This window comes from Chlorocebus sabaeus, chromosome 11 (genome assembly GCF_047675955.1).
Source record: "Chlorocebus sabaeus isolate Y175 chromosome 11, mChlSab1.0.hap1, whole genome shotgun sequence".
In the NCBI taxonomy this organism is placed as follows: domain Eukaryota; kingdom Metazoa; phylum Chordata; class Mammalia; order Primates; family Cercopithecidae; genus Chlorocebus; species Chlorocebus sabaeus.
This window is the reverse complement of record NC_132914.1, coordinates 50,897,641-50,953,322: the sequence shown is the minus strand read 5'-3', so window position 1 is coordinate 50,953,322 and position 55,682 is coordinate 50,897,641. Positions and strand designations below refer to the sequence as shown.

At 50.2% G+C, this 55,682-nt stretch overlaps 4 protein-coding genes across 6 annotated transcripts; 1 reads left to right on the top strand and 3 right to left on the bottom strand.

Annotated features, from left to right (window-relative positions):
• Positions 1-273: 273 nt before the first annotated feature.
• On the top strand, positions 274-21,991 carry AAAS (aladin WD repeat nucleoporin). Of its 2 annotated transcripts, none has more exons than XM_037997054.2 (16): positions 274-545; positions 1,131-1,258; positions 6,225-6,280; positions 6,608-6,699; positions 6,894-6,940; positions 7,186-7,284; positions 7,591-7,734; positions 12,436-12,556; positions 12,876-13,000; positions 13,137-13,197; positions 13,338-13,428; positions 13,625-13,718; positions 13,804-13,871; positions 14,020-14,101; positions 18,033-18,135; positions 21,085-21,991. In XM_037997054.2, the coding sequence occupies exons 1-15, from the start codon at positions 423-425 to the stop codon at positions 18,109-18,111; spliced, it is 1,410 nt and encodes a 469-aa protein (XP_037852982.1). In that variant the 5' UTR covers positions 274-422; the 3' UTR covers positions 18,112-18,135; positions 21,085-21,991. The 2 variants fall into 2 exon arrangements, with proteins under 2 accessions (XP_037852982.1, XP_037852980.1); XM_037997052.2 differs by lacking the exons at positions 18,033-18,135; positions 21,085-21,991 and adding exons at positions 14,220-14,304; positions 14,436-14,693.
• MYG1 (MYG1 exonuclease) lies at positions 14,969-22,593 on the bottom strand. The gene is made up of 7 exons (XM_037997057.2): positions 22,333-22,593; positions 22,024-22,136; positions 18,713-18,872; positions 16,149-16,301; positions 15,889-16,011; positions 15,291-15,472; positions 14,969-15,180 (listed from the first exon to the last, which is right to left on the bottom strand). The coding sequence occupies exons 1-7, from the start codon at positions 22,546-22,548 to the stop codon at positions 14,997-14,999; spliced, it is 1,131 nt and encodes a 376-aa protein (XP_037852985.1). The 5' UTR covers positions 22,549-22,593; the 3' UTR covers positions 14,969-14,996.
• Positions 22,594-22,834: 241 nt separating this feature from the next.
• On the bottom strand, positions 22,835-27,040 carry PFDN5 (prefoldin subunit 5). The gene is made up of 6 exons (XM_008003408.3): positions 26,901-27,040; positions 26,598-26,700; positions 26,264-26,295; positions 24,660-24,734; positions 24,434-24,539; positions 22,835-23,016 (listed from the first exon to the last, which is right to left on the bottom strand). The coding sequence occupies exons 1-6, from the start codon at positions 26,970-26,972 to the stop codon at positions 22,940-22,942; spliced, it is 465 nt and encodes a 154-aa protein (XP_008001599.2). The 5' UTR covers positions 26,973-27,040; the 3' UTR covers positions 22,835-22,939.
• Positions 27,041-29,199: 2,159 nt separating this feature from the next.
• ESPL1 (extra spindle pole bodies like 1, separase) lies at positions 29,200-55,448 on the bottom strand. Of its 2 annotated transcripts, none has more exons than XM_008003410.3 (31): positions 55,394-55,448; positions 54,884-54,976; positions 53,653-54,714; positions 53,256-53,360; positions 52,970-53,090; positions 50,248-50,384; positions 48,920-49,113; positions 47,066-47,305; positions 46,698-46,842; positions 46,324-46,462; positions 45,968-46,107; positions 44,064-44,198; positions 41,579-41,698; positions 40,765-40,936; positions 39,954-40,082; positions 39,674-39,830; positions 38,734-38,843; positions 36,042-37,030; positions 34,578-34,947; positions 34,220-34,381; positions 33,623-33,836; positions 33,332-33,522; positions 32,718-32,845; positions 32,459-32,581; positions 31,814-31,969; positions 30,957-31,127; positions 30,729-30,833; positions 30,441-30,556; positions 30,177-30,260; positions 29,865-30,029; positions 29,200-29,569 (listed from the first exon to the last, which is right to left on the bottom strand). In XM_008003410.3, exons 2-31 carry the CDS (start codon positions 54,962-54,964, stop codon positions 29,368-29,370), a joined length of 6,363 nt encoding a protein of 2,120 aa, XP_008001601.3. In that variant the 5' UTR covers positions 54,965-54,976; positions 55,394-55,448; the 3' UTR covers positions 29,200-29,367. The 2 variants fall into 2 exon arrangements, with proteins under 2 accessions (XP_008001601.3, XP_008001602.3); XM_008003411.3 differs by lacking the exon at positions 55,394-55,448 and adding an exon at positions 55,325-55,344.
• Positions 55,449-55,682: the final 234 nt, after the last annotated feature.

Here is a 55,682-nt window from a genome sequence, read left to right as displayed (position 1 = left end):
GGTTAATTTGGTACTTCCCTGAATGTAGGTTATTTTGGGCTTTCTAAGCGTTAAGAGAGTGAGTGGGAAAAGGCGTTGGGGAATTCGGAGCTGGGAAAAACAGTAGTCGCATGGAAAACAACAAAAAAAACCCCGCTCCAGCCTGGTAACCAACGATTGGCCCGAGGACGTGTCCGCGCTGCTCCCCCTCCGGCCGCCAGGGGGCGCAGGAGGAAGCTTTGGCAGTCTGTCCCGGGACCGCTTACTCGTACTTCTTTCCTGTTAAGTCTTTTCTTCACTTCCGTCGAGCTCCGCCTCGCCGTTTGTCCCTTGCGGCTACCCGTCTGCCTACAAATCTAGCCCGGGAACCGAGTTAGGGGAGGGCGGTCTGTGCCGTTCCGGCTAGGAGTTTGCCGACTCCAGACGTCCTGCGAACCGGCAAGATGTGCTCCCTGGGGTTGTTCCCTCCTCCACCGCCTCGGGGTCAAGTCACCCTATATGAGCACAATAACGAGCTGGTGACGGGCAGTAGCTATGAGAGCCCGCCCCCCGACTTCCGGGGCCAGGTGGCCAGGGCGAGGAGGGAGGGGACCTGCAGGCAGGGGGGCAGAGTTGGGGAGAATTGGGGAAGGGAGGCAGTGTGACAGGGGCAGGGTCGCAGAGTCTGGTGGACTGGAAACAGCTTGGCCCCGGCAGCAGAATAGAAGGGCTAGAATCTGTTTTAGGGCAAGGATTGGAGTATAAGGGGGGGGTTAAGGAGCTATGGAGAAGTCCTAGAGGGAATGGAGAGGATGAGGGAGAATCTAGGGAGTGTGAGGATGCGGGAGAACTATCTAAAAGTTGGGGACAGTATCTGAGGAGGATCAGAAAGGTACAACTTGGAACATTTTTTCCGTGGTGTACCTGGGAAGGACAAGGAAGGGAAACTGACATTTACTGAGCGTTTGCTATGTAAGAAAGAGGATGAGTCAGGTGTTTTCTTAAAATGTTACGTGGTTTCGTAATCACAACCCTATGAAATATTATTCTAGTTGCACAGATACGGGAGCTAAGACTTGTTTCCCATACTAACAAGTGTTAGCTTTGTGGAAACGGAAAACAGACCTCTGGAATCTTGACTCACCATCACACCCCTCGCTTTTGTGCTATAGTGGATCAATCTTCCTGTCCTACACCTGACCAAGGATCCCCTAAAGACCCCTGGAAGGCTGGACCATGGCACAAGAACTGCCTTCATCCATCACCGGGAGCAAGTGTGGAAGAGATGCATCAACATTTGGTGAGGCATGGCAAAGCGTTTTCTGGGTCATAGTCTGCAGATCCTGGAAAATGAGTGACCACTCTTTACCTTGGGGTGTTCTTCAAAAGACTTATTCAGGCTGTCTCCATGAGAGCTGTATATCTTAAATCATATGAAATTTTTAGTCCTTATTGTAGAAATCAAATGCTCAGTAAATATCAGTTTCCCTCCCTTGCCCTTCCCAGGAACACTATGGAAAAAGTACTTCTGGCCGGGCGCGGTGGCTCACGCCTGTAATCCCAGCACTTTGGGAGGCCGAGGCGGGCGGATCACAAGGTCAGGAGATCGAGACCATGGTGAAACACCGTCTCTACTAAAAAATAGAAAAAAATTAACCGGGCGCAGTGGCGGGCGCCTGTAGTCCCAGCTACTCGGGAGGCTGAGGCAGGAGAATGGCGTGAACCCGGGAGGCGGAGCTTGCAGTGAGCCGAGATTGCGCCACTGCACTCCAGCCTGGGCGACAGAGCGAGACTCCGTCTCAAAAAAAAAAAAAAAAAAAAAAAAAAAGTACTTCTATTTAATCTCTAGTAACTTGCCTTGCTTTCTGGCTTGATTAGGTGAACCTGCTCCCTGCCCCCACCTCATGTCATTAACACTTCTGAGCTTTTACCTAAAGCTCAGCAAGATTAGATATAAGGTTGCATTGAATAATCTCCTACATAGGTCATCCACTTTACATCTGTAGGAGTGGAGCCACACTACCTGGTTTCATTTTCTTTTCTTTTTTCTTTTTTTTTTTTTTTTGAGACGGAGTTTCACTCTTGTTGGCTGGAGTGCAGTGGCACGATCTCAGCTCACTGCAACCTCCGCCTTCCAGGTTCAAGCAATTCTCCTGCCTCAGTCTCCCGAGTAGCTAGGATTACAGGCATGTGCCACCACGCCCAGCTAATTTTGTATTTTTAGTAGAGACGGGGTTTCTCCATGTTGGTCACGCTGGTCTTGAACTCCCGACCTCAGATTATCTGCCTGCCTTGGCCTCCCAAAGTGCTGGGATTACAGGCGTGAGCCACTGCGCTGGCTCATTTTCTTTTTTTTTCTTTTTTCTTTTTTTTTTGAGACAGAGTCTTGCTGTGTTGCCAGGCTGGAGTGCGGTAGTGCGATCTCAGCTCACTGCAACCTCCGCCTCTCAGGTTCAGGTTCAAGCAGTTCCCCTGCCTCAGCCTCCCGAGTGGCTGGGACTATAGGCACGTGCCACCACGCCCAGCTAATTTTTGTATTTTTGTAGAGATGGGATTTCACCATGTTGGCCAGGCTAGTCTGGCCTCCTGACCTCAGGTAATCTGCCTGCCTTGGCCTCCCAAAGTGCTGAGATTACAGCTGTGAGCACTGCACCTGGACCTATTAATGGCACATATTAATGCCTTTAAGGGTTTTTGATGCCAGGCACAGTGACTCATGCCTATAATCCTAGCACTTTGGTAGGCTGAGGCTGGCAGATTGCTTGAGCTCAGTGGTTCGAGACAAGCCTGGGGAACATGGTGAAACCATGTTCTTTCCTCTACAAGAAAAGTACGAAAATTAGCCGGGTGCAGTGGCACTGAGTGAGACCTTGTCTCAAAAAAATAAAAAAAAAAAGTTAATATTTTATTAATACCATTACTATTTGTAGGATGAATTCCTAGAAGTTAATTTGCTGGTTCAGAGGGTATGTTCATCTGTAATTTGTGAGCTGTTCCAAATAGTCCTCTGTCAAAATCCTACATGTATATGGTCCCACCAGCAGTGTATGAGAGTGCCTGTTTTCCAACACGTGCTGTTAAGCTTTGATCTTTGGTACTTTAGTACAGTTTAATGGGCATGTGTGTGTGAAGTTGAACATCAGTTTGTTGAAAAGCCATTCATTCCCAGGCTCCTCCTTGTCTTCTACTTCTGCGGCTGCTGCTGCTCAGGCTTTTTGGTGGCTCCTCTTCCTGATGTCCCTTGAATGTTGGTGTTCTTGGGGCTAGATTTCCAGTTGATGCATCAGACCTGGTGTTCACTTTTTTGTCAAATTATTCTGCTTGAATATTTCAGACTTCATATATTCAGCATGCTCAAATCCAGTGTCTTTATTTCTCTCTCCAAATTTGCTTCCCTGGATGGTTCACTTTAAGGAATGATCATATGACTCATTCAGGAAAAAGTGGTTTGAGTGTAGGTTCTGGGGTAGATAGATGGTTGAATCCTGACTACTACTTTCTACTTAGATTACCTTGTTCATATTAATTAACCTCTTCACACCTTTGTTCTCTCATCTTTTTTTTTTTTTTTTTTTTTGAGACGGAGTCTCGCTCTGTCACCCAGGCTGGAGTGCAGTGGCCGGATCTCAGCTCACTGCAAGCTCCGCCTCCCGGGTTTACGCCATTCTCCTGCCTCAGCCTCCCGAGTAGCTGGGACTACAGGCGCCCGCCACCTCGCCCGGCTAGTTTTTTTTTTTTGTATTTTTTAGTAGAGACGGGGTTTCACTGTGTTAGCCAGGATAGTCTCGATTTCCTGACCTCGTGATCCACCGGTCTCGGCCTCCCAAAGTGCTGGGATTACAGGCTTCAGCCACCGCGCCCGGCTGTTCTCTCATCTAAAAATGCAGTGATAGGCTGGGCGCGGAGGCTCACGCCTGTAATCCCAGCACTTTGGGAGGCCGAGGTAGGTGTATCACTTGAGGTCAGGAGTTCGAGACCAGCCTGGCCAATGTGGTGAAACTCCGTCTGTAATCCTGATTACTCAGGAGGCTGAGGCACAAGAATTGCTTGCACCCAGGAGTTAGAGGTTGCAGTGAGCCGAGTGCACACCACTGCACTCCAGCCTGGGTGACAAAGTGAGACTCCGTCTTACACACACACACACACACACAGAGTGAAACCCTGTCTCTACAGAAAATTTAAAAATTAGCTGGGCATGATGGTGTGTGCCTGTAGTCTCAGCTCCTCCAGAGGCTGAGGTAGGAATATCTGAGTGCAGGAGGTTGAGGCTGCAGCGAGCCATGATGGTAATACTGCACTCCAGCTTGGGTGACAGAGCAAGACCCTGTCTCAATAAAATAAAAATAAATGCAGTGATAACAATACCTATCTTGTAGAATTGTCATAATGGCTTGATTAGTTCATGTGAGGCACCTAGTCCAGAGCTGGCACATTGTAAGCATATTAGCTGATGTAATTATTACCTAGGTGTTTTTCTTGTATTGATTGCTCTTTCCTTTACTAATGTCTGATTAGTCTTCACATCTTGTTCATGCTACTTCCTAAGTCTCTCAAATCTGTCTCTTTTTCTTCATCCCACCAGTTCAGGCCACTTTCACCTTTTCCCTAGATTCCTGAAGTAGATTCTTTTTTGTTGTTTTGAGACAGTCTCACTGTGTCACCCAGGCTGGAGTGCAATGGCGCAATCTTGGCTCACTGCAACCTCTGCCTCCCAGGTTCAAGCAATTCTTCTGCCTCAGCCTCTGGAGTAGCTGGGACTACAGGTGCACACCACAACGCCTGGCTAATTTTTTTTTTTTTTTTTGAAATGGAGTCTTACTCTGTTGCCCTCACTGGAGTGCAGTGGCGCGATCTCGGCTCACTGCAGGCTCCGCCTCCTGGGTTCACGCCATTCTCCTGCTTCAGCCTCCCAAGTCGCTGGGACTACAGGCACCCACCACCATGCCTGGCTAATTTTTTCTATTTTTAGTAGAGGTGGGGTTTCACTGTGTTAGCCAGGATGGTTTCGATCTCCTGACCTTGTGATCCGCCCATCTCGGCCTCCCAAAGTGCTGGGATTACAGGCTTGAGCCACCGTGCCAGGCCAATTTTTGTATTTTTAATAGAGATGGAGTTTCACCATCTTGACCAGGTTGATCTCGAACTCCTGACCTCGTGATCTGCCTGCCTTGGACTCCCAGCATGCTGGGATTACAGGCGTGAGCCACTGCACCTGGCCCTAAAGTAGATTCTTAACTGATTTATTTTTCTCTTACTCTTTTTTTTTGAGATGGCATCTTGCTCTGTTGTCCAGCGTGGAGTGCAGTGGTGCAAACATGGAACACGGCTCACTGCATCATCAGCCCCCAGGGCTCAAGTGATGCACCCTCCTCAGCCTCCTCAGCCTCCTCAGTAGCTGGGACTACAGGTGTGCGCCACCATACTTGGCTACGTTTGGTATTTTTTTGTAGAGACAGCATTTCTCTATATTGCCTAGACTGGTCTCAAGCTCTTCAGCTCAGGTGATCCACCTGCCTTGGCCTCTGAAAGTACTAGGATTACGGGTGTGAGCCACTGCACCTGGACTTTTTCTATTTTTTCTCTTTTTTTTTTTCTGTGAGACGAAGTCTCACTCTGTCGCCCAGGCTGGAGTGCAGTGGCATGATGTCGGCTCACTGCAACCTCCGCCTCCCGGGTTCAGACGATTCTCCTGCCTCAGCCTCCCGAGTAGCTGGGATTATAGGCATGCATCACCACGCTTGGCAAATTTTTATATTTTTAGTACAGATGGGGTTTCACCATGTTGCCCAGGATAGTCTCGATCTCCTGACCTTGTGATCCGCCCACCTCGGCCTCCTAAAGTGCTGGGATTACAGGTATGAGCCACTGCGCCCATCCTGGTCTTTTCTATTCTTATCACTCTCTAATCTGCAACTAGACTGCTCTTTCTAAAATGCTGCTGTGTGATCTGTTTATTCCTCTCCTTAGAACCCTTCCATGGCTTTCCATTCACTGTCTTAGAACAAGTCCCAACTCCTTAACCTGCTCACAAAGCCCCAAAAGTCCTCTGAGGCTTGGTTGCCTCATCCGTAAATGTTTAGAATCTCTTTCAGATTTGTGAGGTACGTAAATGAAAGGACAACATGTAGAGTGCCTGGTACATAGTTGGCACTCATTAAATGTGAGTGTCTGTATTTTTAATACATGTATATTGAATGAATGAATGAAACTGGTAGAGGGGGACACGGGATCAGAGAAATCTGACCCACATTTTCCTCCCTTATCAGGCGTGATGTGGGCCTTTTTGGGGTGCTAAATGAAATTGCAAACTCAGAAGAAGAGGGTAAGTATTTTTCTCTCCAGCCTTCGCTCGTTTTGTGGTTATCTTCCCCTCCATATTCTTGAACTCACCTGACACCTGTTGGCCCAGCCTCTTTTAGCTGTATTTTTCCTGTCATCTCTCCTCTGCCTATCCAAATAACCCAGAGTGGGTGTCCAGAGTGGGTGTCCAGAGTGGGTGTCCAGAGTGGGTGTCCAGAGTGAGATGTTGCGAGTACTTACTGGGCAGAAGGACCTGGGGAGTGCCTGTCCTTCCTTGTCTTTCACCTAGAGGGTACCTGGTAAGAGGCCTCTGAATGGTTTAATCAGAGCTGCTTCCTCAACCCTACAGTGTTTGAGTGGGTGAAGACGGCATCCGGCTGGGCCCTGGCACTCTGTCGATGGGCCTCTTCCCTCCATGGGTCCCTGTTCCCCCATCTGTCTGTAAGTTTGGCTTCCTCCTCAGCCCTCTGCAGTTACTGCATCCCCATCCTACTCTGCCCCCATTCCTATCCTTGCAGGTCAGGGTTGGGTGTGATGACTTCAGAAGGTAGGAGTGGTCCAGCTCCCGGGTAGGAATATTGAGGGGATGGGCTCCTTTTGCCCCAGTGTGTCCTCTGTCTGCTTTGTTCTTACAGCTCAGGAGTGAAGATCTGATTGCTGAATTTGCCCAAGTCACAAATTGGTGAGTGCACAAGCCCTGGAGCTTTGTGGGAAGGAAGTCCTGAACCTCGAAACTTCCTCTGGGGAGAAGGCAAAGACTCCTACTCCTTTTCTGATTGCTCACCATGTTTTCATTCCTTCTGTCCCCCCAAAAAAGAGAATACAAGAAAAAGTAGAGAAAAACTATGTCCTTACTGGAAATGAATGTGAGCTTCTGGTCTAGGGTAGGGGTAGGTGCAGGAACTCTTCATGTTAACCCTTCCTTAGGTCCAGCTGCTGCTTGCGTGTCTTTGCGTGGCACCCCCACACCAACAAGTTTGCAGTGGCCCTGCTAGATGACTCAGTCCGTGTGTATAATGCCAGCAGGTGTGTGTGGAGACACCAGGTGGGCTCTGACTTGTCAATATCATCTTCCCTTGCCAGCCTTGGTCCCGGGAAGTCCTGTAGTTCTTGAACCTGGTTCACAGGGCTCCTTCCAGAACTGGGGTCAGAGAAACTCGATAACTGGATATGTGCTTTTTCTAGACCTAACCTTTATCCTCTCCTGTCCCATAGTGCCCCTGGCCCCTAGATGAATCCTCCTTCTCTCTGACTTTCCCTCCTTAACTGCACTCTGGTTGCTGGAGCCTTAGTGTTCCTGCCTTGACTCAGTTTCCTATCCCTTCACCCTAGCACCATAGTCCCCTCCCTGAAGCACCGGCTGCAGCGAAATGTGGCGGCTCTGGCCTGGAAACCTCTTAGTGCCTCTGTCTTGGCTGTGGCCTGCCAGAGCTGCATTCTCATCTGGACCCTGGACCCCACCTCCTTGTCTACCCGGTAAGTCTTAGTAGCCTATCTTATCTTGGCCTGAGAGTTATGCAATGCTAGGCATGGTGGGTGGTGAGGAGGTCTGGAGGAGAAGTTCTTTGTCCTCACAGCACTTCCCAGGGCTATGGGAAAAGCAGATGTAAGATCAAAGTGGGTTGCTGAGAATACTCTAATCTGGAGAAAGAGACAGAACTAGGGGCTTTTTGGATTGTGGGGACAATGTGTCTGTGGGTTATGGGGTAGAAAGACTGTCTTTCAGAGGACTATCAGGAGACTTAAAGGAAGTGTGAAGAAAATTAGTGCTGATAAGATCAGAAACTAATGAAATTAGAAAAAGCATACGTGTGAGAACTAACTAAAAATAAAACCAGAAAGGCCGGGCGCGGTGGCTCAAGCCTGTAATCCCAGCACTTTGGGAGGCCGAGATGGGCGGATCACAAGGTCAGGAGATCAAGACCATCCTGGCTAACACGGTGAAACCCCGTCTCTACTAAAAAATACAAAAAATTAGCCGGGCGAGGTGGCGGCGCCTGTAGTCCCAGCTACTCGGGAGGCTGAGGCAGGAGAATGGCGGGAACCCGGGAGGCGGAGCTTGCAGTGAGCCGAGATCGCGCCACTGCACTCCAGCCTGGGCGACAGAGCCAGACTCCGTCTCAAAAAAAAAAAAAAAATAATAATAATAATAAAAAATAAAACCAGAAATTGGTTCTTTAAATTATGAATAAGCTTGGTGCTGTGACTCATGCCTGTAATTCCAACACTTTGGACTGTGGAGGCGGGTGGATCAGCTGAGGTCAGGAGTTCGAGACCAGCCTGGCCAACATGTCACTACTAAAAATACAAAAATTAGCTGGGCCTGGTGGTGTGCACCTGTAGTTCCAGGTACTTGGGAGGCTGAGGGAGGAGAAGCGCTTGAATCTGGGAGACGGAGGTTGCAGTGAGCTGAGATCATGCCACTGCACTCCACCCTGGGCAATGGAACGAGACTCTGTCTAAAAAAAAAAAAGAAGAAAAAAAAATTATGAATAAGGCTGCAGACAGTGGCTCACACCTGTAATCCCAGCATTTTGGGAGGCCAAAGCGTGAGGATCATCTGAGGTCAGGAGTTTGAGACCAACCTGGTCAACATGGTAAAACCCGTCTCTGCTAAAAATACAAAAATTAGGCCAGGCACAGTGGCCCATGCCTGTAATCCCAGCACTTTGGGAGGCCAAGGTGGGTGGATTTCTTGAGGCCAGGAATTTGAAACCATTCTGGCCAACATGGTGAAACCCCATCTCTACTAAAAATACAAAAGAATTAGCCGGACGTGGTGGTGCGTGCCTCTGATCCCAGCTACTCGGGAGGCTGACACACAAGAATCACTTGAACCTGAGAAGCGGCGGTCACAGTGAGTTGACATCACACCACTGCAGCTGCACTGTGGTCTGGGTGACAGAGTGAGACACTGTCTTTTTTTTTTTTTTGAGACGGAGTCTCGCTCTGTCGCCCAGGCTGGAGTGCAATGGCGCGATCTCGGCTCACTGCAAGCTCCACCTCCCGGGTTCCCGCCATTCTCCTGCCTCAGTCTCCCGAGTAGCTGGGACTATAGGCACCTGCCACCGACACTGTCTTAAAAAAAAAAAAGAAAAAGGCTGGGTGCGGTGGCTCATACCTGTAATCGCAGCACTTTGAGAGGCTGAGGTGGGTGGATCATGAGATCACGAGATCGAGACCATCCTGGCTACCACGGTGAAACCCCATCTCTACTAAAAATAAAAAAAACTGGGCGTGGTGGCGCTCGCTTGTAGTCTCAGCTACTCGGCAGGCTGAGGCAGGAGAGTCACTTGAACCTGGGAGGCAGAGATTGCAGTGAGCCGAGATCGCGCCACCATACTCCATCCTGGGCAACAGAGCAAGACTATCTCAAAAAACAAAGTGTGGATGTGTGTGAGTGTGCGGTGTGTGTGTATATATATATGTACATATATATATATGAATAAAGAAGAAAACCTTTTGGTCAGCCTAATTAAGGAGAAAAAACCAAAGTATACTATTTTCAGAAGTGGAAAGATATAGATATGGTAGAAAATAGAAGAATTATAAGAGTATTATGGACATGTTTAGGCCAACAAATTTGAAAATCTGAAGGAAATGTTTGATTTCTTTTTTTGTTTGTTTGAGATGGAGTCTCGCTCTGTTGTTCAGGCTGGAGTGCAGTGGCATGATCTCGGCTCACTGCAGTCTCAGCCTCCTGGGTTCAAGTGATTCTTCAGCCTCAGCGTCCCAAGTAGCTGGGACTACAGGCATGCGCTAATTTTTGTATTTTTATTAGAGATAGGGTTTCACCATATTGGCCAGGCTGGTCTTGAACTCCTGACCTTGTGATCCGCCCGCCTTGGCTTCCCAAAGTGCTGGGATTATAGGAGTGAGCCACTGCGCCCTGTGGAAATGTTTGATTTTCTAGCAAAATATAAGTTACCAAAGTGGATTGTAGAAGAAAATAATGAGTTTTTTTTTTGGGGGTCAGAGTTTCATTCTTGTTGCCCAGGCTGGATGGAGTGCAATGGCACAATCTCGGCTCACTGCAACCTCTTCCTCCCAGGTTCAAGGGATTCTCCTCTTGACCTCATGATCCACCCGCCTCGCATTCCGAAGTGCTGGGATTACAGGCATGAGTCACCGCACCCGGCCTGTCCTCCCTTTTTTTGTTGCAGGATCTATCCTGATTTATTTTTATAAAGCTAATGTAACACTAATACCTAAACCTTGACAGTAGGTACTATAAGAAAAAAATACGTAATCACAGATTTTTTTTCTTTTTTTTTTTTTTTTGAGATGGAATCTCACTCTGTCGCCCAGCCTGGAGGGCAAGTGGTGCAATCTCAGCTCACTGCAACAACTTCTGCCTCCTGCCTCAGCCTCCCAAGTAGCTGGGACTACAGGCGCATGCCATCACAGGCCAATTTTTTATTTTTAGTAGAGGCGGGGGTTTCACCAGATTGACCAGGCCGATCTCAAACTCTTGACCTCAGGTGATCCGCCCGCCTTGGCCTCCCAAAGTGCTGGGAATTCAGGCATGAACCACCACACCTGGCCGGTTTTTTGGTTATTTTAGAGATGGGGTTTCATTATGTTGCCCAGGCTGGGATGAAGTGGTTATTCACAGACTTAGTCATCACACATTACAGCCTTGAACACCTGGGCTCAAGTAAGCCTCTAGCCAAGTAGCTGGGACTACAGGTGCATACACCACGCCTGGAAGGTTGTTGGTTTTTTTGTTTTTGTTTCTACTAAAAATACAAAAATTAGCTGGGTGTGGTGGCGCGTGCCTGTAATCCTGGCTACTCAGGAAGCTGAGGCAGGAGAATCGCTTGAACCCAGGAGGTGGAAGTTCAGTGAGCTGAGATAATGCCATTGTACTCTAGCCTGCGTGACAAGAGCGAAACTTGATTTAAAAAAATTTTTTTAAATAAATACATGAACAAAAAACAAGGCCAGGCATGTGATGGTTCATGGGTGTAATTCCAGCACTTTGGGAGGCTGAGGCAGATGGATCACTTGAGCCTAGGAGTTTGAGACTAGCTTGGGCAACATAGACACTGTCTATACAAAAAATAAAAATGAAAAAAGTAGCTGGGCGTGGTGGTGTACATCTGTAGTCCTTGCTACTTTAGAGGCTGAGGCTGAGGCAGGAGCCTCAGGAGTTTGAGGCTGCAGTGTGCTATGATCGTGCCACTGCACTCCAGCCTGGAGTGTGAACCACCATGTCTGGCCCAGGAGATATTTTATACAGCATTATGTATAATAAAAAATTACAAACAAGTCAAATGTCCATTTGTAGAGGCAGGACTGAATAGATTGTAGTTCATCTATTGAGTGGTATACAGTGGAGCCACCGAAAAGAATGAGATGAATCTGAACCCACCTGCAAAGGTAGCTGTGATTTATTGTAAAGTTCAAGAGAATTAAATTGTACATCTGTGACTAAGACTTCACTGGAGCTGAAGGTGGTTATAGTTAGGTAGAAAGAGAAGGTGGCATTAATTCAGGTTGTAGCCTTCATCTGTCAGTCCAGGCACATGACTCTGGAAATACACAGCTGACACACAGCTGCAGACACATGGCAGGCACCCTCAGGTAGTTCCCTGCTGGTGATGGAGGCTGAGCCACATGCAGCATCTTTATGATAAGCAGCAAACGCAGGAGTGCAAAGGTGGGAGGCGCTCTGATAAGGCAAGGCAGGAGGGCTGTTTCGGAGCACAGGGTGTGTTCTGAGGAGTGTTAGATAACTCTGGAGAGAAAAGGTTGGAACCTTGAAGTAAGGTCATAGATTATCCCTGGTTGGATGGATGGCCAGGCTGGATGGCCTGTGGGCAGATAGCTGTGTTCTGGGGTGGGGCCTAATACCACCCCAGGGCAGTACCTTCTAGGTTTCTGGTTAGGTTTTGCCTCCTCATGGCCTATGGTGAAAGCACTCTCTTTCACCCTGGCCTGAGATCTTGCAAATCACCCCTTCTCTGTTGACCTGCTCGTGATTTGGCCTTTTTTCCCCTTCACTGTGTGTTTTTTTCTTTTAACTTCCACAATCCTTACTCCTTTTTCCCAACCTGGATTTGAGTCCAGAACGGGCCATCACGATAGGAGGTTTTAGCAGGAGGCAAAGAAATAGAATTTTGGGGGTGGCTTCTTGTCATCTCCTGACTCCACATCCTCTGTGTTCCCCTGCAGACCCTCTTCTGGCTGTGCCCAAGTGCTGTCTCACCCTGGGCATACACCTGTTACTAGCTTGGCCTGGGCCCCCAGTGGGGGGCGGCTGCTCTCAGCTTCACCCGTGGATGCTGCTATCCGGGTGAGTGGGTCCCTGCCCCTCATGTGCATTTCAGTCCTGGCAAAAGCGTTCCTCACTCGGTGGTGGAAACATCTTGGGGGAAGGAGGAGGGACCTTGGTTCATTCAGTCTTAAACTTACTCAGAGAGGAGCTTTGCCATCAGACTCATGAGGTTTAAAATTCCATTCTCTGTAATCGTTAGCATGAACCTGTGCCTCATGTTTCACAGTCCCTCTCCTGCTTCCTCTCGTTTCTGGCTCTGTGTACATTAGAGAGGCCAGCCCTCTGAGAGATGATAGGGTGCTTGAGTTTTCCCTTATCTTTTGCCCCACTCTCCTAGGTATGGGATGTCTCAACAGAGACCTGTGTCCCCCTTCCCTGGTTTCGAGGAGGTGGGGTGACCAACCTGCTCTGGTCCCCAGATGGCAGCAAAATCCTGGCTACCACTCCTTCAGCTGTCTTTCGGTGAGTGGGAGGAGGATGGAGGGAGGGCAAGGACCTAGAGAAAGGCACTTAGCTCCTGGAAGCTCTGTCAAGGGAGGTGGGTCCAAGTTTTAGAACTTAGAGGTCCTGAGCTGTAATTTGCTTTTCTCTGGCTTAGAGTCTGGGAGGCCCAGATGTGGACTTGTGAGAGGTGGCCTACTCTATCAGGGCGCTGTCAGGTAAGAGGGGACTCTGACAGACGCTGGGGAGGAGATGATTCCAATGGGCCTCTGATGCCCCCAAGCCCGGCCACCTCTACTTTCCCTCCTGCATTCTACTGTAGACATACCTTCTCCTGCCTTTTGCTCCCTGACCCCAGACTGGCTGCTGGAGCCCAGATGGAAACCGACTGCTGTTCACTGTATTGGGAGAGCCACTGATTTACTCCCTGTCTTTTCCAGAACAATGTGGTGAGTTAGGGCAACATTTCAGTATTTGGGGTGGTCAGAGGGAGGCAGCAACCTTTGGTAAGATGCAGCTCTGAGGGATAAAGGGAAATATAGAAGCTTAGGAAATTTCGAGGTGTTGATGCCTTTGGTGAGCTGGCAGGGGACCAGTGAGAGGCCTGTTTCTTGCAAGAACCTCTCTGCTCTTACCCATCCACAGGTGAGGGAAAGGGGCGCGTTGGAGGTGCAAAGTCAGCAACAATTGTGGCAGATCTGTCTGAGACAACAATACAGACACCAGATGGTGAGGAGAGGTGAGCTGAGTGGTTGAGGGAGTAGCAGTGAAAAGCAGATGGGAGGGACCACACTGAAACTCTCCTAATCTTTCCTCACTCACAGGCTTGGGGGAGAGGCTCACTCCATGGTCTGGGACCCCAGTGGGGAGCGTCTGGCTGTGCTCATGAAAGGTAAGAGGCAAGGATGAAGGGCTCAGCCTACAGCCATCTTCCCAATTAATCTAGTGAGGCCATGCCCTGGCTTGGAGTTCTCCTCTGCCCCTGTCCTGGGACTCTGTCTTCAGAGTTCCTCTCCTATCCCTGGATCCATTTCTTACAGGAAACCCAAGAGTACAGGATGGTAAACCAGTCATCCTCCTTTTTTGCACTCGAAACAGCCCTGTGTTTGAGCTCCTTCCCTGGTAAGTGCCATGTGGGCCCTTAGGTCTGGACTTCTCACCAGCATTCCTGCACAAAACCCACATCCCACTACATGCAGCTCCCTTCTGCCTCCGGTTGCCTGCTCACCTTTTCTTCTAGTGGCGTTATCCAGGGGGAGCCAGGAGCCCAGCCCCAGCTCATCACTTTCCATCCTTCCTTCAACAAAGGGGCCCTGCTCAGTGTGGTGAGTGCGCCAGGCTGCTGGGGCTTCCAGGAGTTGGATGGAGAAGCTAAGGGCCTTGGCTGCTGTATGGCTCTGCCAGATGGCCCTTCTTTGGGCCCAGGCTCTGATCCTTTTCTTTCCCTTCTCTGCAGGGCTGGTCCACAGGCCGAATTGCTCACATCCCGCTGTACTTTGTCAATGCCCAGTTTCCACGTTTTAGCCCAGTGCTTGGCCGGGCCCAAGAACCCCCTGCTGGGGGTGGAGGCTGTATTCATGACCTGCCCCTCTTTACTGAGACATCCCCAACCTCTGCCCCTTGGGACCCTCTCCTAGGGCCACCACCTGTTCTGCCCCACTCCCCACATTCCCACCTCTAATAAAAAATAAGTTTTCCTTTTGTTTTCCACTCAGTTACCAGTCTGTCTTTTCCAGGGAGTTGCATTGGGGTAGAGTAGGGGAAAAAGCATGGACTTTGAGTTAAGGCCCTGTTCTGTCACTTTTTAGCCACTTGTGAATTTGGTCACGTTAACCCTAGAAACTGTATGGATTCAAATGCTTTGGAAAGCAAGACTGAGAAGTTACTGTGAAGAAAATATATCTAACACAGGGTCTTACATATAAATAGTTGTTTCACTTTTCACAAGTTTCCAGAATGGTGTAGGGCAAGAATGAGTCAAGGACTGGGTCAGTATAAGGTGGAAGGTTTTATTACACTAGGACATTTGTGGGAGGTATGAGCGCTGGGCCAATGTGGCACGGGCCATGTTCAAGGCACCCTCTCGGGTGCGGTGACCGCCAATGAAGCCACTTGCATGGACAAAGATGCAGCCAGGGATCCCACTGACCTGGTCCAGGGCCTCGTCCCGAAGACCCCGCCATGGCTCTGGTAGGGGCAGCCTACAAGCGGGCAGAAAGAGGGAGCAGAGCAGAGGTCAGAATTGGCAGCCTTCTCTTAACAAGGCTGAGACAGGCCTGAAAGTCAGTAGGGTGGTTCCCTAGGGCCTCACCGGCTTTGGAATGAGTGGGGCTCCTTGGGCACACACTGTACTCGCCACTGTCCAGCCTGGTCAGTGTAGATAACAAAGATGATGGCCACTGGAGGGGACAGCCCAGATTCCAGGTGGTAGAGATGCTCCTTCCAGGGACATCCACCTTTCGCCAGTTCCACAATCTCCCCACTTGGGTCCACCTGAAAGAGGGAGAGGATAGCTAAAAGGTTTAAGGTAGGCTGGGCATGATGATCATGCCTGTAGTCACAACACTTTGGCAGGCTGAGGAGGATCAATTGAGCTCAGGAATTTGAGACAAGCCTAGGCAACAAAGTGAGACCCTGTCTCTACAAAAAATACAAAAATCAGCTGGGTGAGGTGGCATGTGCCTATAGTCCCAGCTACTCAGGAGGCTGAGGTGGGAGGACTGCTCGAGCCCAGGAGGTTGAGGTTGTCTGCCACTGCACTCCAGCCTGGGTGACAGAGAGACAGAGATCCCATCTCAAAAAAAAAAAAAAAAAAAAAAAAAAAAGGTTTAGGGTTTAGGGTAGAAGCAGGAGCACCTGTTGATTGGCAGTCAGTAATCCCCAAGCCACAATGCCTCCAAGGCCTATACCTGGAATCGCTGGGCAAGGGCCTCTTCCACCAAGGCCCGGGCTGGCAGCCAGCTGTGTTGGTAGAAATCTAATCTCTGCAGAAACTCCTCTTGAACCAGATCCATTGCACGCTTGAACCCTGCCTGGGAATGATGAGAATCAGAACCAGGGTGCTGGCACAAACTTGGAATTTGCTAGGGCTTAGGAGGAATAAATGCTCCCATTTCCCCCCCGCCCAAGGTTCTTACAGGTCTCAGGGTTTCCTCCCACGCCACCTTACCTCAGTGTCTTGGTCAGGCTGGTTCCAGGTAGGATTAAGTCGAGCAACTCGTGCACTCAGGGTAGTGGTCAGTGCGTATCGAGGCTCCCCCTCTGCCCACTGGGAGATCCCATTGTCCACGGCATCCACCTCCTCCACAAAATTCTCATACATCTAAGGCAGCAGCAGGGGAAACTTTCTTGAGGCTACCTACTATTTATGGGAAGTCTTACATGATTCAAAGTATGTTCATACACACTCTTTCAGCCCTGTGAGGATCTCAACATAACTGGATGAGAAAAGGGAGAATTGGCAAGTTCAGCAGCTTGCTGAAGCTCAGAAGTCTCATTGTGCTGTGACTGGAATTCAGATCACCTGGTTTCTAAGCCATGCTCATTCTGCTGCACAAAGCCCAAACCAAAGCCAACACGTGTGGGGAGGGGACTGCTAACTTTTGAACAAGGAAGAGGGTCTTCCAGGTGCTAGAGGGTCTCTGTGGGAGTGGGTCCCTGTGGTTGAAGGCTGGCAAGTCTCCAGGTGGGGTGAGTAGGTATTCAGTGACATGGTTAATGAGGTGCAGGAGGGGCTCTGGTTGAGAACACAAGTCAAGAGGGAGAAAATGAGTCTGAGATTAGACACCAAAAGCTGGTTGCTGGGTTAGGGTTCCAGGGAAGCCCATAATGTGCCACATGACATCAGCAGTTGTCTCCTGGGTCTGAATAAATGGTAGGATAATGCCTCAAGAGTCTCGGGGCAGAAACTTTATGCAAAATTGCCCTACAAAATAGGCCTCCATAACACTACACCTGTGGTATGTAGAAAAGTGCTACTCTCAGAGCACTGAGAAAGTAACTTCTATGCCCAGCACTTCTTGGTTTGGACCCCAACCTGATGCTCAGTTAAAACATGGGTTTAGGCTTAGGTGGGAGGATCACTTGAGCCCAGGAGTTTGAGTCCAGCCTGGGCAACGTAGCAAGACCCTCTCTACAAAAAATTAAGACATATCATTAGCCAGGCATGGTGGCATGCACCTAGAGTCTCAGCTACTTGGGGGGCTGAGGTGGGAAGATTGCTTGAGTCTAGGAGTTCAAAGCAGCAGCAAGCCATGATGGCACCATTGGACTCCAACCTGGGCAACAGTCTCTCAAAAATACATAGGCCAGGCGCAGTGGCTCACGTCTGTAATCCCAGCACTTTGGGAGGCCGAAGCGGGCGGATCACGAGGTCAGGAGATCAAGACCATCCCTGGCTAACACGCTGAAACCCCGTCTCTATTAAAAAATACAAAAAACTAGCCGGGCGAGGTGGCGGGTGCCTGTAGTCCCAGCTACTCAGGAGACTGAGGCAGGAGAATGGCGTAACCCCAGGAGGCGGAGTTTGCAGTGAGCTGAGATCCGGCCACTGCACTCCAGCCTGGGCGACAGAGCGAGACTCCGTCTCAAAAAATATATAAATAAAATAAATAAATAAATAAATAAACACAGGTTAAATTTAGTCACTTGTTAGGGCCAGGCGCAGTGGCTCACACCTGTAATTCCAGCACTTTAGGAGGCGAAAGCGGGTGGGTTACTTGAGGTCAGGAGTTCGAGACCAGCCTGGCTAACATGGTGAAACCCCGTCTCTACTAAAAATACAAAAATTAGCCAGGTGTGGTGGCAGGCGCCTATAATCCCAGCTACTCAGGAGGCTGAGGCAGAATTGCTTGAACCCAGGAGACAGAGGTTGCAATGAGCTGAGATCATGCCACTGCACTCCAGACTGGATGACAGAGCAAGACCCTGTCTCAAAAAAAAAAAAAAAAAAAAAAAAAAAAAAAAATTTGTCAGTTGTTTAGAAACCCTTCAGCAGTGGAAGGGAAAACTGACCCAGGCAGTCTAAAATCTTGATATTCCAAAAATTCTGTAGTTACAGAGGGCAGAAGATGGGCAAGCTAAAACTGAGAACTGAACTCAACAGCCTACCTGCAAGAAATACAGCTGACTGAACCTAAGCTTTGACTTATAAACAAGTAAGTGTCTGTCCTCAGTAATGTGAGACCTGACTTGCATGCCAGGGCCACTAGCCATATTCCTTCCCCAACAGCAGGAAGCTGCTTGCAGGGGACACTGATGGAATCCAAAGACAGTTTCATAATACAACTCTTCCCAGCTGAGCTTCCCAATTTATGTGCCACTAGTGAATTACAGGAGTGCCTAATATACGCTTCCCTCAACCTTCAGGGCAGCCAGAACCTCTGAGCCATTTGCTTCACACATAAGCAGTCTCCCCTCCGTTTACCCAAAGGTGCTGAGCAATTGCTGTTTGTGTTTGTCAAGAAAAAGACGGGGTCATGCTGCTTTATGGTTTTCAAAGCCCTTTCCCATATATTACAGCACCCACTTCTCACAACCACCCCAGGATGTAGGCAGGGGAGGTATCACCATGCCCTTGTGAGATGAGCCTGACTGAGGGAGAGGATGAGTGTTGGGCCTGCTATAGGCCAGGAACCCTGCCCCGGGGCCCAGTGCTGAGTGCTGTGTGAGCATTGCTCCCAGGTGGTCTGCCAGAAATGCATGTGGGAGGCATCTCTGTCCTCAGGTCCCCACCTTGTCATAGAGGGTGCCCACCATGCTGTCCTCTTCACTAGTGCCCAGCAACTGGGCCAGCAGCTTGTGCCCGAAGTGCAGATAGATGAGTCCCGCACTGCTCAGCTTGGTCTGCCATGGCTTCCCAGGGGACAGGGAGCTCATGGTCTCTGTAAAAGACCTGAGGAGCAGAGGGAGGTGGGGCTGAGGTGAGGCACCTTGGCTAGACTCTCCATGTATTCATTCAATGGTTAATTCAATGCTTTTTTATTAGACATTAAGGATAAAAAACCAAGACACTGGCCGGGCGTGGTGGCTCAAGCCTGTAATCCCAGCACTTTGGGAGGCCGAGATGGGCAGACCACGAGGTCAGGAGATCTAGACCATCCTGGCTAACACGGTGAAACCCCATCTCTACTAAAAAAATACAAAAAAACTAGCCGGTCGAGGTGGCGGGCGCCTGTAGTCCCAGCTACTTGGGAGGCTGAGGCAGGAGAATGGCATAAACCCGGGAGGCGGAGCTTGCAGTGAGCTGAGATCCGGCCACTGCACTCCAGCCTGGGTGACAAAGCGAGACTCCGCCTCAAAAAAAAAAAAAAAAAAAAGACACCGTCCTCGCCTTTAGATTCATCTGCCGGAGGACGACAAACACAACCCCCCGAGTACTCTCACTAGACAAGATGAGGGAAAGGAAGGAAGGGATGAGGAAAGGGTTCAGAGGAGAGCCTTCAGGTCAGTTCTGAAAGATGAATTAGTGGGTGTCCACCAGATAGACAAGGGGTGAAAGAGGAAAAGCATTCCAAGTAGAGGGAACAACATGAATGACGGCTGAGAGACAAGTCTCTTGATAGAACTTCAGGAAAGGCAGCTCAGGTGTGAGACGTGAATGGCAAAAGAAAAAGCTGGAAGGGCAGGCAGGGCCAGACCACTGGACTTTATCTGTGGGTAATCGAAGTCATTGAGGGATTTTAAGCAGGCAGGTGCATGTTAGAGCATTGCACCAGCCAGCATGGAGAACAGATGCAAAATTACCAGCAATGGTTCAGGTGAATAAAGAAGGCAAGAATTTGAACAGCAGGGGGGGCAGAAAATAGAGAAAAGATATAACAGATGTTAGGGAAGTAGAAACTACAGCCGTGATTTCTAAATACCAGTCCATCTCAGAATTACCTAGGGAGCTCCATTTGTTAACTGACTTTTATTATTAAATCTTGAGTAAATACAGGCTGGACTCAGTGGCTCACACCTGTAATCCCAGCACTTTGGAAGGCCGAGGAGGGGTGGATCACAAGGCCAGGAATTCGAGACCAGTCTGGCCAATATGGTGAAACCCCGTCTCCACTAAAAATATAAAAATTAGCCGGGTGTGGTGGTGGGTGCCTGTAGTCCCAGCTACTCAGGCGGCTGAGACAGTTGAATTGCTTGAACCTGGAAGACAGAGGTTACAGTGAGCCAACATCGTTCCACTGCACTCCAGCTTCAATGACAGAGGGGGACTCCGTGTCAAAAAAAAAAAAAGAAAAAAAGAAAAAAAGAAAAAGGAATCCCAGAGGAAAGTAATAGACTGGAAACAGGACAGAGGATTAACCTCCAACAGAAGGGAAGAAATTTCCCTTAACTGGTAGGAGGGAGCTGAGGATGTTTGAGGTGGGAGACTGCAGAAATGCTCAACTTCTTTTGCGAAGAGGCAGGGACGATCAGTTTGATGCTGTAGAGGCTTCAGGGGGAAGAAAAGGATTGGAATGGGCTACCCTTGAGCAAGAAGGATTTCCCTTTGGAAGGGTGTAGATGAAGTAGAACACCTCACACATCTGAACTGTCACGAACTGCCACAATCATGTGGGCCCAGCAGTTAGGTGCAGCAGCAAGGGCACCAGAATGGATTAATCACAGATGGGTTTATTTAGTTGGGGTGATGTGGGGAAAAGAGATCAGACTGTTACTGTGTCTATGTAGAAAGAAGTAGACATACTCCGGGTGCGGTGGCTCAAGCCTGTAATCCCAGCACTTTGGGAGGCCGAGACGGGCGGACCATGAGGTCAGGAGATTGAGACCATCCTGGCTAACACGGTGAAACCCCGTCTCTACTAAAAAATACAAAAAAAAAAAAAAAAACAAAACTAGCCGGGCAAGGTGGCAGGCGCCTGTAGTCCCAGCTACTCAGGAGGCTGAGGCAGGAGAATGGCGTAAACCCGGGAGGCGGAGCTTGCAGTGAGCTAAGATCCGGCCACTGCACTCCAGCCTGGGCGACAGAGCAAGACTCTGTCTCAAAAAAAAAAAAAAAAAAAAAAGAAGTAGACATAAGAGACTCCATTTTGTTCTGTACTAAAAAAAATTCTTCTGCCTTGAGATGCTGTTAATCTGTAACCCTACCCCCAACCCTGTCCTTACAGAGACTTGTGCTGTGGTGACTCAAGGTTTAATGGATTTGGGGCTGTGCAGCATGTACTTTGTTAAACCAGTGCCTGAAGGAAGTATGCTTGTCAAAAGTCATCACCATTCTCTAATCTCAAGTACCCACGGACACAAACACTGCGGAAAGCCACAGGGACCTCTGCCTAGGAAAGCTAGGTATTGTCCAAGGTTTCTCCCCATGTGATAGTCTATTTACTGAGATAGGAGAAAACCGTCTTAGGGCTGTCGGTGGGACTAGGGCTGGAGGTGGGATGTGCTAGCCGCAATGCTGCTCTTTATGCACTGAAAATGTTTATGGAGATGTTTGCATATGCACATCAAGGCACAGTACTTTTCCTTAAACTTATACATGTCACAGAGATCTTTATTCATATGTCTTTCTGCTGACCTTCTCCCTACTATGACCCTATTGTCCTGCCACTTCTCCTTTTTCTAAAAGATAGTAAAGATAATGATCAATAAATACTGAGGGAACTCAGAGACCGGTGCCGGCGCGGGTCCCCTGTATGCTGAGCACTGGTCTCCTGGGCCCACTTTTTCTTTCTCTATACTTTGTCTCTGTGTCTCATTTCTTTTCTCAAGTCTCTGGTTCCATCTGACGAGAAACGCCCACAGGTGGGGCGGGGCAGGCCATCCCTTCAGGGTGATGAAGTTGCTGGTGGGAAAAAAGCCTTGGCTAAGGAAGGAGATGAGATAAGGGGCCTGAGGGACTCCCTGGGAACCAAGGGAGGTCCCAGGCCAAGGAGATGGGTGAAGAACAGGCAGGGCGGAAGGATGGTGCAGTCCTAGTGGGAGTTTGATTTCAACAATGAGGCAGTTATTTTCGCTGACGCGGACCACGGCAGTGGATGGCTGAATTGGAGCACAGAGGAAAGCTGAGGTCAAGGAAGTTAAATAAATGGTATCTGAGAACCTACCTCTGGTGATGGTCATATCGGTGTCTCCGAGGGTCGTACTCACCTCCCACGTCCACCACGATGTCACAGGAAGCGAGTTTTTCGGGATCCCGGGTCCGCACAATCTCTGCATCCTGCGAGGTACACAGGGGTGAAGGGGCTGCCAGGGGTCGCCGGGTAGGAGATTAAAGCTGGACTTCAGGGAGACAGGGCGGGTAGGAAGGGTGCTTGGGATGCCCCGCGCTATCGGAGGGACCCTGTTGGCGGAATGCCATCCACCCCGGAGGCATGCATGCACGCAGTGTCAGGGTCACTTTTCGCGGACCGTACCCGGTACTCCGGCAGGAGGCGAAGCAGTGCGCATGCCAGTGCCTCGTCGCAGTGGAAGGTGCCATTGTGCGTCCCGATTCGGGGCGATGCCATGAGTTTGCTGCGGGGTCGTTTTGGGGGCGGGACGGACTCTGGGCCGAGCATGCGGTGCCGGGTATACACGGGTGGCGGCGGCAGCAGCAGCGTTAAAAGGCCGCGCAGGAAGCGGTATCCCATAAGACTCTCCCGGTAGGGACGCAGGAGGGCCGACCCGGAAGGGAAAGCGCCAGCGGCGCTCCATTTCCGCTTGCCAACCGTTGCCTTGGCAACCAGCTCCGGAGAGTGAGCAGCAGCTCACTCCCAGCCTAGGATTTCTTCCAGCTGGTCAAAGGGCCCTGCGGTGGAGCCTTCAAGAGGAGCACCGCATCAAACCTGTGCATCAGGCTCTGGGGCGGGGCCCACACTCTCGACCACCCCCCCATCTCATCACCAGTCCCTTGCTTAATCCAAGAAAAGACCAACATTCTGCCCAGCTGGCACATTTATTGGCATTAAACACAAGACCCTTCCCAGCACCAGGAAGCCATGCCCAAAGCCGTGTCCCTCTGCCCTATTTCTGCAAAAACTCTCAGGCCTTAGCAGTAGCCTGAGCTGCTCCCAGGGCTGTCAGCTGCTGGATCTTCTGACTCATCATTTCCATGACAGCTGTGGAAAAAAAGAAGCGTCAAAGGTTAGGAGCAAAAAGGAGAACCTAGAGTTAAGGAGAAGTTACAGGCAAGTTTAAGGACAGGTGGACAACTAACTACAGTTTGTTAATAAAACTTTTTTGTTTGTTTTCTTTTTTTTTTTTTTTGAGACGGAGTCTCGCTCTGTCGCCCAGGCTGGAGTGCAGTGGCCGGATCTCAGCTCACTGCAAGCTCCGCCTCCCGGGTTTATACCATTCTCCTGCCTCAGCCTCCCAAGTAGCTGGGACTACAGGCGCCCGCCACCTCGACCGGCTAGTTTTTTTGTATTTTTTTTAGTAGAGACGGGGTTTCACCGTGTTGGCCAGGATGGTCTCGATCTCCTGACCTCATGATCCGCCCATCTCAGCCTCCCAAAGTGCTGGGATTACAGGCTTGAGCCACCGTGCCTAGCCAACTTTTTTGTTTTTTTGAGATGGAATCTTGCTCTTGTCACCCAGGCTGGAGTGCAGTGGCACGACCTTGGCTCACTGCAACCTCTGTCTCCGGGGTTCAAGTGATTCTCCAGCCTCATCCTCCCGAATAGCTGAGATTACAGGCATGCACCACCATGCCCAGGTTAACTTCGTATTTTTAGTAGAGACGGGGTTTCACCATGGTGGCCAGGGAATCCACCTGCCTTGACTTCCCAAAGCGCTGGGATAACACGCGTCAGCCACTGTGTCTGGCACTGTTAATAAAACTTTAACTCAGTGATCCACTGTGGGGTCGCTAACACAAATTTAGGGTCTACAATGCATCAATCAATGTGTTAACCACAGCTGGGTGTGGTGAGAATGAGACTGTCTCGGGGAAAAAAAAAAACCCTGCTAATCAGAGATATAAAAACGAACACACTTGGTATTAAATGAGTCTGACATAATCAGAAACTATAATGTGGAAAGATTTTTACCTTCAGAACACTGGTTCTGAATCCTGATTGTAACAGAGGGGAGCTTTTTTAAAACAAAAAAACATACTTGGTACAACTTCCCTTCCCTTGACTTCCAAGTTGATTTAGTCAATCTGGAATGGACCCAGGCTTTCTTTTTAAACTTCCTGAGTGATTCTCATGTGCAGTCAGGGTTATAATTGCTGGTATTTAGTTCATTTGGATCATGATTCCTTCCTGTGTGTTCATCTCATTCCCCCATTCCATCCTCATTAAATAGGAGCTCCACCAAAGCACAAAAATGATTTCCTTCCTCTAAATTTCTCGAACACTCAACCCAGGAATCTACAGATAGTGATTATGCAATACACAGATTCTAAAGATTCCAAAGAGAAACTAAGACGTAGTTTTACTCCAGCAAAGGGGACACCCCCGTGGTTCGCTCTGCAATCCATGTTCTTTATCATGGAGATAGACAGGGTCAAGAGGTGCCCCAGGAAAAACTTACCCTGTTTCATGGCGTGCTTCTCCTGAAGAGCTGGTTGGATTTTCTCCATCTGTTTGGTTAGAAAATCTATCTTCCTCTTGAAGAAGTCCTTGGCATCCTCAGCTGTCTATAAGATCAGAGGTGAATGAGGGGCTAAAAGGAGACTCCCTCTGGCCATGTTGCACTCTAGAACTTCCCCTAAATTTCCCTTCCCTGTTCAGAGGGGTATCCACATGCTCTCACTCACCTTCTCTACATAGTACCCAGTTCCCACATCGATGAGCACATGTTCTACATCATGCAGCTTCCCAGGGACATACATCTGAGAAGCAAGTATTAAGGCAAAAACTAGCCCAGCATGAGCCATGATTCCGCCAGCCAGCCTGCTTGGCCTCCAAAGACCCTTTTCCAAAAAGCTTCAAGGCATAAGGACTGAATAATCTGGAGGCCTTAGAACAATAACTCCAAATGGAAAGAAGACAGAGAAGTTGGTTCTTTAAGGAGAAAATGATGTATGCTGGAACACCCTTTTGTTCTGCCTCATCCCATCTCTCACCCTCTAAGCAGTTCTTGCAATTCTTCTCATTAGCCCCATCAGAAAGACTAGATATAATGTTTTCCTACTGTTGTAGAGTACTACAAGTGGAAAGCCAGCCTCATTTCCCTTAACACCCTCAATCATGAAGTAGATAATTCCTACCGAAGTTCATTTTTTGTTTGTTTGTTTTTTGAGACAGAGTCTCGCTCTGTCGCCCAGGCTGGAGTGCAGTGGCGCGCTATTGGCTCACTGCAATCTCCGCCTCCCGGGTTAAAGTGATTCTTCTGTCTCAGCCTCCGGAGTGGTTGGGATCACAAGTGTGTGTCACCACACCCGGCTAATTTTTGTATATTTAGTAGAGACGGGGATTCACCATGTTGGCCAGACTGATCTTGAACTCCTGACCTCAGGTGATCTGCCAGCCTTGGCTCCCAAAGTGCTGGGGATTACAGGTGTGAGCAACCGTGCCTGGCTAATTTTTTTTTTAACCATTCCCTACTACACTACTATTCCTGTGCTCCTTTTAGCCTGTCAGTTCTCAGACTAGATTAAAGGTGCCCTACTGCCATAACTTGCTCATTCAAGTAAAACACTGAACAAGTGGACACAATCCAGGTTTCTCAGTGACAGTTTAGAAATGAGCCACAATTAACAGAGCCAACCTCCCTGTTCCTATATCCTCCTATTTTTGTCTATTACCTGTATCTTCTAAGATATTAGCAAAGTGTAAACTACCAGCTTTATCTCCATATTAATGTTCTCAAATAGCAAAGGGAAATATTACATCTCAACTATACATACTCCTTGGTGTTCACAAGGCATTAGCTGGATGTTGGTGTGAAGTCAGATAAAAGAGCTACAAAGTGTGTAATAAGAGTACTCTTGGCCAGGGGCAGTGGCTCACGCCTGTAATCCTAGCACTTTGGGAGGCCAAGGCAGGCAGATCACGAGGTCAGGAGTTCGAGACTAGCCTGGCCAATATGGTGAAACTCCATCTCTACTAATAATACAAAAATTAGCCGGTCGTGGTGGCGCGTGCCTGCGGTCCCAGCTACTCAGGAGACTGAGGCAGAAGAATCTCTTGAACCCGGGAGGCGGAGGTTACAGTGAGCCGAGATCGCACCACTGCACTCCAGTCTGGGCGACAGAGCAAGATTCCGTCTTTTAAAAAAAAAAGGGTGTTATCAAAATCATTGTGGGGAGAGGATAATCTGAAGTACTGAAGTAATCAAAACAATCCCCCTCCCCGCCTTTTGGAGGAGTGAGGGAGAAAGGGAGAAGGCAGCAGGTAGCCGTTCCTTTGGAAAGGATACAGAACTCGTCAGTGGGACAAGTAATTCTTTCCCTGTGAAAGCAATGAAGACAAACACCTGGGGAAGGTTAGCGGCTCCAATGTAAGACGTTAAAGAGAGTTCCAAGAGGGCACAGTACCCACAGACAGTGTGAAAAGAACGGAAACAGGGGCAATAGAAGCAGAGGAATGTCCTGTACATTTCAATTCTAGGTAGGCAACATGCAAAGGGTTCATGAAGCGGTACACGATATGTAATGGATTTTCTCGTTTCAGGTAAGAAAAACTGGATTAGGAGGTGGGACGAGAGAAGCAGGCTTGCCACTTTAGGTTGCCCTCACCCCCCTACCCCATACCCTCGTTGCTCTTGTTCAGCACGTTCAGACAGTCCTTGGCTTCCACATACTTGGTCTGTACCACTTTGAGCTGGGCAATGGACGTGGACAAGAACTCCACTTCCTACAGAGAACGGGTATAGCGGGTCAATGAGAGGGCTATGGGGAAAAGGGAGAGCGGCCGGGGAGGGGGCGGGTCCTGGGACCGGATAGAGGTTTCGCCTGGGCAAGGTAGGCTCCCAACTTGGGACCGGGCGCAAGGAAGTACGCGTGGGCAGGGGGGATGTAGAGCGGGAAAGAGGTGCCTATGGGGCCCGTCACTACCTGGTCCAGCTGGTTCTTGAGCATTTCTAGCTGCGGCAGATTCAGCTCCGTGATGTTAATAGACTGCGCCATGTTGGGAAGGAGGACTAACGAAGAGGAAGTCCCTCGGCGAGCAACGCTCTAGCCGTCCTCTGCGCATCTCGATGGCGCCAGGAGGCCTCGCTGCGCCATACAGCTCTATGATCCTCCGTCCCGGAAGGGAAGGAGAGGCTTGAACTTCTCAGAGGCTGATCTGTGAGTTATTTTCATAAAATATTCTAAGCCTAGTACAGTAAAGTAGCAGCAAACAGGACTCCTGCCCATAGGGAACTGCAAAATCTTAAAGTTCTCACGATACAACCACGATATTACAAAGTAGTGTATGCTACTCCACGTGGGTGGTATAAGCTACTAGATAGCAGGCTGGGTTGCTATGGTGACGGCTCCTGGGGCCTTGTCCTGCCCCTCTCTACCCCACCTGCTTGTGCTGCCTGCTGGTACCCCGCCAGGTCCGATTTCAAATGTTCCTCCCCGCACAGCAGGGAAATGGCAGGGAAATTCTAAACTATTTTTCCCAGATGGCCTCTGAGGCCGAAAGGCAGGAAAAAAAACAAATAACAACAAAAAAATCCCTTGTGAGACCGTTCTGAATTGTTCTTGAAAAAATCAGGCATTAGATTGAAAGCTTGTTGAAGGCAGGAACCAACCATGTTCTCATCACTGAACTAATTCTTCCCCTCTCGCTATGACCATCTTCCCCCAGCCGGAAGTAGGCTGACACATAGTAGGATCTGAAAAAGGGTTTATAACCCGTTGCCAGTGAGTTGGTGGGAGAACAGCAAGGAAGCACCATTGTCAACACATAGAGCACAAATTAATCAATAAAATGTTTTGGCCAGGCATGGTGGCTCATTCCTGCAGCCCAGCACTTTGGGAGGCCGAGAAGGGCAGATCACTTGAGCCCAGGAGTTTGAGGCCAGCCTGGGCAACACGGCGACACCCCGTCTCTACAAAAAATACAAAAATTAGCTGGGCTGGTGGCATATGCCTGTAGTCCTAGCTACACGGGAGGCTGAGGTGGGAGGATTGCTTGAGCTGGAGAGTTGGAGGCTGTAGTAGGCTGTGATTGTGCACTCTAGCAACAGAGCTAGACTCTGTCTCTAAAAAAAAAAAAAAAAGACCTGGCACAGTGGCTCACGCCTGTAATCCCAGCACTTTGGGAGGCCGAGGCAGGCAGATCACGAGGTCAGGAAATCGAGACCATACTGGCTAACATGGTGAAACCCCATCTCTAATAAAAATACAAAAAATTAGCTAGGCATGGTGGCGAGCGCCTGTAGTCCCAGCTACTGGGGAGGCTGAGGCAGAATGGCGTGAACCCGGGAGGCAGAGCTTGCAGTGAGCTGAGATGCGCCACTGCACTCCAGCCTGGGCAACAGAGCCAGACTGTCTCTCAAAAAAAAAAAAAAAGGTTTTACCATGTGCTATATGTGAAGAATACATGAGATTAAGACATTTGCTTCCCTTGAGCTTAACAACTGGAGAGAAAAACCACACTAGAACTCCACAGATCCACAGACTCTACTGCTAAAGTTACGCAATGGTAAGTGTAACAGGTGTACATGGGCAGACAGCAGTAGCCTTTAACATCTACTTAGGAGGGAGGCAGGGCAACTAAGGCATTAAAACTAGTGCCATGGCTGGGCACGGTGACTCACGCCTGTAATCCCAGCACTTTTGGAAGGCTGAGAAGGGCGGATCACAAGGTCAGGAGTTTGAGACCAGCCTGGCCAATATGGTGAAACCCTGCCTCTATTAAAAATACAAAAATTAGTGGGACATGGTGGCATGTGCCTGTAGTCCCAGCTACTCGGGAGGCTGAACAGGAGAATCGCTTGAACCCGGCACACAGAGGTTGCAGTGAGCCAAGATTGTGCCACTGCACTCCAGCCTGGGCAACAGAGCAAGACTGTCTCAAAAAAAACCAAAAAAAAACCAACACTAGTGCCACTCCAAGGATACCTGAGGCAGGAAGAAAGGATGGACGGATAGTACCTGGCCAAAACACTCTCAACGGGTCTATCACTACCCTTCATTGGGCCTGTCTCTACTTAGCATTTTGATGTCCCTTTCTCCTCCAGATTTGTCTGCTGAGGTCCAGCCAGGCCCAGCAGGCTTTGTCCTGTGTCTTTGTCTTTCTTCCCTAGGCACTCAAACTTGATCTCCTGTAAGCTGTTCCTGTCAGCTTACAGTACCACATAGCAGGAAGGGGGGCAGTCATGATGTGTCTTTAAATGTTCTCAGATAAACTACACAAAACAAGGTTTAAGTGATGTATCTTTATTATATTGAAGTTAAATCAAAAGGAAATGTTTCATATAAAACACTGGGGAAAGTCACTTTAAAAGAGTTATCCTAAGGATTAAATCTAACCTTGGAGGTAGAACAGGTATGAGGCTTCTAGCATCAATAAGACAGCTCCATGGGGTTACCGCAGAGAGACAGGCAAGCCATAGGCTATAGGTGCAGCCCCAATAAGATACTTGAGTCGGGGAGCTTGGCGGGCCTGGTTTACATAGTACAGAAGGGGGGCCCCCGGGCCTGCTCCAAGCCAGCCCTGCAGCAGAGCTTCCGTGTAGCGGTCAATATCACGATCAGTCACATCCCAGAGATTACCCAGAAACAAGGGGCTGGGAAAAGAAAAGAAATACAAAGTAAGGGCTCTAAAACAGAATACATAGGAAAACACCATTGGTGGTGGGGTGGGTGAGTAGAGAGGACTGAACCAATGAGAAACTCCTTTGGCCCTTGGTTACAAGAGAAGAATAGACAGGAGCTAAGGGTTAAATGGTCCAGGCATGCCAGGGAACTAGGGATAGGAGGAAAATGGGGCACAAGAGAGGCAGGATTCAGACCTGGGAAAGAACCTGGGGTGAGGGCAGGAGTCTTAGTGCCCTAGGATGGGTCTTGCCCTTGGAGACTCACCAACCAGCCATGATGTACTTGAGCACGATGCCAGCCCCCTCCAGGTTTCCATGCACAGCCAGGGCCGCACTGCTACAGCCAAACAGCAGGGCCACTGCCCGGCAGCTCAGCCGCAGGACAGCCTGCCCGTCAAGGAAGCGGGCACCAGCCCCATGCCCTGCATAGCTAAGGCAGAAGGAGGTGAGATGAGTCTTGAGCTAGCAGTACCTGGCCTCTGCCTTTGTCTCCAGAGGCTCTCAAGTCCCAAAGCGACCCATGGTGATACCATCCTCAGGACTGCCCTCTCCCCACATCCCTGCCTTAAGCACTCACATATACAAATCATGCTTTGTCAGGGCTTCCTGCACCTGTTCGGGTCTCGGCACCTCCCCAACCACTCCTCTCCAGCCAGCTTCACTGCAGGAAAAAGGCGGGAGTGAGAATAGGGAAATGCATGGCAGGGGTCAGATGGCAAAGACGGCAGAGGGATCATTAAATAGAAGGTGGGCTGCAACAGCTGTTTCTGGAGAAAAGGCTTGTTGCCCCTGTATGTTGTCTACCCTTCCCCACTCCTCTTCTTGTCTTCGTGCCCCTGACCTGCTGAAATTGGCTCGAAATTGCTCCTCTGTGCTTGACAGGTTATTGTGAGGGTTCAGGACGTAGAAGGTACTTCGCGGATCCACCCCTTGACTCAGCACTGGCGAGGCCCCATACTGAGGAGGAGACACTGGTGATTAGGATGCTTGTCTCACCAAGAGGCCCAAGCCCCTTTCCATGTCTGAGCCATTCCTAGAACGCTCTCCTCTCTTCCCAGGTTTCTCTGCCCTTTTGTTGAGGTCTTCCCCAATCGCCAGTCATCCCCAGACACCACTCCCTGAACCTTACCTCTTTGATGATGGAGTAGCTGAGTAGGAAGCGGAAGGAGGGCAGCCGGGTGACAGGCAGTGCCTGGAGGCTGGGCATGCTTTCCCACGGCAGCTTCTGCAAGTCCTGGGCAAAAAGCACTAAGAGGTTACTGTCCCCAGCCAGGTATATGCAGAAGTCAGAAGGGGCATGGGGATGAGTTGGTACTCACTCCCCACTAGACACTGCCCCTCTGCCCTAGCTCCTTACCTTGTCCAGGACCAAGACAAGGTGGCTATTGCTTGGTACTGTCAGGCCCTGTAGATGTCCTACTGCCTCATTCAGGAGCTCCTGGGCTCGCTCTGGCTGGGTTGGGCACAGCCCGTAGGCCAGGGCCTGAACGTCCTGAGGGGTGAGGGCACTGGCACCACTGAGCATGATCTGCAGGGGAACAGTGGTGGTGAGCACCATCTTCATTCATGATGGCTGCTGGGAAAGGATTAAGTCCAGTTTCTTCCCCTTCCCTGCTTTATTTTTTTTTCAGACAAAGTCTTGCTCTGTCGCCCAGGCTGGAGTGCAGTGGCGCAATCTCGGCTCACTGCAACCTCCACCTCCTGGGTTCAAGTGATTCTCTTGCCTCAGCCTCCTGAGTAGTTGGGACTACAGGCACGTGCCACCAAGCCCAGCTAAGTTTTGTATTTTTAGTAGAGATGGGGTTTCACCCTGTTGGCCAGGATGGTCTCCACCTCTTGACCTCATGATCCACCCGCCTCGGCCTCCCAAAGTGCTGGGATTACAGGCCTAAGCCACAGTGCCTGTCCTTTTTGTAGATGGAGTCTCGCTCTGTCACCCAGGCTAGCGTGTAGCGATCTCGGCTCACTGCAACCTCTGCCTCCCAGGTTCAAGCAATTCTTCTGCTACAGCCTCCCGAGTAGCTGGAATTACAGGAGCCGGCCACCACGCCCAGCGAATTTTTGTATTTTCGTAGAGACAGGGTTTCACCATGTTGGCCAGGCTGGTCTCAAGCTCCTGAGCTCAAGCAATCCACCTGCCTCAGCCTCCCAAAGTGCTGGGATTACAGGTGCAAGTCACTGGGCCTGGCCCCCTTCCCTGCTTTCCTCACTCACTTTCAGCAGAGTGGGGTCAGGATATTTCCAGCCACATTCCTGTAGCAGCTCCTGTAGGCGAGAGGCCTCCTGGGCAGGGCTGGGCTCCTCACTGGACGGCAGCAGCAGCCCCTTCCAGCAGCCCAATACAGACTTCTCTAGGGAAGCGATGAGAACCTGAATGCAGAGGGCAGACCCTTTAGTCGGAGAGGAAACAGCTTCTTTCTCATAGGCACTGACATTCTGGAGCTGAGAAAATGCATTTTCCAACGTGCATATCTGTCTTACGTATCTTTCTGTTAGTCATAGAAGGCAAGAATCTAGAAACTTTTTTCATTTTCTGAGCCTGGGAGAGTATAGACTATTATCTGTCCCTCTGTTGTGACAAACATTAACAGGTGGGCAATGAAAGCTAAAACTGGGAAGCTGATAGTTGGGTTTAAGTCCTTTTTTTTCCTGCGTATCTTTAAATATCCATTCCCATATATTCTTCAAGTTCTGGGCTCTGAAGTTCTCCCCAGGTGACATATTTTTAAATTTAGGTCTACACTTCCAGAAAGGATTTGAAGTGGCTTTAGCACTGACCCAGGCCCTCTGGTAGAGAAGACACTGGGACCCCCCGGGTCGTTCCTAGGGCAGGCCTGACCCCACCCCAGGAGCACATACCTCCATCCTGTGGTCCAGTGCCAGCCGCCCCGTCCACCATTCTCGCTTGTCAGTACAGCTGCTGTTCTCTTTCTGTGCCTTCTGGATGGCATCAAACTCATTCAGGACTGAATGCAGAGGAAGCTTTGGGAGATGGGGCTGTGAGAGCTCTGCCTGTCCACGTGATCACCATCTCTCTCCCTCTCCCAACACAGAATGTGAGCAGCTTGAACCAAAGCCCAACCCAGCCCAACTTCGCTCCATGGCCCAGGAATCCTACCTTGTTCTGGCCAGTGGGAATTTGCACACTGACCGGGGGACTGTCCTTTTCCAGCCGGGTCAATAGGAGGGTGTTGCCCACGGTTCCGGGCTGGAGGGTGGCCAGGGCCAACACACACACGATCACCCCTGACAAACAGGATACAGCCAGAATCATTCAGCTGTTGAAAGAATTCCCTTCTCTGTCTTGGGCACTCAATCCCTGTCCATCACTCAAGACAGCATCAAGAAGGCTTCCTTGGTCACTGGAGGTCAAAGTGCTCTCCCTTGCCTAATAGCTCCCTGTGCACAGAGACTATGTCCTGTACTTTGTGTTTCTCACAGGAACTAACAAAGTGAGGTACTCAAATCATGTGTATGTTTCATGTTAGTACAGAAGACCCCAGGCATCTGAACTCACCTCTGAGAAAAGACACTGAATTTGCTGGTAATTCAAAGTTGAGGTTTAAAAAAACAACAAACCTTCCTGATTTAAGATGCTAACAGGTGAAAAGGTATGACATAAGGGTCATAAATCTATGTAAACTAACCAATGCCTAAAACTCCTTCACCCAGCTCCTCAGTAAGAAGATGCAGAAGAGGACAGAGGAGCTGGCCAGAAGCCTGCCCGCATACCACTGGGGATCAGAGCCAGGCGCTCCTGGAAACTCTCCTTTTCAGGCTGGGGGAAGTGGCCAGATCCCAAAGCCCTGAAGGAAAAGAGGCGCTGGATGCGGGCCAGGGGGACATCTCCAGGCGTCTCCTGAAGGCTCAGCCCCTGCAGCTGGTCTGCTATTTCAAGTGATCCTCGGTATTTCTGGGCCTTGCTGCAAGCAACACAGGGAGGGGTGAGGTCCCCTTCCTTCAAAGTCTGGACCCTCCCTCCAGTCTGCCCCAGCAGGAGTCTCGGGGATGGTGGGCACCCACCTGAGTTGTCTGTGGAGGTGAGTGAGCAGCTGGTGGCGACAGGTGATGGAGACAGACTCGGTGACAAGGAAAGCAGTGGCATAGGGATCCCGGTGGCCCAGGCACAGGGCCAGGAAGCGGCAGAGGTGGGCATAGAGCCCACTAGGAGGACAGTGACTAATGCCCCGGAAAGCAACACTCAGGGAGTCACAGATGGAGTCCAGGGTAGAAAGACCTAGAGGAATGTCAGGATACTTGGTACAGCTGAATTCCTTATTTCATAGTTGACAGGAACTTTCCAAGAAGGAAGAGTCCCTATCTCACCTCCCACATGGCAAATAGCAGCTACCATTTATGAAGAGCAACGTGCCAAATGAGGTGCCATGCAACTAACAGGCATCAACTCACTCCACCATGCCCCCTAAACCCCATTTTTACAGAAGGAATAGAAGCTTGGAGAGGTTAAGTGACCTGCACACAGCTCATAGACACAGATTCAAACACAGGTTCACAGGCTACTGGATCCAGATCAGAATCCAGCCTGGAAAGACAGAGGGGTCAAAAGTCCTAGAAGCTCAGCCCTCTCAAAGTGACCAACATCAGGGGTCGCATATTCACCAGTGGCTATAGGGGCTGAGGGGAGCCGGAGCTGAGGACCAAGGTCCTTGTCACTCTCCTTGTCTGGGCATGGGCTGGGCAGCTCCTTCTTGCTGGAATCCAGCCTCAGCAGCTCCCATTCTCCAGAAGCTGCCTCAGGGTCCGGCGCTGGAGCCTTCCTACCTGGGGAGAGAGCAGGCCTTTTTCACAGTGCTCCCTCCCCCTGCCATTCTCTTTGTTCTTCCTTCTGTAATCCACTCCCTTAGAGTCAGCAAAAGAGCATTCTTCCTGTACTTCCTTGGAAGCACTTACTGCTTGTGCTTTGCCCCAGAACAAACCCCCAAAACATGCACCTTCCATCTCACCCTTGCTGTCCTACCTGAGGCTGAGTCTTCCCCATCAGAGGCCCTGAGGATCTCAAAGCTCATTTCTCTCCAGTTGTCATTCAGTTCCTCCTCAGGGATGGTCCTCATGATCTCAGGGCCAGGCCTGGCCTGGTCACTGGCCCTCTGGGGACGCTGCTCCTCACAATGTCTTGATGCCACCTTCTTGGCCCTCCGGCTCCTGCCACTCAGGCCAGGATTCCCAGGGGCACTACCTGGGGCAACCACGGCATCTGTCTTTAGGCTCAGGACGTTCCTTGCTCGCCCCTGGCCCCGGGAAGCAGTGCCCCGTCTCTTAGGTTCTTCTGCCAGCCAGGCCTCAGCTGAGACAGGGTCTTCCAAGTCACTGTCTTCATTGAAGTTCACCTGAGATCAGAGGGAAAGGGTGAAGGGCCAAGAGGTCTTCAGTGACAAGACACTTTGTGACAGCAGGTGGCGCAGTGGAGGCACCATCAGCCACTGTCCCACAGGACCATGGAAGATTTCAGAACTAACTTCCCACATGACACCCAACACTCTAGATGAGGGGCAGTGACTCTTGGAAGGGGAATGAGGGAGAAAATGAGGGAACAGAAGGTGGGATGAAAAGGTAAAAGGAACATTAGAGTTAAGGAAAATGTCTCTGTCTGAAGCAAAAGGAGACTTGGAACTAGGTCTTGCTGTGAAAGATGTTGTCCTGGCGCAGTGGTTCATGTCTGTAATCCCAGCACTTTGGGAGGCTGAGGCGGGAGGATCACCTGAGGTCAGGAGTTCGAGACCAGCCTGGCCATCATGGTGAAACCCCATCTTTACTAAAAATATATAAATAAGATGGGTATGGTGGCACCCGCCTGTAATCCCAGCTACTCAGGAGGCTGAGGCAGAATTGCTTTAACCCAGGAGGTGGAGGTTGCAGTGAGCCGAGATCACGCCATTGCACTCCAGCCTGGGTGACAGAATGAGACTCTGTCTCAAAAAAAAAAAAAAAAAAAAAAAGGCCAGGCACAGTGGCTGCTCACACCTGTAATCCCAGTACTTTGGGAGGCTGAGGTGGGCGGATCACGAAGTCAGGAGATTGAGACCATCCTGGGTAACACGGTGAAACCGCATCTCTACTAAAAATACAAAAAATTAGCTGGGCGTGGTGGCGGACGCCTGTAGTCCCAGCTACTTGGGAGGCGGAGGCAGGAGAATGGTGTGAACCCAAGAAGCGGAGCTTGCAGTGAGCTGAGATTGCGCCACTGCTCTCCAGCCTGGGCAACAGAGCGAGACTCAGTCTCAAAAAAAACCCCAAAAAACAGAAAAACAACAAAAAACAAAAAAGCAAGATGTTGGGGTACTGCAGATAGCAGGAGATTAAGGTTCCACTAGGCCCTGGGGACCCTGCTATTCCACAGGGACACCTGCTCTATAAAACATTCTCCTCCAGGAATAACCCCATCCAACACCATCACCACCACATAGCAACAGTCCCACCTCACCTTGAGGCGCGTCTGGGCTCTCTGTTGTACTCTGGGGGCCTGGGGAACTTCAGGCGTGCTCTTTGTAGGGCAGACTTCCTCAAACACGGTGAAGGGGACATGAGGGCCAGCTTGCCTGATCCGGCCTGGGGGTCTAGGTGTGCAGGGCGGTCCTCTACCTTCCAGACCTTTCTGAGAGGTATTATTGAGGCGCAGGGGAGCAGAGGCTACCTGTTGGCGCCCTCGTCCAGAACGTTTTTGGCTCTGAGTCTTAGAGGGCTCTGAGCCAGGGACACTTTTTATTAATGGTGGCCACCAGCCCCAGGAGCTTGCAAAAAGTTCGGTAGTACAGCAGCTGAGGTCAGCTAGCTTTGTGAGGGCCCAAATCAAGAGCAGGCTGGCTCGCCAAGGCTCCAGGTGGGGTATCCGTGCTGCTACAAACTTCAGCCCTGACTCTAGAACCTTCTGCAGGGTCTTGTTTGATGGCTGTCTCAGGCCCTCCAGTGCCAACAGTGTGTATGCTTGAGCTAAGATCTCATCCAAGTGGCTTGGAACCAAGGTGGGGGGTGTTTTATGATTCAGGGAAGCTTGGAGAGCTCGGGTGAGGCGCTCGGTGGCTTCAGGGCAACCCTTCAGCACGACCTGCAGCAGATCCAGACCCTGGGCCTGGTGGCCCATGGCCAGCCTCACCCCTGCCGTGACTAATACCCAGCGCAGACAGACTGCTGTGAGGACAGGGCTGGCACACAGCGAGCAGTCACAGGTGGGTGAATGGGACAGGAAGTTGGGTATAGGCTGGGGCTTGGTTTTCAAGTCTGGGGAGGAATTTGTAGAAGGTGCTATGGGGCCAGGCTCCTTGGCCACAGTGGCCACCAGCTCTAGAGCAGGGCCTCTTAGGAAGAGCTCCTCCTCTGGGAGCTGTGGAGGACAGGGGACCTGGGCCTGCTGCTTCCCCTTCTGTAGGTGGACCTTCTTCACAGAGTCCAGGTGCTGAGTCACCCCACCAAACTCTGGGGAGAAGGCAGAACAAGAATTACAAAATGGGGAGAAATGGCATCAAGCACTTCCTAAGCGACTTTGGGGCCCAACTCTCTAATATACGTGTTTTATATACGTACATGTATATATATATGTATTACTATATAACATATCAAATATTAGTATGGCTTATTATTTTTTAGGTAAAAAAAATTTTTTTTTTTTTTGAGATGGAGTCTTACTCTGTCGCCCAGGCTGGAGTGCAGTGGCGCAATCTCGGCTCACTGCAAGCTCTGCCTCCCGGGTTCACGCCATTCTCCTGCCTCAGCCTCCCGAGTAGCTGGGACTACAGGCGCCCGCCACCATGCCCGGCTAATTTTTTGTATTTTTTAGTGGAGATGGGGTTTCACAGTGTTAGCCAGGATGGTCTCAATCTCCTGACCTTGTGATCCACCTGCCTAGGAGGTAAAATCTTTAATGTTTTCTTTCCAACCAACGGTGGATCAAATGCAGGCCACAATGCCCCCACACCTGCAGCTCAGGGGCCACATGGCTGAGAAGAGCAGGCTGGTCCCAGCAGGCCCACACCTGAATCCTGCCTCCTACCCTGTGGTCCTGGCCCCAAACATTGACTTCTCAACTTTCTCATTTAACAAATGAAAATAATCTATGCTCCCACCCAGCTTTATGGGGTCTAGTGTGGGGGAAATGAAGTACTAGAAGTATATGTGATTGAGGAGACAAAATGTGCCATAAATGCAATATTTTATGATTAGCTTCAGCCCTCCTGAGGATGTTCGTGCTACTCAATACGGTAGCCACTAGCCATGTGGCTAGTGAGCACACGAAGTGTGGCTAGTGTGACTGAGGACCTGAATTCTAAATATTATCTTTTTTTTTTTTTTTGGGTCAGAGTCTCACACTGTCGCCCAGACTGGAGTGCAATGGAGCGATCTCGCTCACTGCAACCTCTGCCTCCTGGGTTCAAGTGATTCTCCTGCCTCAGCCTTCCGAGTAGCTGGGATACAGGTGCCCGCCACCACACCTGGCTAATTTTTGTATTAGTAGAGATGGGGTTTCACTATGTTGGCCAGGCTGGTCTCGAACTCCTGACCTCGTGATCCGCCTGCCTTGGCCTTCCAAAGTGCTGGGATTACAGGCATGAGCCACCAAGCCTGGCCCTAAATATTATCTAAATCAAATTTAAAATAGCCAAAATGTATTAGGAAGCACTGAAAAGTAGAACTAGGGCAAGTCTGGGACAGGCTGTCTGAAGGAGACCAATGGTTGGACTAAAGTCAAGGGAATGTTGCCATGGGACCAGAAGTCAGTATCTGATTAAAAAGGGAACAAAGGCTGGGCGCGGTGGCTCATGCCTGTAATCCCAGCACTTTAGGAGGCCGAGGCGGGTGGATCACCTGAGGTCAGGAGTTCAAAAACAAGCTGGCCAACATGGTGAAACCTCGTCTCTACTACAAATAAAAAAAAATTATCCAGGCATGGTGGCGCATGCCTGTAGTCCCAGCTACTGGGGAGACTGAGGCAGGAGAATCACTTGAACCTGGGAGGCAGAGGTTGCAGTGAGCCAAGATCACACCACTGCACTGCAGCCTGGGTAATAAAGCGAGACTGTCTCAAAAATTAAAAAAAGGCAATGAAACCTTTACACAGAAAGATGTGCTATAGTGTGTGTCATTTCAGCACGGCCTATGGGCATGGGGACATGGCTGCTCACCTGTGCAAGACTCAAGCAAGAACAGAACCTGCTGCAGGTCCGACTGACAGAGATCAATGTCATTGCGGGCCAGCTCCAGCTCGCCCTTTAGCACCAGGAACAGGGCACACCTTGTTGAGAGAGGAGAGGAGAACCAATCAGAGGAATCCTTTGTCTTCCTGGAGAGTCTTTCTCTTTGTTTCTTTCCCAGGCTGAGCTACCTCAGTCCTTCCCTGCCTCCAAAAGGCATTCACTCCCTTAAGCTGACTTAAAGGCTCCCTGGGGAAAAACCCTCTACTCTTCTCTCTAATCCCAACTCTCCTTGTGCCTTGGGACAGGATTTCCCAAACTGCATTCCTCAATAAAAGGATCCGTGGGAGGCTGGGCGCAGTGGCTCACGCCTGTAATCCCAGCACTTTGGGAGGCTGAGGTGGGCGGATCACGAGGTCAGGAGATTAAGACCATCCTGGCTAACATGGTGAAACCCCGTCTCTACTAAAAACACAAAACAATTAGCTGGGCGTGGTGGCAGGCACCTGTAGTCCCAGCTACTCAGGAGGCTCAGGCAGGAGAATGGCGTGAACCTGGGAGGCAGAGCTTGCAGTGAGCCGAGATCGCGCCACTGCACTCTAGCCTAGGCGACAGAGCGAGACTCCGTCTCAAAAAAAAAAAAAAAAGGATCCTGTAGGAAAACATTCTTAGGGAAACACTGTACACTAGATCTCCCTTTTGGAGATTTGCAAGGTATATCCACATACTGAAGGACATGAGAGTCCTACAGGAAATAAAAACATCTAACCTTGATTAACTCAGCATTTCCCACTTACTTAGCCGTGGAATGCCTTTTTCCACTAATGCATCTAAACATAGCATGTAATCTGTGGAACAGTTTGGAATCCATGTTCAAGGGTGCATGGCACTCTGGTGCCATCATTGCCATACCCTCTGGCCCTGTACTCACTGGCGTGGTATCTGCAGCTTTGTTGTAAGTTTTAGGGCCTCCAAGCAAAAAGCCTTGGCTTCACTCACAATACCCAGGCGGCCCAGGTGGCAGACCAGCTTCTCTGAGCAGCTCAGCACCTCTGAAAGAACCTGCCATTTTTGTACCAGATTTTCACCTGTAGCAAAGAGACAAGACAACCATCACTCAGCCACAGTGTGGATCCTCTGGAGAAAAAACTGCAGCCCTCTCATATAGCCTGTCCATTCCAACAGGGCCCTGCTGTCCTCCCCAGACTCACCATAGTCCAGAAACGATGTCTCCACAGCTGCTTTCTGAGTTGAGAGGATGTCACTGCCCATCAGCAGGAGGATGATGCTTCGGAGGAGCTTATGAGAGTCTATGAGAGCTATCTCAGGTGTCTGCCAGCCTGTGGTGGGTGTGGCAAAGAAGGGACAGGATGCAGCCAGAACTTCACCACCTTTAGCTACTAAGGCAGCAAAGCCTGCTTCCCATGCTTCCTTCTGCATTTAGGCAGGCAGAGCTAATCAATCTCATAACTCCTTCCCTCTGAGATCCCATGGGGGTCTCAGAATCCTTTCAGCTGGCTGGATGCAGTGGTCCAAGCCTGTAATCCCAGCATTTTGGGAGGCTGAGGCAGACGGATCACCTGAGGTCAGGAGTTCGAGATCAGCCTGGCCAACATGGTGAAACCCCATCTCTCCTAAGAATACAAAAATTAGCTGGGCATAGTGGCGCATGTCAGTAATCCCAGCTACTCAGGAGACTGAGGCAGGAGAATCACTTGAACCCAGGAGGCGGAGGTTGCAGTGAGCTGAGATTGCACCATTGCACTCCAGCCTGGGCAACAAGAGTGAAACTCCGCCTCAGGAAAAAAAAAAAAAGTCCTTTCAGCCTAGTATTCCAGGCAGTCACCAATTGTTTAGAGTCAGCAGGCAAACTGAAACCCATCTGTTATCCCAAGCCTACTCTGTACAGGTTCTAGGTAGGCTGGGCCACACAGCTGGCAGAGGGGATGAGGTTTGAGAAGAGCTGACAGCAGACAAACCATACACGTCATCCAAGGGGGGCCATCCACCCTATTCTTTCACCTTGGGCACAGAGCTGCTCCCACAGGGAGTGTGAGAGGCTGTCTGACGGGAGGCTAAGGTAAGCTGCCACCAACTGCAGGGCCTGGACACGCAGCAAGTACCAAGCCTTGGAGGACTTCTGGAGGGCAGGATCCTGAAGCACAGACAGTAGCAGAGAGACACCCTCGGTCACCTAAAGGAGAGAAAGGGCCAGAGGAGGCAGTAAGTGGAGTCAGACAGGCACTTCAGAGCTTGAGAGGCCCTGGAGATTACGTGGCCCCATCCCTGAAGGCCCTGGGTATTAGAAAGATTTTATAATTTTCTGAGTATTTGCCTGGCTTTCGAGATCTCCCTGGAGCTAGGCAGAACGTTCCTGACCCTGAGAAGCAGTAACAGTTCCTAGCTTTGCCCTCACCGGTGACTTGTCCACCAATTTAGGAATGATAAAAACGTAGAGAAGAAACTAGCGCATGAGAGGGTAGAAGACATGCCCAAGTCACACAACTAGTTTGGGAGAAAACTCAAGTCTTTGCGATCCCCTGGATTTCTAGTCCAGAACCCCCATGCCTTCCCAGGATCACTGTTGTCCCAGCTTTTCGTCACAGGACAGACTTTTCCCCTTGCCCTTGAAGAAGGAAAAGGACTGTATCTCTACCAGAGGAGGACTGGTGAGCAAGTCGCTGGCGAGGGCAAGGCTAGGAAATATGCCTGCCTCTCAGGGTCAGGAACATTCTGCCTAGTTCCAGGGAACTCTCAAAAGCCAGGCAAATATCAAGAAAATCCTAAATTCTTTCTAATACCTAAGGCCTTCGGAGATGAAGAAAGTGAGAAATACCTTCTGGTGAGTCCAGTAGAGTTGACTTCGAAGTAGATCACAGGTCAGGGAAAGGAGCAGGTATGTGTCAGTGGTCTGATCGAGATGCTTCAGGCTCGATGCTGCCTCTTCCAGGTATAACTAAGGAAGCAATCACAGGGCGCATGAGGAAAGGCAGCCACACTCTTCAAACGAAAGTGGAGTAAATAAGGGTGACTGCGTGGCTCACGCCTGGGAGGCCAAGGCGGGCAGATCACCTGAGGTCAGGAGTTCAAGACCAGCCTGGCCAACATGGTGACAGCCTGTCTCTACTAAAAATACAAAAATTAGCCAGGCATGGTGGCACGCGCTGTAATCCCAGCTACTCGGGAGGCTGAGGCATGAGAATCACTTGAACCCGAGGCAGAGGTTGCAGTGAACAGAGATCACACCACTGTACTCCAGCCTGGGCGACAGAGTAAGACTCTGTCTCAAAAAAAAAAAAAGTGAAGTAAAGCATTTATAAACAAAATGCTCAACATGTCCAATAAATATTACATTATTTCAGATATTATAATCTGCATAGGAGTTATTGATTCACTCTCTAAAATGTGCATTTAACACTTGGTTAACCACTTTTTTTTTTTTTTGGAATGGAGTTTCGCTCTTGTCGCCCAGGCTGGAGTACAATGGTATGATCTCGACTCACTGCAACCTCCGCCTCCCGGGTTCAAGTGATCTCCTGCCTCAACCTCCCAAGTAGCTGGGATTACAGGCATATGCCACCATGCCCGGCTAATTTTTGTATTTTTAGTAAAGACGGGATTTCTCCATGTTGGTCAGGCTGGTCTTGAACTCCTGAACTCAGGTGATCCACCCGCCTTGGCCTCCCAAAATGCTGGGATTACAGGTGTGAGCCACTGCGCCCAGCCTGGTTAACCACTTTTAGATTAAAGCTATATACAGAGTAAGCAGTAGCTGGGTAAGCAGTAGTAGTGTAATATCAGCACTTTGGGAGGCTGAGGCGGGAGGATCACTTGAGCCCAGGAGTTCAAGACCAGCCTGGGCAACATAGTGAGACTCTGTCTCTACAAAACATTTAAAAATTAGCCAGGTGTGGTGGCATGTACCTGTAATCCCAGCTACTCAGGAAGGTGATGTGGGAGGATCACTTGAGTGCAGAAGGTCAAAGCTGCCGTGAGCCATGATCATGCTACTGCACTCTGGCCTGGGCAACAAGTGACACCCTGTCTCAAAAAATGAATAAAATAAATTTTAAAAAATAAGCAGGCTGCTGGGCACAGTGGCTCATGCCTGTAATCCCAGCACTTTGGGAGGCCGAGGCAGGTGGATCACAAGGTCAGGAGTTCGAGAGCAGCCTGGCCAATATGGTGAAACCCCGTCTCTACTAAAAACACAATAAAAATTAGCTGGGCGTGGTGGTGCGTGCCTGAAATCCCAGCTACTAGGGAGGCTGAGGCAGGAGAATTGTTTGAACCCAGGAGGCGGAGGTTGCAGTGAGCCAAGATTGCGCCACTGCACTCCAGCCTGGGCGACAGAGCGAGACTCCACCTCAAAAAAAAAAAGAAAAGAATTACTATATTTTGGCCAGATGCGGTGGCTCACACCTATAATCCCAGCACCTTGGGAGGCCAAGGCAGGCAGATCACCTGAGCTCAGGGGTTTGAGACCAGTCTGGCCAACATGGTGAAACTGCATCTCTACTAAAAATACAAAAATTAGCCAGGCATTGTGGCAGGTGCTTGTAATCCCAGCTACTCGGGAGGCTGAGGCAGGAGAATCGCTTAAACTCAGGAAGTGGAAGTTGTAGTGAGCCGAGATCGCGCCATTGTACTCCAGCCTAGGCGACAAGAGCGAAACTCCATCTCAAAAAAAAAAAAAAAAAAAAAAAAAAGACTATATTTTGTAAATGGAAAGACACCACTAAAAACGGAATGCTATAAACAGAATCATGTCTTCTGTTTTCAAAGTCAATATACTAGAGTGATGCGAAAATAATAACAGTGAGATATTTCATGGCAAAGTTATCCAGAGGTAAACACTGCAACCACAAGCGCTGGCAAGTATTCTTGGGGCAAAAGGGAAAAGGGTTAAGCAGGAAAGAGATTAGATCACACCTGTGCCTACCAGTGGTCATTAAGAAGATGAAGTAGAATAGGGAGAAACTGGAGGCCAAGGAGACCAACCAGGAGACACTGTGATAGCTTTATGTGAGCAATGAAGCATCAACTAGGGCAACAGAACCAGTCAGGAAATACAAGACTGGCGGTATGTTCCTGCAGCAGTCTGTAAACTTAATGAGCAACTGGTTTTGCAGGAAGGACAAAGATGACTCCCCTTCTTACAGCCGCCTCCAACTGCTCCATACTCCACAATTCTCCAGCCAATTGTGGTGGTAAAAGGCTGAGAAGCTGCCCCTTTCATATCCTGTCTTCTCAGAAAAGAGGTGGGCCTCTAAAGCTACAGGCCCCCTGCAGTCTCCAGACTACGCTGGTTGGGCACTCACCTGGGCATAGCTGGGACAGCCGAGGGTCAGGAGGAGTTGGGTGATGTGGCAAGAGGAGCCAGCTGCCTTCGAGTGGTCCTTCAGTCTCTCAGAGACAATCCGTAGCAGCAGGAGGACCTCCAGAGCCTGCATGGGCTGGTCAGCAAGAGCAGCCAAAGTTTACTCCACCCCTGCTCAAGCCTCCATTTCTACCCTCTGCTCCCCAGCCCTTTGGGACCTTGGACTGTAGTTTGACCTCAGGGCCTGGGTGGAATATGGTTACCCAGATGAAGCAATCATCACCCTGCCCCTACTGTTTTAAAGCCTAGATGCCATTCATCATCAATAGCCAGGATTTTCTGAGTTTTTACTGTGTGTCAGGCACTGTGCCAAGGCTTACATGCATCAATGCATTTAACCCTCATAACAACTCTAATCCCAATTTTACAGTACAGGAAGTTAAGACTCACATGGGTTAAGTTGCTTAGACAAGCAGGTATGTGGCAGAACCAAGACTCAAATCTAGGGCTGAGGTAGCTTCCCCTGCTAGAAATATGGTCTAATGCTCACAGTTAACAGCATGTATAATGGCTTTTTTTTTTTTCCTAAGTTTCCTAATGTGGAGTCTAGGGTAGAGCTTCAGGAAGTTTGTGAAACTCCCTGAAATAAGAATGTACATGGCCTTATAGGCCAGGCACAGTGGCTTATGACTATAACCCCAGCAGTTTGAGAGGCTGAGGCAGGCGGGTCACCTGAGATCAGGAGTTCGAGACCAGCCTGGCCAACACGGTGAAACCCCATCTCTACCAATGATACAAAATTAGCTGGGTGTGGTGGTATGCGCCTGTAATCCCAGCTGCTCAGGAGGCTGAGTGAGCCAGGAGAATCGCTTGAACCCAGGAGGCGGAGGATGCAGTGAGCTGAGATCACGCCACCGCTCTCCAGCCTGGGTGACAGAGCAAGACTATCTCGGGGGTGGGGGGGGAAAGTGGGGTGCAGTGGCTCATGCCTGTAATCCCAGCACTTTGGGAGGCTGGGGCAGGTGGATCACTTGAAGTCAAGAGATCAAGACCAGCCTGGCCAATATGGTGAAACCCTGTCTATACTAAAAATCCAAAAAAGTAGCCAGGCGTGGTTGCACACCTATAGCCCCAGCTACTCAGGAGGCTGAGGCAGAAGAATCATTTGAACCCAGGTGGCGGAAGTTGCAGTGAGCCTAGATTGCACCACTGCACTCCAGCCTGGGCTATAGAGTGAGACTCCATCTCAAAAAAAAAAAAAAAAAAAAAAAAAAAAAAAGGCACACATAACAATGTAAGAATGTAAAATTGTGTATAAAGGCATCTATGTATTTTTCTGATAGGTAACAAATCATCTAATAATTAAAGCTAACTTTTTTTTTTTTTTTAAATGAAACAGTGTCTTGCTCTGTCCCCCAGGCTGGAGTGCAGTGGCGCGATCTTAGCCCACTGCAACCTCCACCTTCTGGCTCAAGGGATTCTCCTGCCTCAGCCACCTGAGTAGCTGGGATTACAGGCACATGTCACCGCACCGGGCTATATTTTTTTTATTTCTTGTAGAGATGGGATTTCGCTATGTTGCCCAGACTTAAGCTAACATTTCAGCACACCATTACACAATACCTCTTCCAGGCACTGCCGCACTGAATAACGCCATGAGGCAGTAGTATGGCCCCCATTTTAGAGATAAGGAAACTTGGGCTTAGAAGGTTAAGCCACTTGCCCAAGGCCATACACTAATGAATGAGGGAGCTTGGATTTAAAATAAGACTGGTGATACAGGCCTGTGCTTCATCACTGGCTTTCATGGCTTCTCAGCAGGCTCACAGGCCAAATAAGGTGAAGGAGCTGTTTCTAGTTTAGTCCTTATTTATATGGGTCCCCCTAAATGCCCCACCTCATTACCTTTGCCACCAGCTGGTAGAGGGCTGCTAGGATCTGCAGTGAGGCTGCTGTCTGCTGGAGACGCCGTACAGCTGGGGCCTGCCCCTTTGTAAGCAGCTTCTTCCACAGGGCCAGGGCTTGGTCCAGGCATTTGGACTGAGCTGTTAAGCCAGAAGAAAATGACTGCTGTCTCAGCATGGGCAATCTGGAGAGAACTTGCCTTCCTCCATAACATCCTCTGCCCTTTACATCAACCTCCCACTGCTTCCATAACCTCCTACCCTACATACAAGGTCAGGCTCTCCCTCACCGGGGGTCCCTGTTCCACTCTTAGGAAACCATGGAGATGCCCATACCATACTCCATTTACCCCTCACCAGCATCTGCAGCCAGGTTGAAGGCAATGTTACTGTATAGGAGACGATCTTCCTGGAGTTTATCTTCATAGTTCAGGTCATTGACTTCAAATTCCTCCAAGTTACCGGGAGCCTGGGCTCTCCGATCCCGCTCAATACCCTGGATGGGAAGATTGGAGTATAAAACAGGGCACAGTGGTGTGGGCCTATAGTCCTGGCTACTTGGCAGGCTGAGGTGGGAGGATTGAGCCCGGTTCAAGACCAGCCTGGGCAACAGAGAGACCCCATCTCTAAAAATAAAAACAAAAAAAAAGGGCTGATACCAACTTGTTGGGGGCCCAGGGACAATAATTCCTACACCCAGTTCTACGGAGCCCCATAGCAGCCACACTCACTTCCTGCATTTTGGCTTCCAGAGTACAGATGTAAAGCCACAGCAAGGCCTGTGCTTTATCATCCAGAAGCTGATCTCTGGCCTGGGCCTCAGGTCTCACAGACTCCAGAAGCTGCAGGGCTTCCCGGACAGCATCCAGAGCAGAGCTGCAGGGAGAAGATGTGCTTAAGCTGGGCCTACTATGAGTACCTGCCACAGTGCCCTGGAAAGGGCTGGCTGCAGAACAGCTGGCCTCACCCTTTGCATGTGCTCCCATGGCCACAAGATGAAGGGAGCACTCGGGGATATGGAGAGGGAAACTGGTTCTGAAGAGCGTGAGAGGACCTAGGGCAAGAAGCAAGAGTGGCCTCCGCAGCTACTACTCCTTACCAGTTGGTCTGCTGGGCAAAGTCGTGGTAGCAGAGCACCTGAGCCAGTTCTACCAGGTGGGTGGCTCGTGCCCAGGCCCCGGCTGGTGTCTCCTCGGGGCTCAGCTCCAGGAGGTCACAGATGATGTTGAAACGTTCCTGTCCAGTGTCAGCCCGCACTGACTTGTAGGCCTGCAGCTCCTCCCTCAGCAGGAAGGCCAGGGTCTCCGGGTCCCAGCCACTCAGGCTGTCTCGCAGAGTCCTGAGAGAGGGCATGCTCAGCACCAGGGTGGAGCCCAGAAGGCATATAGCCTCTGCTCCCATGCTGAGGAGCCCCAGCCTTGGCTTGCTGAAGGCTCAGTAAGTTTCCAGTCATGGCTTTAAAAATCTAAATCAGATTGCATTGCTCCTCTGTTTAACAAACAGCAGTGGGCTCCCACTAGGAATCATTTCCAAAGCCCTGACCATGGCCTATAAGGCCCTGTGTGACCTGGCCTCTTCCCACCTTGACCACCTCCATTCCATATGGCTCTCCATCCTATACCCCTATTCTACTACCCCCAGCATGCTGGCTTTCTCAAGCATGGTCCGAAGTTTGTTCCCACCTTGCAACCTTTGTATTTACTACTCTCTCTGCAAGGAATTCTCTTCCCTGAGGTTTTTTTTTTTTTTTTCAGACAGTCTCACTCTATTGTCCAGGCTGGAGTGCAATAGCGTGATCATGGTTCACTGCAGCCTTGATCTTCCAGGCTCACATGATTCTCCCACTTCAGTCTCCTAATTAAGTGTAAATAGAATATAGGTTCATGCCACCACATTCGGCTAATTTTTTTAAAGTAGGGACAAGGTCTCGCTAGGTTGCCCAGGCTCCCTGAGATCTTTATAGAGTAGATTCCTTCACATCCTCAGGTCTCATCTGTCACTTCTTCAAAAAGGGCTTTCCTAAATAACCTACCTAAAGTTGCTCCATCTTTTGGCAAATCACTGTTTAGTTGTCTTCATAGAGCATACATGAAGGCTAGGTGCGTTGGCTCATGCCTGTAATCCTAGCACTTTGAGAGGCCAAGGTGGGAGGATCACTTGAGCCTGGGAGTTCAAGACCAGCCTAGACAACATAGTGAGACCCTGTCTCTATTTAAAAAAAAAAAAAAAAAAAAAAACAGGCACAAAATGTCCTTTTTAAAAATATCTCCCCAAGTAGAATATAAGCTCCATGAAAGTAAGACCACTGTCACCACTATACCCGCAAGTACCTAGCACAGTGGCTAGCATATAGTAGGCACTCAATGAATAACTAATGAATGAAGGAATTACCGTCTTTTTCAGATATAAACATGAAAGGACATGACCATGAGTACCAAAAGCCACCCTATCGATGGGAGAAACATGGTTGACCCCCTTCCCAACTCACTTTTTTTTTGAGGCGGAGTCTCCCTCTGTCACCCAGGCTGGAGTGCAGTGGTGTGAGCTCGGCTCACTGCAACCTCCACCTCAGGGGTTTGAGCGATTCTCCTGCGTCAGCCTCCTGAGTAGCTGGGATTACAAGCACCTGCCACCACGCCCAGCTAATTTTTTTTTTTTTTTTGAGACAGAGTCTTGCTCTGTCGCCCAGGCCACAGTGCAGTGGCACGATCTCGGCTCACTGCAACCTCCGCCTCCTGCGTTCACGCCATTCTCCTGCCTCAGTCCCCCAAGTAGCTGGGATTACAGGCGCCTGCCACCACACCTGGCTAATTTTTTGTATTTTTAGTAGAGACGGGGTTTCACCGTGTTAGCCAGGATGGTCTCGATCTCCTGACCTTGTGATCCGCCCGCCTCGGCCTCCCAAAGTGCTGGGATTACAAGCATGAGCCACCGCATCTGGCCCCCAACTCACTTTAGCTGTAGCTCCTTGTCTCCAGCCCTGGACGCATCCATCTTGACCCGAACCCAGAAAGTGACTGGCTCAGCCATGTGTTCAGGGCTACAGGGTTGCAGGGCTGCCAGCCATAAAGTCACCATCTTGCAGCCCTGGGCTTGTTTACCCAGTTTCTTCAAACTCTCTACTTGTAGCCGGAAGCACCTGTGCAACTGACCAGAGAAAGGGAACAGACCAAACTGGAGAGGAACCAGTGAGTGTGTATGGTGGAAGGGGATGTACATGCATAGGTATATACACCACATGGCGGGGTGGGGTTGGCAGGTGGGCCTCCTGAGCCACCCCCATCCAAGACAGGAGACACCTAAGAATGAAATACTGAGTGCCTTCAACTCAGAGGCTCCAATCCACACCCTTGAAAACCTGCTTCTCCTCCTGTAATCCTTCTCAGCAAATGGCACTGCCTTCTCCTGAGTCAGAAATGTGGGGCCATCTCTGATGTTCCCTTCTCTCGCTCTCCCTCCTACCAGTCACCTACTAGGTTAATCCTTGGCTTCTTGCACCCATCCACTGCATTCCATCCCTTGTGCAGCTGCTTCAGTTCAGCCTACCCCTCCCTGCCTAGGTTACTATAGCAGCCTGATTACCCAGTCTTTTCTCCTGCACTCCGTTCATCACAGCGAAGTCAGGGAAATCCAAAACGCCTGTCTGCTGTCATGCCTTCACTTAAATCCTTTAGAGGCTTATCACCTCAGTCAGGATGAAACCCAAGCCCCTCTATGACCTATCTTGCTTGCTAATCCCACCAATGCATCAGTTCACAGGTATTCTTGCTTAAGAACACTGGTTCTTGCCCAGCATGGTGGCTTGAGCCTGTAATCCCAGCGCTTTGGGAGGCCCAGGCAGGCAGATCACCAGAGGTCAGGAGTTTGAGACCAGCCTGGCCAACAAACATGGTGAAATCCCCGTCTCTACAAAAAATACAAAAATTAGCTGGGCGTGGTGGTAGGCACCTGTAATCCCAGCTATTTGGGAAGCTAAGGCAAGAGAATTGCGTGAACCCGGGAGGCAAAGTTTGCAGTGAGCCGAGATGGCGCCACTGTACTCCAGCCTGGGCGACAGAGCAAGCGAGACTCATCTCAAAAACAAAAAAAAAAGTGAGTCAATCTAAAGAAAAACACTAAGTTACAGTACAGTGAGGTTTGGGAAACACTGCTCCAAATACTGGTGCCAATATGCTGCTACTAACCCCCTACTCGAAGGGAGGGTGCTGGCTAGGCCCTTTCCTGCTCCCCCCACTCCCCAACCACATAAGCTCCCTTCCTGCACCTCTCATTTCCTTGTACCTTCTCAGGAGGCACCTCAGGATAAGTGCCTGGCTTCACCAAACCCAGGTGCTGACAGAGCGGCTCAGAGATGGCACAGGCCTCGGCATAGAGCTTGTGACTATAGAAGCTGTAGGCCAAGTTACTGGTGTAAGAAGCTGCAGGGGAGAAAAGGCACAATTGACTGTAGGAATGGCTCCCACCACCCTCTCCTCCTGGAGAGGCAGCAGAGATTAGCTCAATCTATGGTCAGCTCAGCAGCTTCCAGATCAGACACGAACCCCTACTGCTAGGAATGAGGAAGGGGTGGCTCTCCCCTTCCTGCTCCAAATAGGCCCATGCCCTTCATTCTAGTACGGTGAACCCACACCACTCAGCCCATCTGCACTTGTTTTACAAACCAGACCCCCTCCTGCCTCAGCACTGGCTGTTTCTTCTGCCAGGGATGTTCTTTTCCAGGAACCCACATGGCTAACTCCTTCACATCACCCTCTCAATGAGGTCTACCCTGACCACCTGATTTAAGGTGGTAACGTGCCCCCCGCCATGCACCTTACACTCCCAATTCCCTTTTTTTTTTTTTTTTTTTTTGAGACGGAGTCTTGCTCTGTCGCCCAGGCTGGAGTGCAGTGGCGCGATCTCGGCTCACTGCAAGCTCCGCCCCCGGGTTCACGCCATTCTCCTGCCTCGGCCTCCCAAGTAGCTGGGACTACAGGCGCCCACCACCACGCCCGGCTAGTTTTTTGTATTTTTTTAGTAGAGACGGGGTTTCACGGTGTTAGCCAGGATGGTCTCGATCTCCTGACCTTGTGATCCGCCCGCCTCGGCCTCCCAAAGTGCTGGGATTACAGGCTTGAGCCACCGCGCCCGGCCCCAATTCCCTTTCTTATCCTGCTCTACTTTTCCTTTTCCCTCACATTTCTTATTACTTTCTAATATGTTGATAATTCACTTATTTACTGAATCTGTTTCTCTTTTCCCCCAAACTAGAATGTGGCTCCATGAGGGAAGGAATCTTTGTTTTGTTTACTGACACATCCAAGTACTCAAAATAGTGCATCACACACAGTGAATACTCAACAAATATTTGCTGAATGAATAAATGATAATAACTTATTTATGCAGCTTCTTGGCCATCAATACAGATGACTGGGAAAAAATAAAGTCAGTCTTCAGTACTCTGTGGGAAGAATTTTCCTTTTTTTTTGAGATGGAGTTTCGCTCTTGTTGCCCAGGCTCGAGTGCCCTGTTGCCCAGGCTGAAGTGCAATGGCGCAATCTCAGCTCACTGCAATCTCCACCTTGCAGGTTCAAGTGACTCTCCTGCCTCAGCCTCCCAAGTAGCTGGGATTACAGGCATGCACCACCCTGCCTGGCTAATTTTGTATTTTTAGTAGAGACAGGGTTTCAGGGAGGCCAAGGCAGGCAGATCACTTGAGTCCAGGAGTTCGAGACCAGTCTGGACAACATGGTGAGACCTCGTCTCTACAAAAAATACAGAAATCAGCCAGGCGTAGTGGTGCATGCCTGCAGTCCCAGCTACTTGGGAGGCTGAGGCAGGTGAGTCGCTTGAACTTGCAAGGTGAGCTTGGGGGGCTGAGGTGGGAGGATTGCTTGAGCCCAGGAGGTTGAGACTGTGTTGTGCCAGTGCATTCCAGCCTAGGCGACAGAGCAAGATCTTGTTTCAAAAAAAAAAAAAAAGGCCGGGCGCGGTGGCTCAAGCCTGTAATCCCAGCACTTTGGGAGGCCGAGATGGGCGGATCACAAGGTCAGGAGATCGAGACCATCCTGGCTAACACGGTGAAACCCCGTCTCTACTAAAAATACAAAAAATTAGCCGGGTGAGGTGGCGGGCGCCTGTAGTCCCAGCTACTCGGGAGGCTGAGGCAAGAGAATGGCGTAAACCCGGGAGGCGGAGCTTGCAGTGAGCTGACATTCGGCCACTGCACTCCAGCCCGGGTGACAGAGCAAGACTCCGTCTCAAAAAAAAAAACAAAACAAAACAAAACAAAACCAACCACTTAAATATACAGAAAGGTCATTTGTAATGATTTCTGGATTCTGATAAGTGAAGAAAAAGAAAAAAAAGAAAACATCGGCCAGGCACAGTGGCTCACACCTGTAATTCCAGCACTTTGGGAGGCCGAAGTGAGTGGATCACAAGGTCAGGAGACCGAGACCATCCTGGCCAACACTGTGAAACCCCATCTCTACTAAAAATACAAAAATTAGCTGGGTGTGGTGGCATGTGCCTGTAATCCCAGCTACTCAGGAGGCTAAGGCAGGAGAATCGCTTGAACTCAGGAGGTGGAGGTTGCAGTGAGCCGAGATCGTACCACTGTACTCCAGTCTGGTGACAGAACTAGACTCAAGAAAGAAAGAGAGAAAGAGAAAGGAAGAAAAGAAATAAAGGAAGGAAGGAAGGAAGGGAAGAAAGAAAGAAAACATTAAAAAAATAGAAATAAAAAATATATTGAAAGGTCATAAGGTTGCATATTAGGTACAACTGTTAATGCCAAGTTAGATTCCAGTCAAGGAAATAGTGTCTGCTGCTATAAGTTAGCCTCATCACTTCTCTACTGGTGTTAAACATAGAGTAGCTGGTACTTATAAACATTTCTTTCACTGCCTCCTTGAACCATGAGGAACCCTCACAGTGGTCAGAACCATGCAGCAAGTACTATTCACCTGCCTGATGGGTGATGACCCTCCCACACTCTGTGTCTGGGACCCAGGGCACTAACCGGTCATCCCCATGTAGTCCGTCAGCTCTTGGCCCGACAGGCCCTCTAAGGCCTCCAGCATCCAGACAACGGTAGATTTGCAACTCTCCACTAGTTGGGCCAGGTCAGTCAAATCAACTATCTGAAGGGACAAGAAGGGTTTGAGGGTGAGGAGTCATGCTGGGTCCAAGATGACCTCCATTCCATTCCACACCCAAAGCCAAGCAACCCCAAAGCTGTTTGAGGGCAGTGGAGCAACCCCAAACCCTATGAGCCTAGTCCAGGTTCCTTGATTCCCAGACAGTACCTGACAGCCTTGGGCAAAGTCATAAACCACCACAGTGTAGAGGTGAAGTCCCTGAAAGTACATCTGAAGAAAAGACTGCTGTTGCTTGGAGGAGCCCCCACACACCTGAGGAATGAAGCAGAAGGTTGGTATGAGGAGCAGAGATAAAGAGGGCTTCAAGCTGAAGACTGACCCAGAGTCCTGGAGAGCTGACAGAGCCCAGGGAGCACGAGGAAGGATATCCAGAAGGGCCACTGCCCTCTGAGGATAGACTAGGCTGCTTCCTAGCTCACTAGGCACAGTCCAGAGAGCAGCTTAACAAGGAGGGAGCCAGGACTTCCAGATCTTGCCAAATACCCTAGGCTGGTAGTGAGTCCACAGACCATGTCCCCACCCTACATCCAGGTCCTTAACTCACACCATCATCCCGCAGCTGCTGCAGAAGAGAGCAGTACCCTCCAAGAAAAGCAAAGAGGCTCAGAATGGCATCAAGTCTATAGCGCCTCTTGGTGCCTCGTTCCAGGCCTGAAAGGAAGAACTGGCAGCTCTCATACAATGCCCGAAGCGGGGGTGATGGTGCCTCCATACTCTTGCTCAGGACAGCTGATGCCTTGATCAGAAGCTTGGCCACTGCCTGAGGTCCTTCCTCCCCAGCCTGCAGCAGCTTAATCCCCAGCTGACAGAGCTGAAGGCTAGGGGCTAGATTGGTGTTCCTTAGGTAACTATGAGCCTTTGCCACTGCGCTGATGGCTTTGTCATGGTGGCAGCTCCAGCATAAGCGACGGCAGTGTTCCAAGGTGAGCTCCAAGAGGCAGAGGGCCCTCTGGGGAGAAAGAAGCCCAGAAGAGCTCCCTCTCTCACCCACCAAGGCTCTGATCACGTGCCTGGAGAGCAGGTCATCTAGGAAATCAGCATCTGCTTCATTTAGACCAATGCCACTGGCATCGAATAGCTGATGGGCAGCTACCACTCGACAGGCTGTTGGAGAGGCAAAGTGAGGAACCTCACAAGGGGTACTTTCATCCTCCAAAAGTACTAGGAAGCTCAAGGCCTTCAGCCGAGCTGTGAATGCAGCTCGCCGTTCCAACAGGGCTTCTGCCCCCTTCCAAAGCAGAGAAAAGCTGCCCCGAGCCACGGCCTCATAGTCCTGGGGAGCAGCCTGGCGACAGCACTGCACCAAGCAGGCATGGAGGGGCTGAGCAAGGCGGAGTGTGGCCTCTGGGCTTCCTTGTGCAGCAGCATTCCGCAATAAGACGAAGAGAATTCGTTCCAGGTAGAGAGGAGGACGCTGGGGGGTAGACACTAAGTAGCCATCACAGGCCAGCTCTGCCAGCTCCAGCAGGCTCCCCAGATGCCTAGGGCAAGCTAGCTTAGCAGTCAGCTGCTGGTTGCAAGCCCTCAGGATGGCATCACAAGCTTGTCTCCTCTCAGCATCAGATCGGCTGCTGGGAAAACCAGCTGGAGGGTTGGACAGGAACTCCTAGAAGAAGAGAAAGATATGAATGGGGCTAGCAAAGGCAGGAAAGAGGTAGAGAAAGAAATAGGGTTGCTCAGAGAGGGTCCCCAACTTATCCATCTCTTCAAAAGGCAAACACAAAACAGCTCAGTTTGGAAAGCCAGGTGTACCCCGGGCCAGGCAGCACCCCCACCTTCAAGTCAGGCAGCAACTCTTCAGCCTCCTTCTGGCTGCTTAGCAGAGTCCCAAAGTTGACTCCTTTGAAGTTCCTCATGACACCGGAGAGCTAGGGAAAAAGAGACCAATTAGAGAAGATCGGTAATGAAGCTAACTGGAGGAAGGGAAGAGGGCTGAAGGTCGTGGAAAGAGGCAAAGAATCACACCAGAAATTTCATCGGGGAGAAAACCCACGCCAGGACGCCGTGCTCCCGTTATAAACGGACGATTCCGCTCTTCCTTCCTCCGGGCAGATCCCCGACCGCACTACCATACCACTCGCCGCGCTACCCCAGAGGCCTCGGCCCAGCCCTTCAGCGCCCCGGGGCCATCCCAAGGACTCCCGACACTCCCTCCAGGAGCCACCCTCGCCTCTCCTCGCGTCAGCGCCGGGGATCCCCTTCACTTCGGCACGTACCCACGCTGACGAGTCCCTTCCGGCCTTACCGCTCCAGAGGTCGCCCTCTTTCCTAAGTACAGGACTTACCCGCCTGACCAGTACTCCGCGAGGATCCAAAATGTAACCTTCGTTTTCCGCGCCAGCCCCTCCTTTCAAATATCCGCGACTGCCAATCAGCGGGCGCGGCGTAACGCCGGGCGCGCGGCACGCTGGGAGTTGTAGTTTACCCGCCGCGCTGCGCGCTCCCGCGGCGCCCCGGAGGGTCTTGCTGCGTTGTGCGTTAAGGCTGCTTGGGAGTGCGGGTTTCCCCGTTTTTTCCAGTCAGAGCTCAGTTTCTCAGCTACCCGTCGCTTAGTCGCTATCGGTAATGCCACCC

Excerpts from the sequence above, each read along its gene's own strand:
- PFDN5 (XM_008003408.3), bottom strand. The coding sequence starts at position 26,972 with ATGGCGCAGTCTATTAACATCACGGAGCTGAATCTGCCGCAGCTAGAA. Across the intron at positions 26,701-26,900 it reads TCAAGAACCAGCTGGACCAG|GAAGTGGAGTTCTTGTCCAC; the intron begins GTAGTGACGGGC and ends CGTTCTCTGTAG. Across the intron at positions 23,017-24,433 it reads GAAGCACGCCATGAAACAGG|CTGTCATGGAAATGATGAGT; the intron begins GTAAGTTTTTCC and ends TTTTTTCCACAG.
- MYG1 (XM_037997057.2), bottom strand. The coding sequence starts at position 22,548 with ATGGGATACCGCTTCCTGCGCGGCCTTTTAACGCTGCTGCTGCCGCCG. Across the intron at positions 16,302-18,712 it reads TGGGCACCCTCTATGACAAG|ATGTATGAGAATTTTGTGGA; the intron begins GTGGGGACCTGA and ends CTGCTGCCTTAG. Across the intron at positions 15,181-15,290 it reads CCCCACTCATTCCAAAGCCG|GCTGCCCCTACCAGAGCCAT; the intron begins GTGAGGCCCTAG and ends GCCCGCTTGTAG.
- ESPL1 (XM_008003410.3), bottom strand. The coding sequence starts at position 54,964 with ATGAGGAACTTCAAAGGAGTCAACTTTGGGACTCTGCTAAGCAGCCAG. Across the intron at positions 34,382-34,577 it reads TGGGGAAGACTCAGCCTCAG|GTAGGAAGGCTCCAGCGCCG; the intron begins GTAGGACAGCAA and ends CTCTCTCCCCAG. Across the intron at positions 32,846-33,331 it reads CCTGGCTCTGATCCCCAGTG|GGGTGATCGTGTGTGTGTTG; the intron begins GTATGCGGGCAG and ends CCTGTTTGTCAG.
- AAAS (XM_037997052.2), top strand. The coding sequence starts at position 423 with ATGTGCTCCCTGGGGTTGTTCCCTCCTCCACCGCCTCGGGGTCAAGTC. Across the intron at positions 6,941-7,185 it reads TTTGCCCAAGTCACAAATTG|GTCCAGCTGCTGCTTGCGTG; the intron begins GTGAGTGCACAA and ends ACCCTTCCTTAG. Across the intron at positions 7,285-7,590 it reads CGTGTGTATAATGCCAGCAG|CACCATAGTCCCCTCCCTGA; the intron begins GTGTGTGTGGAG and ends CCTTCACCCTAG.